Source organism: Dendrobates tinctorius, unplaced genomic scaffold (genome assembly GCF_039654945.1).
Source record: "Dendrobates tinctorius isolate UK_male_01 unplaced genomic scaffold, ASM3965494v1 ptg000070l, whole genome shotgun sequence".
Classification (NCBI taxonomy): Eukaryota; Metazoa; Chordata; class Amphibia; order Anura; family Dendrobatidae; genus Dendrobates; species Dendrobates tinctorius.
In genome coordinates, this window is record NW_027361738.1 from 85,263,537 (window position 1) to 85,335,625 (window position 72,089).

The 72,089-nt window shown below is 45.9% G+C and overlaps 1 protein-coding gene across 1 annotated transcript; it reads right to left on the reverse strand.

Moving 5' to 3' along the window:
* Positions 1-14,868: 14,868 nt before the first annotated feature.
* LOC141095966 (protachykinin-1-like) lies at positions 14,869-47,385 on the reverse strand. Its single transcript, XM_073582303.1, has 6 exons — positions 47,278-47,385; positions 45,863-46,017; positions 34,627-34,726; positions 34,118-34,141; positions 31,510-31,563; positions 14,869-15,018 (listed from the first exon to the last, which is right to left on the reverse strand). The coding sequence occupies exons 2-6, from the start codon at positions 45,971-45,973 to the stop codon at positions 14,969-14,971; spliced, it is 339 nt and encodes a 112-aa protein (XP_073438404.1). The 5' UTR covers positions 45,974-46,017; positions 47,278-47,385; the 3' UTR covers positions 14,869-14,968.
* Between the last annotated feature and the right edge of the window lie 24,704 nt (positions 47,386-72,089).

The following is a 72,089-nucleotide window of genomic DNA, read 5'->3' on the forward strand; positions in this document are numbered from 1 at the left end:
AGGGAGAGGTTGCTGCTGATTCTGTAGGGAGAGCGTTAGGCAGGGAAGAAGACAAAAAAACTGCTTCTGCTGCTAGCGATTTGGCCTGCACAACACACCAGTCACTGTGTGTGCAGTGCAAGGGGAGGCTATATAGTGGTGTATCAGTGGTGTTGGTTGTTGGGCTGCCTTCTAAGGCTTCCTGACATTCCTGCATTGCTGTTTACCCACTGCTCCGCAAACTGCTTTTTTAAAAGCAATCCCAATTTTTTTTTTTTGTCCTGCTGAGAAGAAAAAAAAACTGCTTCTACTGCTAGCAATTTGGCCTGCACAACACACCAGTCACTGTGTGTGCAGTGCAAGGGGAGGCTATATTGTGGTGTATCAGTGGTGTTGGTTGTTGGGCTGCCTTTTAAGGCTTCCTGACAGGCTGGCAATGCTGTTTACCCACTGCTCCGCAAACTGCTTTTTTAAAAGCAATCCAATCTCCCTTATCCTCTAGTCACTTTTGTCACAGCTGTGCCATCGAGCCTGTCACATAGCGCTCAGATATTCATTGGGCCTCACACAATCCAAAAGTGTCCAGTGTCCAAAAGTGTGTGCAGAGATTCAAAATCTCCCTTATCCTCTAGTCACTTTGGTCACAGCTGTGCCATCGAGCCTGTCACATAGCGCTCAGATATTCATTGGGCCTCACACAATCCAAAAGTGTCCAGTGTCCAAAAGTGTGTGCAGAGATTCAAAATCTCCCTTATCCTCTAGTCACTTTGGTCACAGCTGTGCCATCGAGCCTGTCACATAGCGCTCAGATATCAGTGGGCCTCACACAATCCAAAAGTGTTCAGTGGCCAAAAGTGTGTGCAGAGATTCAAAATCTCCCTTATCCTCTAGTCACTTTGGTCACAGCTGTGCCATCGAGCCTGTCACGTAGCGCTCAGATATTCATTGGGCCTCACACAATCCAAAAGTGTCCAGTGTCCAAAAGTGTGTGCAGAGATTCAAAATCTCCCTTATCCTCTAGTCACTTTGATCACAGCTGTGCCATCGAGCCTGTCACATAGCGCTCAGATATCAGTGGGCCTCACACAATCCAAAAGTGTCCAGTGTCCAAAAGTGTGTGCAGAGATTCAAAATCTCCCTTATCCTCTAGTCACTTTGGTCACAGCTGTGCCATCGAGCCTGTCACATAGCGCTCAGATATTCATTGGGCCTCACACAATCCAAAAGTGTCCAGTGTCCAAAAGTGTGTGCAGAGATTCAAAATCTCCCTTATCCTCTAGTCACTTTGGTCACAGCTGTGCCATCGAGCCTGTCACATAGCGCTCAGATATTCATTGGGCCTCACACAATCCAAAAGTGTCCAGTGTCTAAAAGTGTGTGCAGAGATTCAAAATCTCCCTTATCCTCTAGTCACTTTGGTCACAGCTGTGCCATCTAGCCTGTGACATAGCGCTCAGATATCAGTGGGCCTCACACAATCCAAAAGTGTCCAGTGTCCAAAAGTGTGTGCAGAGATTCAAAATCTCCCTTATCCTCTAGTCACTTTGGTCACAGCTGTGCCATCGAGCCTGTCACATAGCGCTCAGATATCAGTGGGCCTCACACAATCCAAAAGTGTCCAGTGTCCAAAAGTGTGTGCAGAGATTCAAAATCTCCCTTATCCTCTAGTCACTTTGGTCACAGCTGTGCCATCGAGCCTGTCACATAGCGCTCAGATATTCATTGGGCCACACACAATCCAAAAGTGTCCAGTGTCCAAAAGTGTGTGCAGAGATTCAAAATCTCCCTTATCCTCTAGTCACTTTGGTCACAGCTGTGCCATCGAGCCTGTCACATAGCGCTCAGATATTCATTGGGCCTCACACAATCCAAAAGTGTCCAGTGTCCAAAAGTGTGTGCAGAGATTCAAAATCTCCCTTATCCTCTAGTCACTTTGGTCACAGCTGTGCCATCGAGCCTGTCACATAGCGCTCAGATATTCATTGGGCCTCACACAATCCAAAAGTGTCCAGTGTCCAAAAGTGTGTGCAGAGATTCAAAATCTCCCTTATCCTCTAGTCACTTTGGTCACAGCTGTGCCATCGAGCCTGTGACATAGCGCTCAGAAAGCAGTGGGCCTCACACAATCCAAAAGTGTCCAGTGTCCAAAAGTGTGTGCAGAGATTCAAAATCTCCCTTATCCTCTAGTCACTTTGGTCACAGCAGCTGTGCCATCGAGCCTGTCACATAGCGCTCAGATATTCATTGGGCCTCACACAATCCAAAAGTGTCCAGTGTCCAAAAGTGTGTGCAGAGATTCAAAATCTCCCTTATCCTCTAGTCACTTTGGTCACAGCTGTGTCATCGAGCCTGTCACATAGCGCTCAGATATCAGTGAGCCTCACACAATCCAAAAGTGTCCAGTGTCCACAAGTGTCTGCAGAAATTCAAAATCTCCCCTGTCCTATAGACACCTTGTACCTTGTTTTACATTACTATATAGTTTGTTGGATTTTGTCTACATTTCTACCAAAAATGAGGAAGGCTGGTGGAAGAGGCCGTGGAATTGGGCGGGGGTTGGCAGCTGGTAATGATGGTGTTGATGGTGGATCTGATGGTAGTGGCAAGAGCAAAATAGGACCAAATGCAGGAGGTGTTGAGCCTGCGTCATCGTCTGGCTACATAAGGCCTCGAACGCTTAGTTTTCTAGGAGTTGGCAAACCGCTTTTAAAGCCAGAGCATCAGGAAAAAGTTTTGTCTTACATTGCTGACTCAGCCTCCAGCTCTATCGCCTCCTCTTCTTCAGTTGTAAAAAGTAAAAGCACTGAGTCGTCATTGGAGGCTCATGTTCATGAACCACACCTTTCCTTGTGTCCTTCACCCCAACCAAGATTGAAGGATGACGCAGGCCATACTACTGATTACTCCATGGAGCTGTTTTCACATACCATGCCTGGATTATCAAGTCAAATGGTGAATTACCCAGGCCAAGATGAATCTGACATGGAGTGCACTGATGCACAGCCGCTGATGGATGATTCTGCTGGTACATTCACTCAGAGCACTACATTGTCCTCGCAGTGTACAGAGCCAGATTCTGACCCTGATGAGACTCAGGTGCCCCTTCCCGCACACTATACCACCATACACGGAACACATAGGAAGGTGCACATGACATAGAAGAGGAGGTGATGGATGACCCAGTTGTTGACCCAGATTGGCATCCATTGGGGGAAGAGGGTGCTGCTTCCAATAGCTCAGATGAGGAGCATCCACAGCAGACATCAACATCGCAACAGCTGTTATCTGGCAGGCCCGGAGCACTCCAAAGACAGGTTCCAAACATCAAAAGAGTTGCTGGACAGCTTGTCCAGAGGGTCAAAAGATCACAGCGTGCTAGGCAGCAAAATGTCTGCCAAAGTAGGAAGAGTGCAGTGTGGCACTTTTTTGAACAAAATCCTCATGATCAGGCCAAGGTTATCTGTAAGAAGTGCGCAAAGACCTTTAGCCGAGGGAAAAATCTGAAAAATTTGAATACCAGTTGCATGCTTAGACATTTAACCAGCATGCACTTGCAAGCTTGGACACAACACCAAACCTCAAGTGCCACATGTGCAACTGATCACAACGAAGGTAGTCAGCAACGCTACATTGTTTCCCCCACTGTAAGCCCACCGGTTAGCACAGCAGCAAATGTTGAGGTGTCGTTGCAAGGCCACAGCAGTCAGGGAATCCCACTGTTATATCAACGAAAGACTGATTCTAGGCCATCAGAAAGAACACCAACTCCATCACCATCATCAACCCTCTCTCAGTCCGCCCTGTCCACCGCTACTTCCACCATATGCAGCTCTCAAGTCCAGCTCACCCTCCCAGACACTATGAGTAGGTCAAGAAAGTACTCAGTCTCTCATCCGCGTACACTGGGTTTGAACGCCCACATTGCCAAACTAATCTCGTTTGAGATGATGCCCTTTCGGTTGGTGGAAAGCACAGCTTTCCGCGAACTCATGGCCTATGCAGTACCACGCTATGACCTACCCAGTCGCCACTTCTTCTCTCGCATAGCCATCCCAGCCCTCCACCATCATGTGAAAGACCGCATTGTCCATGCACTCAAGCAGTCAGTGAGCGGAAAGGTGCACCTCACAACTGATGCATGGTCCAGTCGGCATGGCCAGGGCCGTTACGTGTCCATCACTGCGCACTGGGTTAATGTGGTGCATGCAGGGTCCACAGGGGACAGCGGTGGTGGGACAGTGCTGCCTAGCCCACGGTATAGGAAACAGTTGGCTGTAGGCGTTCGACCCTCCTCCTCCTCCTCCTCCAGAAGCGAAAGCTCGTCCACAAAGCGCAGTCGTACGAGCACTCCATCTGCAGCTGCCACTGTTGCACACGATGTGTCCCCCTATCGAGCAGCTAGTGGAAAGCGTCAGCAGGCTGTGTTGCAGATGATGTGTTTGGGCAACAGACACACCGCCGAGGTGCTGGCCGAGTACTTGAAGCGACAAACTGAGTCATGGCTGGGCAGTGTACATCTTGAGGCAGGCAAGGTAGTTAGTGATAACGGCCGTAATTTTGTGGCAGCCATAGCCCTTTCAAAACTCAGCCACATACCTTGCTTGGCTCATACCTTGAACCTGGTGGTGCAGTGCTTCCTCAAAAATTATCCGGAGTTAACAGCCCTGCTCCAGAAGGTGCAAAGACTGTGCGCGCACATCCGCCGGTCGCCTGTACACTCCGTTCGTATGCAGAAGCTGCAGCGATTGCTCCACCTTCCCAACCACCGCCTCATTATCGACATTGCAACAAGGTGGAACTCCACCCTGCACATGGTGGAGCGGCTGTGCGAGCAGAGGCAGGCCATAATGCATTTGTGGGAGGATACACGGCCAGGCACTTTGAGAGCAGACATGGAGTTGACAGGTGTGCAGTGGTCGAAGCTTAAAGACCTCTGTAAAGTCCTTCAGTGTTTTGAGGAATGCACACGGCTGGTAAGCGCAGACGACGCCATCCTAAGCATGAGCATCCCACTTATGCGTCTGCTCATGCAAACTTTGACGCACCTTAAGGAGCAGGCGTCTGCAGCCAATGTTGATGAGGAGGAAGAGGAGGAGGGAATCCTTGATGACATTCAGCCATTGTCTGCTCAGGGACCTCTCCTGGACGAGGTGGAGGAAGAAGAGGAGGAGGAGGATGATGATGGGGATGATTACTTAGGGGAGGAGGATGCATCTCGTGGGGCAAGTGAAAATGTTGGCGTGGCAAGGTCTGGTACAGGGTTTGTGCGTGACTGGAGGGATGTGGATTTGCCAGAAAGTGCTCCTCCACCCAGCACTCGCAGTGCATCATTGACACCGGGAACATTGGCCCACATGTCAGATTATGCCTTGCAGATCCTAAAAAGGGACCCCCGCATTGCCAAAATGATGAACGATGACGACTACTGGTTGGCCAGCATCCTGGATCCACGCTATAAAGGCAAATTACAAAACATCATGCCACAGGAGAACCTTGACCTAATATTGGCTAATAAACAAGCAACTCTGGTAAATCGGTTGCTTGAGGCATTCCCAGCACACAGCAGCGGTGATGGTTCTCACACGAGCCGTACGGGGCGGGGGCAGCTTGGCAGAGGTGTTCGTGGTGCACACAGCAGAAGTGGCGTTGGAGACAGGGGTTTCATGACAATGTTGTGGACTGATTTTTCAAATACCGCTCACACAACTGGTAATACTGCATCGATGGAAAGTGACTGGAGACAGCAGTTGTCAACTATGGTTGCAAACTACTTTTCCTCCCATATCGATGTTCTTCCACACAGGTCATTCCCCTTTGACTATTGGGCCGCTAAACTGGACACCTGGCCTGAATTGGCCCAATATGCCTTACAGGAGCTCGCTTGCCCAGCTGCAAGTGTGCTATCGGAAAGAGTCTTCAGTGCAGCTGGATCAATCCTGACAGAAAAAAGGACCCGTCTGTCAACCCAAAATGTGGATGATCTAACCTTCATTAAAATGAACCACGCATGGGTTTCCAAGGATTTTGTCCCACCTTCCCCTGATGACACATAAGGTGACAGAAAAATGGCTTGCTTTGGTCCACCTCTTCCTGGGACTTCACCTATTTTGCCTTTTGCATCAGCTGAATGTCCAACATCAACATATGCCACTTTCTAAAACTCCCTAACTGTGCTGCCTCCCCCCCCATTGCCGGGGTCACCACCTAGCGCACGACACCGTGCGAGTGCCGTTGCCCTGGACAGGTGGGTAGGCCGACTCTTGGGCGCGGGCACTGGCACAGGGTCCCTCATAGTGCAATCAAGTGTCTCTGACAGTGGTGGTGCACACTCGCCGTCAGACACACCGCTGTACTATGAGGGGCCCAGTGCCAGTACCGACGCCCACGAGTGGGCCCCCCTTGCTTGGGCAGGGCCCCAGCATTTGCAATCTTTACCTCTCCCTGCTCCTCCGCTGTGTAATCTGGGCCGTCAAATCCATACTGTGCCTGACACCGTCTGACCCTGCCTCCTGATGTATAGACATATATTTTGAATGTGTACGCTATCCATACATGTTATCCGGGGAAACGGTACCCTTTCTAACCTTTGTGCAATCACGTGCAATCCATACTGGGCCTAACACCGTCTGAGCCTGCCTCCTGATGTATAGACATATATTTTGAATGCGTACGCTATCCATACATGTTATCTGGGGATACGGTACCCTTTCTAACCTTTGTGCAATCACGTGCAATCCATACTGGGCCTAACACCGTCTGAGCCTGCCTCCTGAGACATATATTTTGAATGTGTACGCTATCCATACATGTTATCCGGGGAAACGGTACCCTTTCTAACCTTTGTGCAATCACGTGCAATCCATACTGGGCCTAACACCGTCTGAGCCTGCCTCCTGATGTATAGACATATATTTTGAATGTGTACGCTATCCATACATGTTATCCGGGGAAACGGTACCCTTTCTAACCTTTGTGCAATCACGTGCAATCCATACTGGGCCTAACACCGTCTGAGCCTGCCTCCTGAGACATATATTTTGAATGTGTACGCTATCCATACATGTTATCCGGGGAAACGGTACCCTTTCTAACCTTTGTGCAATCACGTGCAATCCATACTGGGCCTAACACCGTCTGAGCCTGCCTCCTGAGACATATATTTTGAATGTGTACGCTATCCATACATGTTATCCGGGGAAACGGTACCCTTTCTAACCTTTGTGCAATCACGTGCAATCCATACTGGGCCTAACACCGTCTGAGCCTGCCTCCTGAGACATATATTTTGAATGTGTACGCTATCCATACATGTTATCCGGGGAAACGGTACCCTTTCTAACCTTTGTGCAATCACGTGCAATCCATACTGGGCCTAACACCGTCTGAGCCTGCCTCCTGAGACATATATTTTGAATGTGTACGCTATCCATACATGTTATCCGGGGAAACGGTACCCTTTCTAACCTTTGTGCAATCACGTGCAATCCATACTGGGCCTAACACCGTCTGAGCCTGCCTCCTGAGACATATATTTTGAATGTGTACGCTATCCATACATGTTATCCGGGGATACGGTACCCTTTCTAACCTTTGTGCAATCACGTGCAATCCATACTGGGCCTAACACCGTCTGAGCCTGCCTCCTGAGACATATATTTTGAATGTGTACGCTATCCATACATGTTATCTGGGGATACGGTACCCTTTCTAACCTTTGTGCAATCACGTGCAATCCATACTGGGCCTAACACCGTCTGAGCCTGCCTCCTGATGTATAGACATATATTTTGAATGTGTACGCTATCCATACATGTTATCCGGGGAAAGGGTACCCTTTCTAACCTTTGTGCAATCACGTGCAATCCATACTGGGCCTAACACCGTCTGAGCCTGCCTCCTGATGTATAGACATATATTTTGAATGTGTACGCTATCCATACATGTTATCCGGGGAAACGGTATCCTTTCTAACCTTTGTGCAATCACGTGCAATCCTTACTGGGCCTAACACCGTCTGAGCCTGCCTCCTGATGTATAGACATATATTTTGAATGTGTACGCTATTCATACATGTTATCCGGGGAAACGGTACCCTTTCTAACCTTTGTGCAATCACGTGCAATCCATACTGGGCCTAACACCGTCTGAGCCTGCCTCCTGATGTATAGACATATATTTTGAATGTGTACGCTATCCATACATGTTATTTGGGGAAACGGTACCCTTTCTAACCTTTGTGCAATCACGTGCAATCCATACTGGGCCTAACACCATCTGAGCCTGCCTCCTGATGTATAGACATATATTTTGAATGTGTACGCTATCCATACATGTTATCCGGGGAAACGGTACCCTTTCTAACCTTTGTGCAATCACGTGCAATCCATACTGGGCCTAACACCGTCTGAGCCTGCCTCCTGATGTATAGACATATATTTTGAATGTGTACGCTATCCATACATGTTATCCGGGGATACGGTACCCTTTCTAACCTTTGTGCAATCACGTGCAATCCATACTGGGCCTAACACCGTCTGAGCCTGCCTCCTGAGACATATATTTTGAATGTGTACGCTATCCATACATGTTATCTGGGGAAACGGTACCCTTTCTAACCTTTGTGCAATCACGTGCAATCCATACTGGGCCTTACACCGTCTGAGCCTGCCTCCTGAGACATATATTTTGAATGTGTACGCTATCCATACATGTTATCCGGGGAAACGGTACCCTTTCTAACCTTTGTGCAATCACGTGCAATCCATACTGGGCCTAACACCGTCTGAGCCTGCCTCCTGATGTATAGACATATATTTTGAATGTGTACGCTATCCATACATGTTATCTGGGGATACGGTACCCTTTCTCACCTTTGTGCAATCACGTGTAATCCATACTGGGCGTGAGAACGGCTGGCGAGCTGTTAAGCAAGCTACAGCACCTGTGGTTTGCACACGTAAGTTTTTCATTTTTTCAGGAATGACGGTTAGGCCTAATTCCGGAACTGCGGTTGACCTGCACTTACTGGGAAATCATTGTTCGCGGGTAATAATTGTAATCAGTGATCCCCATCACTAACGTTGTTCAGCGGGTTATCTGCACCTGTAAGCAACAAACGCTGGCCTTTTCAGTGTAGCGCACATGCAGCCACGGACATGTAAGGGCATGACACACCAGTTATTGGCCAATCTCATGTGCCAGAGCCTCACGTGTCCCTCTAGTAAGCCGGACTCGGACCGCGGGGCATGACGGAGTCTCATTCGTTAACGGAATTAAGCTTGCAATGTGTGCATCTGTTCTGTAGCTGGCATGGTTGAGGTTTCCCAGGTGGAGTCGAATTTAACCGTAGGCTCCACTCCTGGTGGTGCCCTTCTGGACATTCCTTTAAGGTTCAGCTTTGCAACCATACTGCCCACGTAAAACAAACACTTTGCCTTCATGAATGCTGTTTGGAGGGTCATGACTCGTGGGAATAACGCCGCCCAATCAGTTAACCTGCTAGAGAGATCCTTCGTTGCTCCCAAGCATGACATCACACTCCCTAGGAAGAAGGTAATGCCACTGTGGCGACCGTACTCCTGGGGGCGACACAAGTGCACTGATGCCCAGCCACTGCTCGATGAATCTGCTGGTACATTGACCCAGACCACTACATTCCCCTCGCACGCTACACGGCCTGAATCTGACCCTGATGAAACTCAGGTTACCCTTCCCATATACAGTTCCATCTTACACGGTGACAAAGAGGAAGCTGCAGATGAAAGTGCAGGTTCGGCCCACCTGCCATCAGACACACCACCGTACTATCAGGGGCCCTGTGCCAGTGCCGTCGCCAACAAGTGGGCCCCCCCTGCTTGCTCAGGATCACAGCACTTGCAAGGTTGAAATACTGTGCAGTGAGATGGAAGATGGGGACGATGAGGAGTCCAGACAAGTACAGGGATTCCCTAGCGAGGAGACTTATTTGATTGTTTTCAATGTTGGGACAGCAATTTTTGGGGAGCACTATACTCTGGAAAATGATAGATGGGGCCCACCATACACTGGAACATTCCAAAGGTGGACATCAGACACTGGAGCAGCATTTACAGGGCCCATTATACACTAGAGCATTAGAAATGGGGCCCATTATGTTTGGAGCATTATTTGGGCCCATAAGACAGTGGAGCTTCATCCAAGGGGACCAACATATGCTGTAGCATTATGTGGAGCTCATCATATACTGTTTCAAACATTATATGGGACCAATGATTCTGTATGGAGAAATAGATGGGCCTCGTCATGAGATGTAAAAAGTGAGGTATTTTTCATTGTACTATACCGCTATTTCTCTGCCGTATCGGAGCATGATGAGTTGTGGTATGTGTTAAAGGGGCGCTCTTTCGCCCAGGGCACATGAAAACCTGCAGCCAGCCCTCCCCCCCACAACTTTAGCCAAATAACCCCCATTTTTCAGTGCGTAACTTGTATTATGAATTTAATTAAGGTTGACAAGCTTAAGTAAGAAGAATTGATGCTTTTGGCATTCAAATGGGCACTGTAGGTGTGTTTCCTGTCCTCCTCTCACTGCCGACTTTTATTCCCCATTGACTTACATTGGGTTTCGTGTTTCGGGACGACCCCGACTTTTCCCTATAATCGGACGATCTTGCTCGACCCGACTTTTGGAAAAGTCGGGTTTCACGAAACGAAACGCGACCCTAAAAAACCAAAAGTCGCTCAACTCTACCAAAGACCACATATGATCATAGCCACAACAGATGTTTATAAAAATGGAGCAAAACTAATAGCCTCATTTAGACCATTCGGATGAACCGTATCTAATAGCCAGATCCAACGTGTTTCACGTTGTAGAAGTTTCTGGGTTAAATTGCCACCACGAACACCCGGATCTATCATATCAATGCCACGAACACAAAGCAGAGATCCATCACAACCATGTTTAAGTTTGAAATGTCGGGGTAACGTCCTAAGCGTAGCTGGGTCATCAATGTCGGCGGCCGCCTGTATGCCCAGCACGTGCTCACGAACACGTATCTTCAATGGCTGTGTGGTCATGCCAATATAGATCAAGTTACATGGGCAAAGTGCAAAATAAACCACATAGTGTGTTGTACACGAAATACCAAACCGATTATTACATGTCCTGGTTCCTGATGAATTGAAGAACGTGCTCGTTCGCTCAATGCTGGGACAGGCGACCGCAAGGAGCACAGCCACACCTAGGACGACCCACATTCAGAAAATTATGCTTTGGTTCCGGCTGGTAGTGGCTATGTACCAGATAGTCTTTAAGATTCCTAGACCGTCTAATGGAAACACTTGGTTTAGGTGAAATTAGTTGTTTGAGAATAGGGTCAGTTTGCAGTATGGGCCACGCTCTTTGAAGACAGCTTTTCATTCCTGCGAATTGAGCATGGTAATTAGTAGTAAATCTAATCTTATTATTAGACTTAGCCTCCCTCTTCTTATAAAGTAGGGACTGACGCGTAGACCATCTTGCGCGATTGAATGCTCTCTTAATAGATCGCCTGCTATACCCTCTCTCCAAAAACCTATTCGAAAGATCTTGAGCTTGTAAGACAAAATTCACATTACATATCATTGTGATACAACTAAAGTAAGCTTCCTGGATGTCAATGTGTGGAGAGACGTTGATAATGTACTCCAGACTGGCATCTTCAGGAAAAAAACATCTACTAACATATTGCTACATGCCGCTTCTGACCATCCCAAACCACTGATCAATTCAATTCCCATAGGACAGTTTCTGCGTCTACGCACAATATGTTCTAGTGATCAGGATTTGTGGGTTGTCCTAGGTGTGGCTGTGCTCCTTGCGGTCGGTGTGTCGCCTGTCCCAGCATTGAGCGAACGAGCACGTTCTTCAATTCATCAGGAACAAGGACATGTAATAATCGGTTTGGTATTTCGTGTACAACACGCTATGTGGTTTATTTTGCACTTTGCCCATGTAACTTGATCTATATTGGCATGACCACACGGCCATTGAAGATACGTGTTCGTGAGCACGTGCTGGGCATACGGGCGGCCGCCGACGTTGATGACCCAGCTACACTTAGGACGTTACCCCGACATTTCAATCTTAAACATGGTTGTGATGGATCTCTGCTTTGTGCTCGTGGCATTGATATGATAGATCCGGGTGTTCGTGGTGGCAATTTAACCCAGAAACTTCTACAACGTGAAACACGTTGGATCTGGCTAGTAGATACGGTTCATCTGAATGGTCTAAACGAGGCTATTAGTTTTGCTCCATTTTTATAAACATCTGTTGTGGCTATGATCATATGTGGTCTTTGGCTTTTGTTTTTAGTTCTTGGGTTTTAATGTTGTTTTTAATTTTTAGAGTCGTCCCTTGATTTCTACTCTTATTTTTGTGCACCAATGGTTACATCTTCTGGATATTTTTGGCTACACTCCCTCCGTGTGGACCCGTCACCGTCTGGCATTCCGACAAACATATGAAGATGAGGACCTCCATCTTTTGTGAAGAAAGATACATAATGCATCATGTCATGTAACCTGATGTTATAGTGCTTATCATGATTAATTCTGCACGTTATGCATTTTGTTGATTTTATTGTTCTTTATTTTGATATTCATTTGTACTGTTGCATCCTATCACTAGTATGTCATTGAGATTCTGGCCCTATTTGGGTTTCTCTGCTAATTATTTAGCCATTATTTAATGTTGGCATATTAACACTGTCTATTTTATATGTATTTGCCTCTATATATACAGTATATATACATGCTGCATTGTTAAGGCCCATATTTAAATGGTCTATTTTACATATTGTGCTCGTTGTTTGTATGCTATATTGGCATTATCAATCTATTTATGTGTTAAATTGTATTTTGCTTAGGCATTCTATGACCATTGTTCCCCTATGTGGCCACCATCTTAATTACATCTTCCAGTGTTAGTGTCGGCGCGCTCTCTGCACGCGCGTGCACCGCTGGCTTCCTCACGCCGGGCGGCTCTCGGCATCTTGGTGTCACGTGATCAGTCACTTTTTAGTGACGTCACGGGTGTGTGATGCCGACGCCGTTTGTTGTGTCCTGGTTGCCGGGACGACGCGCGCGGCATCATGAGTAGACGCGCCGTCACTACATCTAGATAGGGGAGGAGCTCTGTGACGTGGAGCTGGTCATGTGACCGCAGTAATGTCAGCATCATTGTAAGGGGACGGGGCGCAGGCCACGATCAGATACTGCTGCATGGGCAATGTAGCGTTCCCTTATACAATTATGGTGCGGCCTATTCTATTAAAATCAGGGCGGTTTCACTCATCTGTTTACTTGGAATGTCTTGGGATGGATGGAGGTCACATATTGAGCTGCTTGTTGTGTATGTTTGATGTCACCATGGTGATGGGAGCCATTTTTGGGAGGTACTTGTGCCATATATACATCATTGGTCTATTTGATCACATGAATGTGATCCACAATGTGATTGGTCGACTCTATCATAAATATCCCTCACTTCCCCTATCCCATCACCCCTTGAGAAAGGCCATTTGCTGAAACGTGCGTTGGGGGGGGGGTACATACGTGGGTGGACCTCTACTTGCTGTCCTAACAGGTAAAGTTTTTCTATTGTCTAATTGTATACAATGATAATGTCTACACCTATGTAACCTGTTTGGTCGTTCTTCACAATTTGGAACTGGCGCAATGCATCATCAAATACTATATTGCAACAATGCTTTAGTTATGCCTTATCCCTTTTTAGTCCTTTCATCCCATGTATGCCCCAGGTGTTCGCCTTTGTGCTGCTATGGTCATTTCTGACTCAATTTCCCCCTTTTTCCTTGTTCCTGTTCACATTACAATAAAGATTTAATCTTATTTTTTGTAATACTGAGTCTTTTGGACTTATTTTGATCGCTCTATTTGTTCTTGTGGGTATTTACATGTCATATGCGATTGTCCTTATTGATCCTATTAAGTTAAACTCATTATACATGGCTACATATGTATGTATTCTATGGAATCAATTTTCATTCCAATGGGTTCTTTATCCTTAATATGGTATCGGATAAATGACTTGCCAACTCTCCTTTACGTCTGAGTGGCTCCCGAATAAGTGGAGACCTCCCAGACTCCCTGAATATCCTTGGCCACTCCAAACTGCCTGCAACTCATAAGAAGCACTGGAGATGTTGGTAGGAAGGAGCAGGTTTCAGGTCTCTGGTCCAACTGCCGTGAACAACTAGAATGGCCCTTGGACCTACGTCCTGCAAATTACTTTGCTCAACTCTTAGAGAAAAGTCAGACGGCAGTATAACTCGGACGGGGATCGCAACGCAATGCTCGGACTGGCCGACAGCTCTCCCCACCCGAACGTGGCAACATGTATTTTTATGCAGCTGTCACATTCAGGGTGGGGGGTGAACCGACGGTCAGTCCGAGATATACGTCCATCTGAGTCTTCCTTAATAGTGATCATCACTTTGCAGCTCAGCGACTTCAGTGCCACCCTGATCACATGTGGCTGAGCTATGTTTGCCATTCAGACCATCTTACTATAATATCACGATACATTGTTTTTCCATAAGACAGCAGATGAACCTACAAAGTTATCCCGGTTTAGTCACTCACATAGTAAATGGCCAATAAAGCTCGGCTCCATGACATATATAATCTCAGAACTCAGTAAAAAAGTAATTTTAATTCCCAACGGTCCCGACTTCCCGAGGTTGCCCATCAATCTCGCTGACACCTGATAATCCCGTTGCTATTACTAAGACTCATACATTAAATACCTCCGGCGCTCCTGTAACCTCCTTGGTGGGTCCAGTCCGGTATAACAAACCCTTATAATATATCGATTTCGATGTAAGAACGACTCAGTGCCGGGTGTAGAGAATAAATACTTTATTGGACTCGGGTTCTGCTAATATCCCGATCTGGACACCACTGTCCATTGTACACGTCTATCGCACACCATGGCAGGCGCTGATTATTTACGTCTTCTGACGGACTCGTACTCAGTATTTCTGTCTTCTGATTCTGAAAAACAATGTAATGATGAAGATTAAAGGCAATGTTTAACCTTTTTAAGGGGCTGCTCTAATTTCATGCCATTTTGGGGATTATACAAATGCAATATAATAACCACGAGTTACACGAAACCGACATGCAGCAACCCTGGCCGTGTATGGCTGCCATAGTAGCAAAAGAGTGGCCCCGGCCGTGACGAAACTTGTCATGTTTCCACATGATGAATATATGATCACTGGGGTTCAAGTGCTGCTATGATCCTCATCGATCCCAAGAATGAGAGTCCACAGTCCCCTGGATGAATGAAGAGATATTGAGCGTGTGAGACCATCACTAGTAAAGATACTGAATGGGGCCGGGGTCACACATGCTCACTACCGGACCATTCACGCCGATGACTTTGGGACCCCCATTCTTGGGATCGGTGGACGTCACAATGCATTATCATACAGATATCATTCATCCTGTGGATAAGTGATATATCTGGTTTATGAGACAAGACTATTAAAAATTGCAATTCTACCATAGATGAATATCTCTAGAATGTAGTGCCATATACCCTATGTACCTCTATAATCCCTGTGGCCTCCATACTGCCTTCATGCCCCCATACACCATATAACCTCCTTATCCCCTATGTACCTCTATACTCCCCATGTGCCTCCATACCCCTATGTACCTCTATACCCCCTATGTACTTCTAGATTCCCTGCGACCTCCATACCGCTTTCATACCCCCATACACCATATAGCCTCCATATACCCTATGTGCCTCCATACACCCTAGGTACCTCTATAATCGCTGTGGCCTCCATACAGCCTTCATGCCCCCACACACCATATAACCTCTATACCCCCTACATACCGCATTACTCTCTATGGCCCATATACCTCCTGTGTGCCTTTATACGGCTTCCACATCCCCTATGTGCCTCCATACACCATAAAGCCTCCATACGGCATTTGTGCCTCCATACCTGTTTGTACCTCTATACTCTCTGTGGCCTCCATACTATGTGTCTCCATACTGCATTTGTGCCATGAAACACCTTATAGATGCACATATACGGTATCTGCTATTTCTGGATTCTAAACCTTGTAGACCCTTTACACTTTTCAGAATCCCACAAAATGCTGCGGTATAGACAGAGGCGGACCTGACGTAGAAAGGGGAAAACATTTTTAGAATAGAAAAAACTGAGCAGGCGGTTTACACTGATGGTAAAGTTAAATGTCCCCAAGAACTACAGATTATCCTAACATAATCCTTGACCATTTTAAAGATTTCTTCTTGCTGTCAGTGAATGTCAAATGCTGAAAATCCAAACAAACCTATTACACTCAGCTGAGGGTTTGCTACATTTGCTGGTAGTCCAGAGGAGAAACAACACTCTATATGCTAAAAAGATCAACAGCATAAGTTTAAAAAAGGGAACACTAGATAGATAGATAAATAAATAGGTAGATAGATAATAAATAATAGATAATAGACAGATAATAGATAGATAATAAATATTAGATAGATGATACAGTTGTGGCCAAAAGTATTGACACCCCTGCAATTCTGTCAGATAATACTCAGTTTCTTCCTGAAAATGATTGCAAACACAAATTCTTTGGTATTATTATCTTCATTTAATTTGTCTTAAATGAAAAAACACATAAAGAATTGTCCTAAAGCCAAATTGGATATAATTCCACACCAAACATCAAAAAGAGGGTGGACAAAAGTATTGGCACTGTTCGAAAAATCATGTGATGCTTCTCTAATTTGTGTAATTAACAGCACCTGTAACTTACCTGTGGCACCTAACAGGTGTTGGCAATAACTAAATCACACTTGCAGCCAGTTGACATGGATTAAAGTTGACTCAACCTCTGTCCTGTGTCCTTGTGTGTACCACATTGAGCATGGAGAAAAGAAAGAAGACCAAAGAACTGTCTGAGGACTTGAGAAACCAAATTGTGAGGAAGCATGAGCAATCTCAAGGCTACAAGTCCATCTCCAAAGACCTGATTGTTCCTGTGTCTACCGTGCACAGTGTCATCAAGAAGTTTAAAGCCCATGGCACTGTGGCTAACCTCCCTAGATGTGGACGGAAAAGAAAAATTGACAAGAGATTTCAACGCAAGATTGTGCGGATGTTGGATAAAGAACCTCGACTAACATCCAAACAAGTTCAAGCTGCCCTGCAGTCCGAGGGTACAACAGTGTCAACCCGTACTATCCGTCGGCATCTGAATGAAAAGGGACTGTATGGTAGGAGACCCAGGAAGACCCCACTTCTTACCCCGAGACATAAAAAAGCCAGGCTGGAGTTTGCCAAAACTTACCTGAAAAAGCCTAAAACATTTTGGAAGAATGTTCTATGGTCAGATGAGACAAAAGTAGAGCTTTTTGGGCAAAGGCATCAACATAGAGTTTACAGGGAAAAAAAGAGGCATTCAAAGAAAAGAACACGGTCCCTACAGTCAAACATGGCAGAGGTTCCCTGATGTTTTGGGGTTGCTTTGCTGCCTCTGGCACTGGACTGCTTGACCGTGTGCATGGCATTATGAAGTCAGAAGACTACCAACAAATTTTGCAGCATAATGTAGGGCCCAGTGTGAGAAAGCTGGGTCTCCCTCAGAGGTCATGGGTCTTCCAGGAGGACAATGACCCAAAACACACTTCAAAAAGCACTAGAAAATGTTTTGAGAGAAAGCACTGGAGACTTCTAAGGTGGCCAGCAATGAGTCCAGACCTGAATCCCATAGAACACCTGTGGAGAGATCTAAAAAGAGAAGGCGCCCTTCAAATATCAGGGACCTGGAGCAGTTTGCCAAAGAACAATGGTCTAAAATTCCAGCAGAGCATTGTAAGAAACTCATTGATGGTTACCGGAAGCGGTTAGTTGCAGTTATTTTGGCTAAAGGTTGTGCAACCAAGTATTAGGCTGAGGGTGCCAATACTTTTGTCTGGCCCATTTTTGAAGTTTTGTGTGAAATGATCAGTGTTTTGCTTTTTGCTTCATTCTCTTTTGTGTTTTTTCATTTAAGACAAATTAAATGAGGATAATACCAAAGAATTTGTGTTTGCAATCATTTTCAGGAAGAAACTGAGTATTATCTGACAGAATTGCAGGGGTGTCAATACGCTTGGCCACAACTGTAGATAATGATTAAACCATCACTGATTGTGGAAACTTCACACTAGACCTTGGAAATCGCGGTCCCAGGGTCTGGAGGAAGAGTGGAGAGGCCACAATCCAAGCTGCTGGAGGTCTGGTGTGAAGTCTTCACAATCAGTGATGGTTTGGGGAGCCATGTCATCTGCTGGTGTAGGTCCACTGTGTTTTATCAAGACCAAAGTCAGTGCAGCCGTCTACCAGAACATTTTACAGCACTTCATGCTTCCCTCTGCAGACAAGCTTTTTGGAGATGGAAATGTCATTCTCCAGCAGGACTTGGCCCCTGTCCACACTGCCAAAAGTACCAATACCTGGTGTACACACAACAGTATCACTGTGCTTGATTGGCAGCAAACTCGCCTGACCTTAAACCCATAGAGAATCTATGGAGTATTGTCAAGAGGAAGATGAGAGACACCAGACCCAACAATGCAGACGAGCTGAAGGCTGCTATCAAAGCAACCTGGGCTTCCATAACCCCTCAGCAGTGCCACAGGCTGATCGCCTCCATGCCACGCCGCATTGATGCAGTAATTGATACCAAAGGAGCCCGACTGAGTGCATTTACTGAACATACATTTCACTAGGCCAACATTTCAAATTACAAAATCATTTTTTCAAGCCGGTGTTATAAATTATTCTAATTTACTGAGATAATGACTTTTGGGTTTTCATTGGCTGTAAGCCATAATCATCAACATTAACAGAAATAAACACGTGAAATAGATCACTCTGTGTGTAATGACTCTATAGAATATAGGAGATTCACTTTTTGCATTGAAGAACTGAAATAAATTAACCTTTTAATGATATTCTAATTTTGTGAGATGCACCTGTATATCTATGCTCTCTGCACTTTTTTGATGTTTGCTACCAATATATTTACTTGTGGCTGTACCGCAATACACTGATTTACTTACTTACTGTATAACTATACACTTTGTATTTTATTGGCATCACTTTGTCCCTGTTTTGTATGGTGTCCAGTAGTTTTTTGATTTTAATATATTTTAGCCATTTACTTAATAGAGATTACATTGTGAAGGATTACACTTTCCAGTGGTGGTCCGTTCACTTCCATCTCTCAGTGTTTTTGTGTATTTTTGAGTTTTCTGTCCTTTATTCGTGAATTGGGACTTTTTGTGTTTAAGATGCAGTAAATAGTTAGATATTCATAAGACAGATAGATACGAAGCCGGGCATATAGATATTAGATAGATATGAAATACTTTGTTACAATGTATGAGTGCAGGTGAAATGTGTCGGCCTCAGATTTTTTTTTAGCCTGGATACAATTGTATTGAATCCTTGATTGCAAATAAAATAAAAAAATAAAATAAAAAAATAAAAACAGATTCCGGTTGGTCCATTCATGTTTCCAGTCTCTGACGAACTACAAACAAGTAGAGTTGAGCAACTTTAGTCGCTCAACTCTACAAACAAGTTCTTTTTCACCGATTGCAGCAGAAATCTTGAAACTTGTTAATGATTGAATAAAGTTTGATAAAAAGTTACAAAACTTTTCATTACAGGATGATGAAGCTTTGCTTCCATATCCGCGAGATTTCGTTGTGTTTTGCATTTGCAGGATTCATTACGGTAATAGGATCCATTACGTCTGAGTCACATTCCCTTCGGGTTTTTCGTACTCTTTGAATGGTTCCACAATGCACCTGTTACTGTATGACGGGGGAGGGCTGATCTAGAATTTTATATGACTTTGTTTTTAGTGTTGTTTTGGAAAATTACCTTTTTCTGTGTCTGGGAGTAAGAACAGGTGCGGACTCCGCCATGGGGCCATTTAATTATTTCTCTGCCTGGTGAAGCCTGTTGACATGAGCTCTACAGAGGGCGACATAGGCAATGACACCCAGATGGCACGGGCAATGACACCCAGATGGCACGGGCAATGACACCCAGATGGCACGGGCAATGACACCCAGATGGCACAGGCAATGACACCCAGATGGCACAGGCAACGCCAAGAATATTCAGCTTCATAAGTGTGCGGGTACATTATGGGAAGATGATTACATTACAAGGTGTCGGTCTTTGGTCCGGATCCTCCGGTGCTGACGAGGATCATCGCAGATTTGCCTTAATTGACTGTTGTGGGGTGATGCACATCATTGGCGTGACCATGGGGGGGGGCCTCAGGATCCAGACCAAAAACCAATCTGAAGCGAGTGGAGCTGCAGCACCTACAGCAGGTGGGTACAATATAATATTTCATTATTTTTTAACCCCTTCCCGATTCTCCATTTATCATGCTTTGGGGTCCGGACATAATAATTGTTTCATTCGATTCAGATCCAATTTAATTCCTACTAAATCGATTCCGTCAGAAATGGATTTTGGGAGACTCGCTCATCTCTAGTAACGATCAATTTCAAATACAAGTCAAAAGTTTTGATCAGTGAGGTCCGGATGCTGAGACCCCACCAATCGCTGAAAAGAAGGGGCAGGGGCAGTCAGCTACGAAGCCGAGCAGATCAGAAATTAAGGGACGCAGTGTCCAGCTCAGCAACTCTACCCATTCATATAGCAATCAGCTGGGGTCATAGCGCCCAGACCCCCACTGACAACTTTTAGGTATAGGCATCCATCCACCATAGAGAAGCATTGCAAAAAAAAGCGCAGTTTTTTCACTTGGAGGATTCTCTCTCACCTCTTTCTGGCAGATCAAAACTGCAATAAGTTAGGTGCTGGCGGTAAATATTGTTCGGTGCATTGTTTCCCTGCTGTCATTAAATAATCATTACTGTCAATCACTGATTCATTGTGCAGAAAGAAAATATACTGACTGTAAAAATAGGAGGAAATGTAATTATCCTGAGCGCAGAGGTTATGTACCTGCTCTGAGACCCGGCATAAGGCCCAGCGCTAAGTAATGATCCCCCGGAGGGAATGTTATTGTAGGGGTTAAGGCCGGATGACCTGCGAGCCACGTCTATCTGCAGCACATCCACAACTGGGAATCACAGACCATCCCGGCATAATCAGCCACGAGGAGGGTGACGGATCCGAAATATCTTATCTGGCCATTATTTAGGACGGGGAGAAGGAAATATTGATTGCTGAGAATTATACTGGAGAGGAGCTGATTGTATGCAGATGGGAATAGCAGGTGAAAAGCCTGAGAGAACATTTGTAAGGGCTAATAATGGAGGCAGAGACAAGCATGGGGGAAGAAAGCAGGCACCCCGAGGGGCAAGGTGCAGAACGGAAAGGAGTGTCTGCAAACTGCAGGTGCAGCGTACAGGGCGAGTAGCTGGGGGAGAGGGCAACAGGAGGCATGTGCCACGTCCTGAGGGATAACAGGAGGCATGTGCCACGTTCTGAGAGATAACAGGATGCATGTGCCACGTTCTGAGAGATAACAGGAGGCATGTGCCACGTTCTGAGTAATAACAGGAGGCATGTGCCACGTCCTGAGTGATAACAGGAGGTATGTGCCACGTTCTGAGAGATAACAGGAGGCATGTGCCACGTTCTGAGAGATAACAGGAGGCATGTGCCACGTTCTGAGAGATAACAGGAGGCATGTGCCACGTTCTGAGTAATAACAGGAGGCATGTGCCACGTCCTGAGTAATAACAGGAGGCATGTGCCACGTTCTGAGAGATAACAGGAGGCATGTGCCACGTTCTGAGAGATAACAGGAGGCATGTGCCACGTTCTGAGAGATAACAGGAGGCATGTGCCACGTTCTGAGTGATAACAGGAGGCATGTGCCACGTCCTGAGTGATAACAGGAGGCATGTGCCACGTTCTGAGAGATAACAGGAGGTATGTGCCACGTTCTGAGAGATAACAGGAGGCATGTGCCACGTCCTGAGTGATAACAGGAGGCATGTGCCACGTCCTGAGGGATAACAGGAGGCATGTGCCACGTCCTGAGTGATAACAGGAGGCATGTGCCACGTCCTGAGTGATAACAGGAGGCATGTGCCACGTTCTGAGTGATAACAGAAGGCATGTGCCACGTCCTGAGTGATAACAGGAGGCATGTGCCACGTTCTGAGAGATAACAGGAGGCATGTGCCACGTCCTGAGTGATAACAGGAGGCATGTGCCACGTTCTGAGTGATAACAGAAGGCATGTGCCACGTCCTGAGTGATAACAGGAGGCATGTGCCACGTCCTGAGTGATAACAGGAGGTATGTGCCACGTCCTGAGTGATAACAGGAGGCATGTGCCACGTCCTGAGTGATAACAGGAGGCATGTGCCACGTCCTGAGTGATAACAGGAGGCATGTGCCACGTCCTGAGTGATAACAGGAGGCATGTGCCAAGTCCTGAGTGATAACAGGAGGCATGTGCCACGTCCTGAGTGATAACAGGAGGCATGTGCCACGTCCTGAGTGATAACAGGAGGCATGTGCCAAGTCCTGAGTGATAACAGGAGGCATGTGCCAAGTCCTGAGTGATAACAGGAGGCATGTGCCACGTCCTGAGGGATAACAGGAGGCATGTGCCACGTCCTGAGTGATAACAGGAGGCATGTGCCACGTCCTGAGTGATAACAGGAGGCATGTGCCACGTCCTGAGTGATAACAGGAGGCATGTGCCACGTCCTGAGTGATAACAGGAGGCATGTGCCACGTCCTGAGTGATAACAGGAGGCATGTGCCACGTCCTGAGGGATAACAGGAGGCATGTGCCACGTCCTGAGTGATAACAGGAGGCATGTGCCACGTCCTGAGTGATAACAGGAGGCATGTGCCACGTCCTGAGTGATAACAGGAGGCATGTGCCACGTCCTGAGTGATAACAGGAGGCATGTGCCACGTCCTGAGTGATAACAGGAGGCATGTGCCACGTCCTGAGTGATAACAGGAGGCATGTGCCACGTCCTGAGTGATAACAGGAGGCATGTGCCACGTCCTGAGTGATAACAGGAGGCATGTGCCACGTCCTGAGTGATAACAGGAGGCATGTGCCAAGTCCTGAGTGATAACAGGAGGCACGTGCCACGTCCTGAGTGATAACAGGAGGCACGTGCCACGTCCTGAGTGAAAACAGGAGGCATGTGCCACGTCCTGAGTGATAACAGGAGGCACGTGCCACGTCCTGAGTGATAACAGGAGGCATGTGCCATGTTCTGAGGGATAACAGGAGGCATGTGCCACGTCCTGAGTGATAACAGGAGGCGTGTGCCAAGTCCTGAGTGATAACAGGTGGCGTGTGCCACGTCTTGAGTGATAACAAGAGGCATGTGCCACATCCTGAGTGATAACAGGAGGCATGTGTCACGTTCTGAGTGATAACAAGAGGCATGTGCCACGTTCTGAGTGATAACAGGAGGCATGTGCCACGTCCTGAGTGATAACAGGAGGCATGTGCCATGTTCTGAGTGATAACAGGAGGCATGTGCCACGTCCTGAGTGATAACAGGAGGCATGTACCACGTCCTGAGTGATAACAAAAGGCATGTGCCACGTCTTGAGTGATAACAGGAGGCGTGTGCCACGTTCTGAGTGATAACAGGAGGCGTGTGCCACGTTCTGAGTGATAACAGGAGGCATGTGCCACGTCCTGAGTGATAACAGGAGGTATGTGCCACGTCCTGAGTGATAACAGGAGGCATGTGCCACGTCCTGAGTGATAACAGGAGGCATGTGCCACGTCCTGAGTGATAACAGGAGGTATGTGCCACGTCCTGAGTGATAACAGGAGGCATGTGCCACGTCCTGAGTGATAACAGGAGGCATGTGCCACGTCCTGAGTGATAACAGGAGGCATGTGCCAAGTCCTGAGTGATAACAGGAGGCATGTGCCACGTCCTGAGTGATAACAGGAGGCATGTGCCACGTCCTGAGTGATAACAGGAGGCATGTGCCACGTCCTGAGTGATAACAGGAGGCACGTGCCACGTCCTGAGTGATAACAGGAGGCATGTGCCAAGTCCTGAGTGATAACAGGAGGCACGTGCCACGTCCTGAGTGATAACAGGAGGCATGTGCCATGTTCTGAGGGATAACAGGAGGCATGTGCCACATCCTGAGTGATAACATGAGGCGTGTGCCAAGTCCTGAGTGATAACAGGTGGCGTGTGCCACGTCTTGAGTGATAACAAGAGGCATGTGCCACATCCTGAGTGATAACAGGAGGCATGTGTCACGTTCTGAGTGATAACAAGAGGCATGTGCCACGTTCTGAGTGATAACAGGAGGCATGTGCCACGTCCTGAGTGATAACAGGAGGCATGTGCCACGTTCTGAGTGATAACAGGAGGCATGTGCCACGTCCTGAGTGATAACAGGAGGCATGTACCACGTCCTGAGTGATAACAAAAGGCATGTGCCACGTCTTGAGTGATAACAGGAGGCGTGTGCCACGTCCTGAGTGATAACAGGAGGCATGTGCCAAGTCCTGAGTGATAACAAGAGGCGTGTGCCACGTTCTGAGTGATAACAGGAGGCATGTGCCACGTTCTGAGTGATAACAGGAGGCATGTGCCATGTCCTGAGTGATAACAGGAGGTATGTGCCAAGTCCTGAGTGATAACAGGAAGCATGTGCCACGTCCTGAGTGATAACAGGAGGCATGTGCCACGTCCTGAGTGATAACAAGAGGCATGTGCCACGTCCTGAGTGATAACAAGAGGCATGTGCCACGTCCTGAGTGATAACAGGAGGCATGTGCCACGTCCTGAGTGATAACAGGAGGCATGTGCCACGTCCTGAGTGATAACAAGAGGCATATGCCACGTCCTGAGTGATAACAGGAGGCATGTGCCACGTCCTGAGTGATAACAAGAGGCATGTGCCACGTCCTGAGTGATAACAGGAAGCATGTGCCACGTCCTGAGTGATAACAGGAGGCATGTGCCAAGTCCTGAGTGATAACAGGAGGCATGTGCCACGTCCTGAGTGATAACAAGAGGCATATGCCACGTCCTGAGTGATAACAGGAGGCATGTGCCACGTCCTGAGTGATAACAAGAGGCATGTGCCACGTCCTGAGTGATAACAAGAGGCATGTGCCACATCCTGAGTGATAACAGGAGGCATGTGCCACGTCCTGAGTGATAACAAGAGGCATGTGCCAAGTCCTGAGTGATAACAGGAGGCATGTGCCACGTCCAGAGTGATAAAAGGAGGCATGTGCCACGTCCTGAGTGATAACAAGAGGCATGTGCCAAGTCCTGAGTGATAACAGGAGGCATGTGCCACGTTCTGCCAAGGGGGCAAGAACAAATCACTTTGCTTTATCCAGGATAATAAGATACAACATGAAGGCAGAAAAAATGATCCCTTGCCCCCGATGAAGGCAAGGCTTGGCTATGGGTCAGAATGACCTGGTGATGCAATAAAACAAATAAAGATGTGTTCTTCCTTATCACTTCTTTTGGCTCAACATATCCTGAGATGAGCGGAGCAGCTTTAAAAAAAAAAATATAATTTTGTGATACTCTGCTGGGAGATATTTACACACAATGTCCCTATTTGTGGCCACTCAGTGGTCGCGATGGGCATTGCAGTCTGTTGAGAGTTTTACCAGCATGTCCTGATAATGTAAAAATGAGAAAACAGAGTCCTTTAAAGCAAAGGTAAGTGTGCAGACATGATATGGAGGAAAATGGTTCCTCCTCTCCCCATTCTCTGCCAATCCTTAGACAAAAGGAAATAGCTACTTAGAGCAAAATTTGAGAGTGTTTTTTACTTAGAGGTTACTGGTGAAGTTGGTGATCTGCTTCGGACCAGGACTGGCTTATTTCAGGATCATTTATGGTCTCAGCAGCTCCAGCCAATCATGAATATAATAGTCCCAAATAGGAGTTGGTGTAAAAGAAATGGGGCAGGATGCAGAATGTGATTGGATAATGAGTAGAGATAAAATATATATATAAGAAACTAATACGGCACTCAACAAAACAAACAGTACTGAGAACCATTATACTGAAGGGTATAAAAACCGCTGAGCATGAAGTCCACTCTGCAGCCACCATGCTTCAGGGTATATAGATGAGCAGAAAAATATATCACATTGTGGATACATATTTATTAGAACTACTAATGTAATAAACTCATTCTGGGCTTAGGAGTCCAGTGGGCAGACCTATTCACTCGCAATCTCTCTGGAAAAACTCTCAATCACTAAGCAGGACCGCCTACTGGACTCCAAAACCCCGATAAGCAAAGATTAAAATGTTATACAGTAGAAAAAGTTATGCAAACTATTCCGTCACAACTATACATCATTCAGCTGAGCTCAGATCAGACGGCATTATCAACATGACAGGTTCTCTTTAATCCCTTCCCTTCTCAGCCAATTTTCATTTTAGCAATTTTGTTTTTCCCTCCCCTTCTTCACAGCATATATATATACACTGCTCAAAAAAAATAAAGGGAACACTAAAATACCACATCCTAGAAATCTCTGAATGAAATATTCCAGTTGCAAAGTTTTATTGATTGCATAGTAGAATGTGTTCAGAATAATAAAACATAACAATTATCAATGTAAATCAAAATGAATATCCCATGGAGGTCTGTATTTGGAAGGATACTCAAAATCAAAGTAGAAAATCAAAATACAGGCTGATCCAACTTCAGTGGAAATGCCTCAAGACAAGGAAATGATGCTCAGTATTGTGTGTGGCCTCCATGCAGGGGCGTATCTAGGGGGGGGCAGCCGGGGCAGTTGCCCCGGGCGCAGCCAGCAGGGGGGCGCAGTCGGGCCGCCTAATGCAGCGGTCCGCAGTGTCCTCCTTGGCGGCTGCGTTCTGCCGCCCCCCCGGCCTGAGAGTCGGCGGTTCTCTGTGTCAGCTGTCAAGCTGACAGCCGGCGCAGAGAAGGTGCGCGTGCCTGCTCCCAGGGAACAATTGTACTGGCGTCTATACAGACGCCAGTACAATTGAAGCTCTGACCGCCGGGCCAGAGCGACGTCAGCAGCGTGATCAGGTCATGTGATCACGCTGCTGACGTCACTCCCGGCGCCCAGAGCGAACGCTGGTGGTAAGTGTGCTCCTCTGTGGAGCTGAAGAACCACCGAAGATGGGAGATGAGGGGGAGTTAATGAGTGGAGATGGCGGGGATTTGTAGAGGGGATGGCGGTTAATGTGTGGGGGTATTTAGAGTGGGGATGGGGGTTAATGAGTGGGGATGGGGTTAATGAGTGGGGATGCCATGGGGTTAATGTGTGGGGGGATTTGGAGTGGAGATGGGGGTTATTTAATGTGATGGGGGTTAATGAGTGGGGATTGGGTTAATGTGTGCGGGGGTTAATGAATGGGGATGGGGTTAATGTGTGTGGGGGTTAATGAATGGGGATGGGGGTTAATGTGTGTGGGGGTTAATGAATGGGGATGGGGGTTAATGTGTGGGGGGGTATTTGGAGTGGAGATGGTTATTTAATGTGTGGGGGGATTTGGAGTGGTGATGGGGTTAATGGGTGGGGATTGGGTTAATGTGTGCGGGGGTTAATGAATGGGGATGGGGGTTAATGTATGGGGGCGTTAATGAGTGGGGATTGGGTTAATGTGTGGGGGGATTTGGAGTGGGGATGGGGGGTTATTTAATGTGTGTGGGGGATTTGGAATGGGGATGGGGGGTACTTAATGTGTGTGGGGGATTGGGGATGGGGGATTTAATGTGTGGGGAGATTTGAGGACACAAAATAAAGAGTATGTATGAGGAAACAGTATGGGGGATTGGTGCAGACAGTATGGGGAGCGAATGGGTTAATGTAAGTGGACACAGTATGGGGAGTCAGGGGTATGTGTGAGCAGACAGTATAGAGAGTGAGGGGGTAAATATATGAGGAGACAGTATAGTGAACAGGTGGGATGCTAGAGGGGAATAGTGTGAGGCGACAGTATATTGCAGATATTTTTATTTAGGAGCAATATAATGACACTTCTATCTTTAAGGGGGTCGTGTGGAGATTTGCTGCAGAAGACCGGAGAAGATGGAAGTCTACAGAGACGAGATGTGGATGAGAAAACTCATCATGGGGTCTAGAAGAAAAGGTGACTGACTGCAGAGACGACGTCATCTATAAGGTACTTGGATGTAAATGTTATTTGTGATACTGACTAATTCTCATGTTTTTATTTGTTAGGAACATTACAGGGGTTGTCCAGGTTTGTGCTGAGTCTGCAGACATTCTATGTGACTGCAGACTTCTGAATTCTCACAGTGCTCACTGAACGCTGTCAGGATTCTCTCATGCCGGTAATTTACATACATGCGGTCACATGCTGACTAGACATGTGTGGCCTCACTCAATGAAAATGAACAGAGCGAGGCCGGGCACGTCTAGTCGGAATGTGGCCAGAAGTAAATAAATCACATACTTGTGCTGACATGACTGTACATCGGCAAGGGAGAATCCTAAAAGTGTGCAGTGCATTCGTTGTGAGAATTCAGAAGCTGCAATGTCAGGATTCAGCTCTGCAGGTTGCCGTAGTCATCACATGGACACTTCACTCATGTGCGATTTTCATAGGTATGGTCCTGTGACAACGAGCTTCTCTTCCTGCTTCTCTCAGTTTTTTACTGAACATTGAGAGCATTAGAAGGAGCAGCTCGTGGTTACATGGCTAAGTGTTCAAGTCGCATATGTACTTGGGGGGGGGGCGCCGAACCGAATTCTTGCCCCGGGTGCCAGAAAGCCTAGATACGCCTCTGCCTCCATGTGCCTGTATGATCTCCCTACAATGCTCGGACATGCTCCGGATGAGGCGGCGAATGGTCTCCTGAGGGATCTCCTCCCAGACCTGGACTAAAACATCCGCCAACTCCTGGACAGTCTGTGCTGCAACGTGGCTTTGGTGGATGAAGCAAAACATGATGTCCCAGATGTGCTCAATCGGATTCAGGTCTGGGGAACGGGCGGGCCAGTCCATGGCTTCAATGCCTTCATTTTGCAGAAGCTGGTGACACCCTCCAGTCACATGAGGTCTGGCATTGTCCTGCATTAGGAGGAACTGAGGGACAACTGCACCAGCATATGGTCTCACGAGGGGTCTGAGGATCTCATCTCGATACCTAATTGCAGTTAGGCTACCTCTGGTGAGCACATGGAGGGTTTTGCGGCCCTCTAAAGAAATGCCACCCCACACCATTACTGACCCACTGCCAAGCCGGTCATGCAGAAGGATGTTTCAGGCAGCAGATCACTCTCCACAGTGTCTCCAGACTCTGTCACGTCTGTCACATGTGCTCAGTGTGAACCTGCTTTCAACTGTGAAGAGCACAGGGTGCCAGCAGCAAATTTGCCAATCCTGGTGCTCTGTGGCAAATGCCAAGCATCCTGCACGGTGTTGGGTTGTGAGTACAACCCCCATCTGTAGACGTCGGGCACTCAAACCATCCTCATGGAGTCGGTTTCTAACCGAATGTGCAGACACATGCACATTTGTGGCCTGCTGGAGGTCGTTTTGCAGGGCTCTGGCAGTGCTCCTCCTGTTCCTCCTTGCACAAAGGCTGAGGTAGCAGTCCTGCTGCTGGGTTGTTGCCCTCCTACGGCCCCCTCCATGTCTCCTGGTGTACTGGACTGTCTCCTGGTAGTGCCTCCAACTTCTGGACACTACGCTGACAGACACAGCAAACCTTCTTGCCACAGCTCGCATTGATGTGCCATCCTGGATGAGCTGCATTACCTGAGCCACTTGTGTGGGTTTCACGAGTGTGAAAGCACAACCAACATTCAAAAGTGACCAAAACATCAGATAGAAAGCATTGGTACTGAGATGTGATCTGTGGTCCCCACCTGCAGAACCACTCCTTTATTGAGGGTGTCTTGATAATTGCCAATAATTTCCTTCTGTTGTCTCTTCCATTTGCACAACAGCATGTGAAGTTGATTGTCAATCCGTGTTGCTTCCTAAGTGGACCGTTTGATTGACAGAAGTTTGATTTACTTGGAGTTATATTCTGTTGTTTAAGTGTTCCCTTTATTTTTTTGAGCAGTGTATATTTTCTTTCGTCCATATTGTCAGAGGAGAGCTTGATTTTTTTACGGACAATTTGAAATTTTGATTGACATAATTTATTTTTACCAAATAATGTCATGATAAATGGGAGAAAATAACATCCAAGTGAGATGAAATGGTGAAAAAAAGGCAAATGTTTCATTAGGTTTCATCTTTACGACATTCATTGCATCGTAAATATGATTCTCCAGGTCCGTGCGCTTACGGCGATAGCAGAGAAGTTTTTTTGCATGTGCTGAAAAAATGTTTATATTTTTGTATTCTTTTAGATTTTCAAGAGCTTTACTTTATATTTTGCATCATTTTTTAGTCCCCTCAGATGATTTAAACCTGTGATCATTTGATTGTTAGTTCTATACATTACAATACCGTAGTATTGCAGGTTATAGGAATAATCATGGTTGCCCATGGAGCTTCACAGGAGGACCAAGATGGCAGTGACAGGAACCTTCAGATGGCACCTCTTGCAATGGAAACCTATTGGTGCCCTTTAATCATGTCACAGAGGTGACTGGCAGTGGCAACTAAATGGTTAACAGCAGCAATCCAAACTCAGCCCTGGCCGCTGCTGTCAGAGATCGTTGCCAGCTGTGTAATGCAGCCAGCATTTACTGCATGTGGGGAGAGCTCAGCTACTGAGCCCCCTCCCTCCATGCTTGAGAACCCCAGTGTGAATGGACAGTTAAAGTAATTTGTGCCAAGGTGTTAAACAACAGAAGTACTTATCACAGAAGAATAGATAATTATATATAGCATGTTAAGGAAAACTTTTGTTATTATACTTCATGCACTTGATTTTTGTAATAGGAAGAATAATGAAATGAAATGAACTCTCAGATAACAAACTTCACTGTGTAGTCAATTCCCCCACTACCTAGATCTAATGGTCTGATCCTGCCTTACTGCATCATTGTGGAACAAACCACTGGGACCAGTTAATGGGGAATCTGACTACACTAAGAAACAGAGTTATCAGTCAACTATGTGCTCTAGATTGCAAAGGAACAACACTAAATATATAAAGCAAATTGCAAAATGTTATCTAGCTCTGTACTTTCTCATACAAAAGATGAAACTAAACGTCAGTCCTACAACAGAAAAGTCCAAAGATTGACTTCTTGGAATTACTCATTTGCTTACTTTTTTTCCAGCATGACCAGCTAAAAATTGAGAAAGTTCAATTTAATGTAGGTCTATACATCTGCAGATCACTAGTTTCCATTAACAGAGCGGAGTTTGTCATCAGGTCCAGTAAGTTATTCGTTTTCTATAGGACAATAGGTAATAATCATAGAGTGATCACAGTCCACGAAAAACTGTGAAACGCCAAGTTCGGCTCTGCTACATCTATGTGTATATTTGTGTATATTCAGCTCCACACTTACCAGAACTTAATGATCTCTTGCCCATCAGCCCGAAAAAGGAATCTGTTTTCTGTACTGAGGCACAAAACATCGGTGGATTATTATGCGGCAAGCGAGAAAATATCTTTACAAGGCAGAGTATTTATAGAAGTCACCGAGGACAATATTTTCTTAGTTTCGATTTTCCTGACCTGAATTTTAAAGTGCAGAAACATACAAGGATATCTACAGAGAGGACGATAACATGGATCAATTATCTAATGTAGCAGCTTATTTGTGAATCAATGGAAACCAATCAATAATCACATTCATCACGAAAATGCTACTTTTACTTAAGCTCTAAAATCAGAATGGTCTTATATTATGTCTTGAGTAGCAGAAATTAACAGTGGAAGAAACAAAAACAATTACATTACTGATCCTGAGTTACATCCTGTATTATACTCCAGAGCTGCAATCACTATTCTGCTGGTGCGGTCACTATGTACATACATTACATTACTGATCCTGAGTTACATCCTGTATTATACTCCAGAGCTGCACTCACTATTCTGCTGGTGCAGTCACTGTGTACATACATTACATTACTGATCCTGAGTTACAGTACATCCTGTATTATACTCCAGAGCTGCACTCACTATTCTGCTGGTGCAGTCACTGTGTACATACATTACATTACTGATCCTGAGTTACATCCTGTATTATACTCCAGAGCTGCACTCATTATTCTGCTGGTGCAGTCACTGTGTACATACATTACATTACTGATCCTGAGTTACATCCTGTATTATACTCCAGAACTGCACTCACTATTCTGCTGGTGCAATCACTGTGTACATACATTACATTACTGATCCTGAGTTACATCCTGTATTATACTCCAGAGCTGCACTCACTATTCTGCTGGTGCAGTCACTGTGTACATACATTACATTACTGATCCTGAGTTACATCCTGTATTATACCCCAGAGCTGCACTCACTATTCTGCTGGTGCAATCACTGTGTACATACATTACATTACTGATCCTGAGTTACATCCTGTATTATACCCCAGAGCTGCACTCACTATTCTGCTAGTGCAGTCACTGTGTACATACATTACATTACTGATCCTGTACTGACCCTGAGTTACATCCGGTATTATCGACCAGAGCTGCACTCACTATTCTGCTGGTGCAGTCACTGTGTACATTACATTACTGATCCTGAGTTACATCCTGTATTACACCCCAGAGCTGCACTCACTATTCTGCTGGTGCACTCACTGTGTACATACATTACATTACTGATGCAGAGTTACATCCTGTATTATACTCCAGAGCTGCACTCCCTGTAGTATAGTACAGGATGTAGTTTAGGACTGGTACAAGTTACATAATGTCTATTTTAGGCTGAGTGCAGACGGAGTTTTTTGCCCTGCGGATTTTTCCTCGCAGAATGGAAGAAATCCGCAGGTCAAATGACCTGCATTTTTCCTGCGGATTTCTTCCATTTTTCCTGCGGTTTTTGTGCGGTTTTCCACTGCGGATTTGGAGACAGGGGAGATGGAAAACCGCACATTGATTTTAAGGCTACTGTACATCACAATGCAGATACGCAATGTTTCTGGGTGGTAAAATCCGCTGCGGATCCGCTGCAAATCTGCATCGTGTGCACACAGCCTTACTCTTTCCTAAGTATATTGCCATTGCTGTGATGTGCGGTGTCCTCGCCCTGCTGCTTGATGTGACCGGTCCAGCTGGTGCGGTGCCAGGCTGCCATTTCCTGCCTGATATCTCTGCGGCGCTGTGAACAGCTGTCCGGTCTCTCGCACTTCTCCACCTCGCTAAACATTTGCTGAACATAATCTCCGTTTTCAGTTTAAACTTCCTTGTCCCAAATCTATAATTAATGCTGCAGTGAAATTATTCTAATCAGATTTGTTCTCCTCGGTCCCTATTCACCTCTGTTGTGTTAGGGTTCTTTTTTGCACTTGCCGTGGTTTTGCGGCCTGTTTTTGCAGAATACCGTGAAAATTAAGGTAATACGGCCCACAAAAACCACCGCGAGTGTTAAAGATGCCTTAGGGGGAAGAAACCTGATTCATGAGACCCCCGGAGACAAATCCTTCCCATGATTCCCAGTCCATCAGTGCATCTCTCGCTCTCTCTCTTTCTCGCTCTCTCCCGCTCTCACTCTCTTTATCTCTCTCTCTTTCTCACTCTCTCTCGCTTTCTCTTGCTCTCTCTCTTTCTCGTTCTCTCTCACTCTCTTTCTCGCTCTCTCACTCTCTTACTCTCTCTCTCTCTTGCTCTTTCTCACTCTCTCTCGCTTTCTCTTGCTCTCTCGCTTTCTTGCTCGCTCTCACTCTTTCTCGCTCTCTCACTCTCGCTTTCTCACTCTCTCACTCTCTTGCTCTTTCTCACTCTCTCTCGCCTTCTCTTGCTCTCTCGCTTTCTCGCTTTCTCGCTCTCTCTCACTCTTTTTCTCGCTCTCTCACTCTCTCTTTCTCACTCTCTTGCTCTTTCTCACTCTCTCTTGCTTTCTCTTGCTCTCTCGCTTTCTCATCTTTCCTCACAGAATCATATTTCACCCATATTTCACAGCCAGTTTTCCTACAGACATGAAATCACGTTGCCATTACTTACATTTGGGTGATGGCCTTTTAGACTCTACAATAAACAAACATATATTTATTACTTAGGTACATTCTATACCAGGATCTATATAGTTTCATTTGCTGCTTAATCTCATGATATATCTGTGCTGGGTAACTTTGATGTGTTTGACTTGATAAATTATATGATTCTGCTTACCAACGGCCACCACTAGGGGGAGCTCATGGCATAGGAATTTTTACAGCTGGTAAGGATCTCAATGGGAAGTGTCTGTATACAGGAGCTCCCTCTGGTGGTGGCTGTGGGTAGCTTCAAACATAGCATAATACAGGGGACCTTCTCAAATGAGTGAAAAGCAGTCACATGTTCTGCCAGTACAGAAGGTTCAACACTAGGAATTAGTTTATTTGTGGCAAATGAAAGAATCCAGTAAAGGAAACTGGTGCATATATGTAGTTTGCGATACTGGATTATTTATAATACATGAATAGCACCACGGTATATTCTACTTCTGCTATAATATAGTTTATTGCACTCACCACTATGTCTTTTTCCCATTATTCCGTAAAATTGATCTGGTCGGAGTTTTCTTGCAATCCTCATAGGATATCTGTCATATGCAGGTTCCTCCAGATCTGCCTACAGGATACAGATTATTTACATCACGTATGTATCATTAGTAGTGTTTATCCAGGGTGTCAGCCATGAGATCTAACAATAAATTTACTTTGAAAACTTTTATTTAATATAGAAACTTTCCCATCATCTGGTAATCCAGAATATCTGGTAGTCCAGCACCTATTAGGTCCTACATGCGCCAATTCAGCAACTATTTAATCTGCGTTGTGTTTCAATTTGCCGCCATTTTCAAGATCTCCGGTGACTCTCAGTGATTGGGAATACCGCTGCAGACAATCGTCTGTGCGTCACAAATCTCTCTGTTGTTTTTTTATACTTTGATACAATGTGTTGTCTTAGCTCTAAATATTTAAGTTTCAGTTTTAATTTCCACCCTGCCCCATAGCTTCCCCAAATTGACAGAAGGGTGTAGTGTTTTGTACATCGATGTAAACTTCTCTTCTTTATAGTTTAGATTCATAGACAGGAGACTGAAAAGTGGACTTTGAGAGATATATAGTATTACTAGCTTGGCCTGTGCAAAATTTTCGCACATTGGTCGTCGGGGGCGCAGGCAATTTCAGAAAAAGCAAGCTGGTCAAATGTAAATGTATTTCATGAGCACAGGCAGGTATTTCTATATGTAGATTGCTAATACAATAAATAGGTTTGATAAGTAGAGGCCAAAAAATGTCTTCCGGTTGAGGTGCCACCTGCAGGTCATTGTGACTCTCTGCAAGTTTATGAAAATGAATGTTTATAATGTATTTAGCTATAAAATCATGAATGCGTGGTTTGTTTGGCTGTTTTCTTGCTGAAGGGGGCAAGTTTACCTTTCAAATGGTGTATCATGTGTGTGTGTGGGGTGAAGTAATCAGCGAAAATTCAGTGCATGTTTACAAATGTGTTGGTAGTATGCTTTGGTGCCACCTGCAGGTCATTTTTACTTACTGCAAGTTTATGAAAATTAATGTTTAAACTGAATATTGTGGTCAAGTCATGGATGTGTGGTTTGTTTGGCTATTTTCTTGCTGAAGGGAGCAAGTTTACCTTTCAATTGGTGTATCATGTGTGTGTGTGTGTGGGGCGAAGTAATGAGTGAAAAAGCAGTGCATGTATACAAATGTGTTGGTATTGTGCTTTGGGGTACTGTGGTGCCACCTACAGGTCATTTTCCTTATTTCAAGTTTATGAAAATTAATGTTTTAAACTGTATTTTGTGATCAAATCGTGGATGTGTGATTTGTTTGGCTGTTTTCTTGCTGAAGGGGGCAAGTTTACCTTTCAAATGGTGTATCGTGTGTGTGTGTGGGGCGATGCAATGAGTGAAAAGGCAGTGCATGTATACAAATATGTTGGTAGTGTGCTTTGGGGTACTGTGGTGCCACCTGCAGGTCATTTTGTGTTATTGCAAGTTTATGAAAATTAATGTTTAAACTGAATTTTGTGATCAAGTCGTGGATGTGTGGTTTGTTTGGCTATTTTCTTGCTCAAGGGGGCAAGTTTACCTTTCAAATGGTGTATCATGTGTTGTGTGTGGGTGCAGTATGAACGGGGATACAAAGGAATCACCGAAAAACAGTGTTTAGAAATAATAGAATAGATAGGTAGATTGTATCAACTTAAGAAGCTGCGATCAGGAATGTTTCCCTTCACTGAAAGCAAGCAGAGATCTTGAAAAAAAAAAGTGATAAATAGTTAAAATTGTTCCAGAGTGGATACATTAATGTAAAGAAAGTGCAATGTATCAAAATAACAGAGAATGGAGACAATCTATCTCATCCTCTGAGCTGCAGTAAAACAAAAGGCTTTACCCATTGTACAGAGAACGTTCAGCTCTTCTGATGCTCAGTGACAAGAATCAGTCGCTGTGATATCTCATTCTACTCCTGTCACCGCAGCGCTGCTCATTTATCACCACCATTGTGAATCTGACTGACTTTTCTATCCTTTTACCGTGTCAGATGCATTTAGGCTCCATAATGCAAATCCCACGACTGGCATAAAAAGAGAAAAAAAGGAAATACAAATCTGGATTGTACTTTATACAGAAGTTACAGGAAACTTCAAAAATCTATGCTAGATTAGAAAAAAAAAAAGTTTTATTTTTTTTCCTCAAACAGCGCCGCTCTTGTCCATAGGCTGTGTCTAGAATTGCAGCTTAGCCCCCTCATTTACTTGAGTATTGCATTCCTAATTTTTTTTATGTGCCCATACTTCAAATCAATAATTCATCACTTTCAGCATCCCTTATGCTAGTCACCACTGAGAAATGCCTATCTCTTTCTCTGGATACTTATACTCACTGAGCCATCAGGTATTTGATGGTCATTGTCACACAGGAATCTGGGTGCCAAATCATCATTGGCTCACTCTTCTGCAGTGCGGATGTACAGACCGGCAATACCAAAGGTCCCTGCTGGAAATCATTCTTACTGTCTCAAAGTCATGACAGTCACTGAACAATCATCACCACATTAATGGTGCCCATAATCACTAAGCCATCACTCTCAGTTTCCCTGTTGCTTTTAATCTATTCCTTATTCTAATTAGTTTCCCTGTTGCTCATAATTAATGAACATTTATCTAAGTTTCCTGACATGCATAATTACTCACTTTTCATGGTGCTCTTATTCACTGAGCATTCACCCTGTTCTCACTGGTGCTTATAATCATTTTTTTATTACTCTAACTGCCCTTGATGGTTAAAGTCACTGATCTAATTACTGGACATCATCTCTTGCCTTTTTCTGGTGCTTATAATTAGTGATGAGTGAGTATACCCGTTCCTCAGGTTTTCTCGAGCATGCTCGGGTGTCCTCCGAGTATTTTGGCGTGCTCGGAGATTTCGTTTTCGTTGTCTCAGCTGCATGATTTGCGGCTGCTGGTCAGCCTGAATACATGTGTGGAATGTCTGTTTGTTAGGGAATTCTCACATGTATTCAGCCTGTCTACAAGTCGCAAATCATGCAGCTGAGGAGACGAAAACTAAATCTCCGAGCACGCCAAAATACTTGGAGGACACCCGAGCATGCTCAGAAAAACGCGAGCAACGAGTATACTCACTCATCACTACTTATAATCACTAGGCCGCCACAAGGTCGGTCCTGGAGATCACACTTACGAGATCACACTCGTACTTTCTCTAGTGCTTATAATTAATGAATGAGCAATTGCACATACACTGACTGGTGTCCATAATCACAGGCTGTGGGGTCCGGCGGCGTGCGGCGAAAAGCCGGGCCGCCGGATCCGGCCTGCAGCCGTGACACCGGATGTGTGTGCGGCGTCTGATACGGCTCGGACGTGATTTAAAGGAGCCACAGGAGGAGGTGGACAGAGACAGCCGCTGAGAGAGACAGCTGCTGAAAGGGAGGTGAGGGGAGGGTAAGAGAGGGGAGGGGAGAGGGGAGGGGAGAGGAGAGGGGGTTGGAGAGAGAGACATGTGGGGTTAACACTCAGTGTCCGGGCGAGAGAATCTCTCTCTCTTGCCGGGCACTTGTGGGGTTAACCCCACAGAGAGATCTCTCTCTCTCACTCAGACACTGTGAGTGTTAACCCCACAAGTGCCCGGTGAGAGAGATCTCTCACATGTGTCTGGGTGACAGAGAGAGATCTCTCTCTCACCGGGCACTTGTGGGGTTAACATTCACAGAGTCCGGGCATGCGCTGTGGAAAAAGCCGGTCCGGCGCTGAGAAAAAACGTTGCGTTTTTCCAGACGCCGGACCGGCTGGTTTTGCCGGATCTGGCAAAAACCGGATACGCCGCATAGGCATCAGGCGCGATGCGGCGATAATGAAACTCTATGGGGAAAAAACCGGATCCGGTGGCAACAGGCGCCGGATCCGGTTTTTACACTTTTCGCCGCATCGCGCCTGATGCACAAAAACTGATGTGTGAAAGTAGCCTAAGCCTTCACCCTTAGTAACTCCGATGTTCATACTTACCGAGCATTCATGTTAGTGTCCAACTTCTAATATCAACAAAGAGATCACATTCACTTTCCATTACGCTCATTATTTTGGAGTCAACACATCCACTTTGCCTGGTGCTCATAATCACTGAACAGTAACACTCTTCTTGCAGCTCAAAATCACAGACATTCCCCCTTTTTTTTCTGGTGCTCATAATCACTGAGCAATTATCAGCAATCTCCTTGGCACTCAGAAGTACTAAGTGATCACCTGCACTTTCCCTGGTGCTCATGATCGCTGAGTGATTGTTTCCACTTTCTCTGGTGCTCATGATCGCTGAGTGATTGTTTCCACTTTCTCTGGTGCTCATGATCACTGAGTGATTGTTTCCACTTTCCCTGGTGCTCATGATCACTGAGTGATTGTTTCCACTTTCTCTGGTGCTCATGATCACTGAGTGATTGTCTCCACTTTCTCTGGTGCTCATGATCACTGAGTGATTGTTTCCACTTTCCCTGGTGCTCATGATCACTGAGTGATTGTTTCCACTTTCTCTGGTGCTCATGATCACTGAGTGATTGTTTCCACTTTCCCTGGTGCTCATGATCACTGAGTGATTGTTTCCACTTTCTCTGGTGCTCATGATCACTGAGTGATTGTTTCCACTTTCCCTGGTGCTCATGATCACTGAGTGATTGTTTCCACTTTCTCTGGTGCTCATATCACTGAGTGATTGTTTCCACTTTCCCTGGTGCTCATGATCACTGAGTGATTGTTTCCACTTTCTCTGGTGCTCATGATCACTGAGTGATTGTTTCCACTTTCTCTGGTGCTCATGATCACTGAGTGATTGTTTCCACTTTCCCTGGTGCTCATGATCACTGAGTGATTGTTTCCACTTTCCCAGGTGCTCATGATCACTGAGTGATTGTTTCCACTTTCTCTGGTGCTCATGATCACTGAGTGATTGTTTCCACTTTCCCTGGTGCTCATGATCACTGAGTGATTGTTTCCACTTTCTCTGGTGCTCATGATCACTGAGTGATTGTTTCCACTTTCCCTGGTGCTCATGATCACTGAGTGATTGTTTCCACTTTCTCTGGTGCTCATGATCACTGAGTGATTGTTTCCACTTTCTCTGGTGCTCATGATCACTGAGTGATTGTTTCCACTTTCTCTGGTGCTCATGATCACTGAGTGATTGTTTCCACTTTCCCTGGTGCTCATGATCACTGAGTGATTGTTTCCACTTTCCCAGGTGCTCATGATCACTGAGTGATTGTTTCCACTTTCTCTGGTGCTCATGATCACTGAGTGATTGTTTCCACTTTCCCTGGTGCTCATGATCACTGAGTGATTGTTTCCACTTTCTCTGGTGCTCATGATCACTGAGTGATTGTTTCCACTTTCCCTGGTGCTCATGATCACTGAGTGATTGTTTCCACTTTCTCTGGTGCTCATGATCACTGAGTGATTGTTTCCACTTTCCCTGGTGCTCATGATCACTGAGTGATTGTTTCCACTTTCCCAGGTGCTCATGATCACTGAGTGATTGTTTCCACTTTCTCTGGTGCTCATGATCACTGAGTGATTGTTTCCACTTTCCCAGGTGCTCATGATCACTGAGTGATTGTTTCCACTTTCCCAGGTGCTCATGATCACTGAGTGATTGTTTCCACTTTCCCAGGTGCTCATGATCACTGAGTGATTGTTTCCACTTTCCCAGGTGCTCATGATCACTGAGTGATTGTTTCCACTTTCCCTGGTGCTCATGATCACTGAGCCCATTACAACCCATTTGGACACACTCTCTATATTTCCCCATCTACATTCCCCTTCATGAATTTTTGCTGTGCAGATAATTTTCCATATTTAGTAGATTTTGAGCTGTATCAACAGATTATCAGCGACACTTATTCATTGCACCTTCCCGTCTCATCCATCAGGAAGCCTTCACTTACACTTTACAGCCACTTCGGAGAATATCTCGACCTCAGATGCCTCCATGACATTGAACATTTCGCTCCATTTCTTTGACTATTGTAATATTTTCCCATGTATAACAGAATGAGCACAGATTCATCGTCACTAAAGAGGACGGTAACATGAAGGAGACATTAGTGTAATTTTAGCCTAATGGATTTATCATCCAGTTTCTCCTGCACCATCCTGATCCCGTGATAATTTCTGTCAATTGCATATTCTCGAAAAACCAATTCTTCATGGTAATAAAAACCTCATTATGTCTATCGTCTGAAAAAGACTTGAAATGGTTAAAGTGAAGCACAGGAAGATGCCTTTAATTAAGTATCTTTAAATGGATCATTCTACAGATTCTGGGTTTTTACAATTCGGGATCAGCCTCCAGTTTCCAAAGTAGCCTTTAAGTTCTGGATCTGGGCTACGTCCACACGGTCAGTAACCGGCAGCGCTTTGTATGCAGCACATTTCCTCTGCGTCCAAAGCGCTGCCGGCTTTTAAACGCAGGTAATTCTGCATGTGTTCATTGAACCAGGTGGAATCACTGCGTCCTATACACTGCAATGGTGATATTTATCTTGCGGAGACTCGAGTCTCTGCAAGATAAATAGACATGCTGCGAAAGATGCATCTAGAAAGATGCGCCGCATGTCCATCTCAGCATGCAAGCCGGAGGCGTCCGTGCAAACACGGTGGGCATGGGATTTCTTGAAATCCCGTCCACTATGCTGTAACATCTGGCCGCTGTGGGTTGAACACTGTGTATGTGCGCAGCGTCCAACCCGCAGCATTTACTGACCGTGGGAACATACCATAGAACGCAGTGAATTTTAATACTGCTGTGTCTTGCAGGGCTTGGCTTCCCCAACCAAACCAACTAGCAGGTGCTATATCAAGCAACGCCACCCTCCACACCTTGCCTGACCTTAGGTTCCAGTTTGCTGTTAGCTTCTAGTTCCCAGTCAAGGTGTTTTGTTATTTATCCCTCCTGTTTCTGACCTGACTTGTCTTCTATTCCAGTCTGATCTCGCCACTCCTGACTTTGGCTATGTATCCTGAACCTATGCTGCCTGCCTCAATCCCGGGCCATCTGACTATGCTTGTGTCTTGCCCTCCTGTGCCTTGCATACCTGCTCTGACCCGTCGGCCAGCTGCTGCAGGTATGGACACTGCTCTGCAGTGGCACCTGTTGGCTATCCTGCGGCCCAACCCTATCGGCACCATCAGAGGCACTAGTGAAGATAATGTAGCTACTTAGTCACGCTCCTCCAGGGTAAGCCCAACCAGTGACACATTGGGTTCACACCCACCTGCGTTACAGTTAGCTCAGGTCATGGACCACACATGACCACACAGGATCTAGAGACTCCAAGTCTCTTGTGCAAGTCTTGATCGAGGAAGTCCGTCAGCAAGATTTGTCCTCCTCTGTTTCCACAGTGTCCCACACCTCAACCACGACAGACCCTCCTTCCTCTGTGTTGTAATATAAGACTTATTCGGAGGAGGAACTACAACACGTCCCTTTCCCGTCTAAGGTTTGGTAAGCAGCTCCTATCCTTCAAAGGGACATTCCTCTTGGTAAAACCTTTGTTCCTTGGGCTAGGAGGAGAAGTCTATCTGGCGGACACAAATCCAAGCTGATCAGCCATGTGGGCATATGAAAGTTCTCCAGAAACCAATCTGCTGGGTCCCTTCTGCATCTATTGGTTCCTCCTGTCCCCGTGGTTCCCTTGGATGTGTTTGGAGTGAAAGACTTTGGTTCTGAAGAGAATTTTGGGGAGTCTGCTGAAAATATTTGCACTTCTGCCATTCCTGAGAAAAGTCTTGGTCAGTCGGATTGAAAAAGGGAGGTGTAGGAGTAACAAGGGTGTCAGGACCTACTGGAAAAACTGGAGTTAGATGGTCACTTCGGGTAATGAACCACAGGTCTTTTTTTACAGACACTGAGGAAGTGTTATCGAAACGCGCGTCAGGGCCCAGGGAACACCTGACAAAATGATTGGCTTATGCCTAGATCCCACTAAGGAGGTAATGTAATTCATTTATACTGGCTATTTATTTGCTATAACTCTCCTACATGCACTGTCACTTTATTTTTTGAGCTTTATGTCGGCTACCTTCATGCATTTTGCTACTTTTTGCTATTGCCTGTATGCTGTGCAGGGACACATGCTTCTAACAGTAACACATACCTTGTTTACATGTTCTATCCCTTTTACTGGTATTTGTATTTAACTATTATTGTTATGCTGTGAGTTTGGACCAGGCCCAATTTTGGTAATAATTGATACTTGTACCTTTATACATTCACAGGCTTTATTATCTTGTTACCCTCCATGGGTATTTTTTGTCAGGTGTTCCCCTACATTGTGAGGCACCATTGCTATTGTTTTTAAACAATCTTTTTGTTATCATTTTTATTCCCGTAATAAAATTTATTTTTTTATACTTTAAGTGTTTATCTTTCTTGCCTTCCTTCACAAGTGTGAATAGGTAGGGTTGGCTATTTTTGATTTGCTTCTTTACAGATAATTTGTGTCCCATATTAAATGGCTTTAGATTCTTCTGGTGCTAAAGAGGTTAATGACCCTTTCTATGCTGGTCAGAAACATGTAGCTCCACTTCAGCTGCTTCTGATCTTGTCATTACCTCTTCCTATAAAAACTGGTCGTGCCTTCTTGACCCTGGCGGTGAAAGATTTGTCTTCTTGTGCTCTGTGCTAAAGCTAAGTGGCTGGATTAGAGTTGTAGTTGTAGTGATCTGTGGTTTGCTGTAGTATGTGTGTGTTTTGCTTGTGGTCCCTGTTACCATTTAGTTTATTCCGCCCTGTTCCTATCTCCCTCTATTGTTAGTGCTTTTGTATGCTAGAGGTTTTCTGTTATTGCTGTTTTGTCTTTGTGTCTTGTTTATCTTACATTTCTGGCCCATGCCTCATGGGGTGGGGGAGGAGACAGGTCAGCGTTTAACAGGAGTATAGTAAGGGGGGAGACTCAGGCCTCGCTACCTTCAAGAGTACCTCCGGGACAGTGATAGTTAGGGTCTCAGTTCCAGGGACAGTTTTAGGCCCCCCTTCCTTGCTGAAGACTGTCACAGTGTAACAGTAAGGTGGGGAAGTACTGTCACGGCGGTAACTCCAACGTGTTCTGGCGCCGTGCTACTCACTACCTTCACCGCTCTGCTTATCCTCATGTCAGGCCGCCGTGCTGACTCATCATGCAGCACTTCCAAGTCTGCTGCATATCCCTGATGTCTCCTCATGGCTATTGGGGAGCGCGGACAGATCCTGCAGGAATTTAACTCTGCTGTGTCCAGCAGGGTTTGGCTTCCCCAGTCCATGATTAACCACCAGGTGCTATATCAGACATTGTCGCCCTCCACACCTTTTCCTGAGCTTAGGTTCCAGTTTGTTGTTAGCATCTTGCTCCCAGTCAAGATGTTTTGCTGTTTATCCCTCCTGTTTCTGACTTGACTTGTCTTTTCATCCTGTCTGATTTCTCCACTCCTGACCTCGGCTATGTATCCTGAACCTATGCTGCCTTCCCCGACTCCGGACTGTCTGACTATGCAACTGTCTCGCCTCTCCTGTACATTGTATACTTGCTCTGACCTGTGGGTTAGCTGCTGAAGGTCTGGACACTGCTCTAGAGTAGCACCTGGTGGCTATCCTGCAGGCCAAGCCTACCATCAGAGGTGCTAGTAAAGACCAGTTAGCCACTTAGTCAGGCCCTTCCAGAAAAGCCTGGCTAGTGGCGGCGTTACACTGGGTCACTCTTTGTGTTCTAGATTCAACTTTGTTTTACAGAATAGTCTTCAAGTTCTGAATTGGTATGCAGGTTCTGGTTCAGTTTACAAGTTCTGGATTAGTATTTGGGTTCTAGATCCATGTGTAGATTCTCCACAGAATTACATATTAAAAGATAATAATGGTTGAGTTAAAAAAAAATAAAGTGAAGGTGGAGTTTTGAGATTTTGTAGGAAAGAGCTTCTCAACATTGAGACAAGTAACCTCTACTCAAATGAATCAAATCAAAGTGCCCCAAAGTATATGATCTTACAAAGTGATGATTGCTAAATATACACAACTAGCTGAAGAGCCCGGCGTTGCCCGGACATAGTAACTAACTATGGTTAATTATAACAAATGATAATGATTATCCTCCATCCCATAGTCCCGTGCCCATATACCCATCATACATATCCTCCATCCCATAGTCCAGTGTCCATATACCCAACATACATATCCTCCATCCCATAGTCCTGTGCCCATATACCCATCATACATATCCTCCATCCCATAGTCCTGTGCCCATATACCCATCATACATCCTCCATCCCATAGTCCGGTGTCCATATACCCATCATACATAGCCTCCATCCCATAGTCCTTTGCCATAGTGACGATGATGTCATAATAGGTTGTAACCATTCTGACATCATCATTGCCATGGCAACCTATCATGACATCATCATCGCCATTATGATATCATTGTCGCCATGGCAACTATTATGACATCATTGTCGATACATACATACACACACACATACACTCAGCTTTATATATATATAGATAGATGAACTTAGCATTGATTACCCCATGGGGGCATCATATGTACTCTTTGGGGAACACACACCACAGGATTAGAAGCAAGGGCAAAGTAGATCATAAATTTTCTTGACTGAAATCTCTTAAAACCTTCAAGCTTGGTTTTTGTTGTAGTTAACCATCTATATATATTCATGGTACAGATAATCACAAAAACAAGCTGAGCAATGACTAAGAGGAGTCATAATAGCGCATCATTTAGAGAGCAATGGGCCATGAGGCGACATTGGTGGCTGCCCGGGGTCGTAGGGTGACATAGACAATCTTGGGGTACACAATTGTGGTCGGTTGAATAAATCCAATTAAATTTTTTTAAAAATTGTCCCCATCGTCTGCGGATGTCTGAGACATAATAGTATGGACGAGACAATTATCTATCATCTACGGGATCAAGAATGACAATAGGTCTTATGAATGCCTTATCAACCTTCCCGTCCCAGATAAGATCCAATATAGAGTTTATGTTATAGGATTCTCACTTGTCCATCATAGATTTTATTTACAAAAATATTATCAATATTTCCCAAGTGTCAGGAATTCAGGATATAATTTATATGCATTTTATACATGTTTTGTAGCTATTACTCCAATACACAATACACTATTCGGTAGCTAGTCTATAGGTACTATGATTCTTCCATATGGAATGAGAGTCATACCTGGTTTAGATCTCGGGAGGGCCAGTAATTCCCTTCTGTCCAGTCCCTTTCTTCAGGCCATGCTTGTGTGGCAGCCAAGAAGAACACCATACACGCTACAACGATGTTCATTTTTAACAATCCGGATCTTCTCCGTCCTTCGGGTGGGAAAATCTCTTTGAAGATACATTTGAAACATTTTTTAATTTAAAAAAAAATAAAAAATTTGAACAATTGTTTGGAACTTTAAGGCTAAGTTCACACTTTGTCTAAAATCTCTGCTGTGGATTTGGCCACAAATCCGCGTAGAAATCCACAAAATAACAAACGCGGATATGGCTGCGGATTTCACCCCATGCCATTTATTAAGAATCGAATACGGTGAAAACCCGCAATGAAAATCCACATAATATTGAGATTTGAAATCTGCACCATGTTTACACTTTCGTGCAGGTTTTTATCTTATTTTTTTTTTTTGCATAGTCTAACTGGGATTTAAAAAAACACAATAACATTTACTCGTATTCTGCTGTAAATTGCTGCAGATTTTCAGTGCAGAATCAGCACCGTGGGAACTTAGCCTGGATTCTGCAAGCAGACGCCCATCTCTGCTTCAATTCAGAGCAATGTTATATATTTCACCTTCTCTTTTGAGTTAAAGTATGAAGGAGGTGCAAATATTTTTGCTTAATATTTTTCCAAAAATATTGTCTATAATTAGAAAAATACTTAGGAAAGTTTTACAAATCCTCCTAATGTTCCACTAACCCATCTTTGAAAGTGCAGTTCAAAAAAATATATATTTTTTTTATGTTAGTTTTTGCCCGCTTGAGTCAAAAATTCTGAAAAATTGTTATTCCCAAAATTTGAAATCAAATTACAGTAAATAATAAAGTTTAGTAAAACAAATTTAAAAAAAAAAAGTTGCCAAACAATGCAATTCTTTATTTATTTTTGTGTTCCTAAGAATAAAAAAAAATTGAACAGTAAGTCACCAAGACCCCGATGTGGTTTTAGTGCCAAGATCAGACCCTGTCCTGTAAAATCAGGATAACCTTTCATCATAGAAACAGAATAGAAAAATGCTTCCAAAAAAAATAGTAAAACTGTAGAAAAACTCAACTGTAAAATTTTGGACCAAACTTGCATGTAGTTGTTGTAAAGAACATAAATCTTTCTTTAGTTGATTAATTCTAACCTAAAAAATCCGAAATGGATGAAATATATATAAAAAAAATAATTTTTCAAAAATGTAAAAAAAAAAATAACTGCATTGAATTAAAAAAAAACAAAACAAGCATAAACATAGCAAATACTAATAAATAAAAAACAAAGGTCATACGTGTCCTTTCTATGTGGGGTAATCAAAGTTTAGCTCTTGTGTGTTCCTCTGTAATCCCACTGTAATGACAGCAGTCTGGATCGTCTGTACTCACCGTGGAAGGCTGCGTTCCAGAGCGGGAAATGCAGGCGAATGACTCCAGTTGGGACTTTCTCACTTTTTATATGACCAGAGTTGTAAATGAGGCTGATTTGCGTGAAGCTAATAAACCCAAGAAGGTTTAATCAGAAACACGGAACAATAGAAGCTTCCGTGTACTCCCTTCATTCAATATTTGACCAGCTCTTCTCTGTCGCCATCCTTGTCCTTTTTGGGATTTTTTTGAATTTCCCCCATGTGTATATGTTTCCAAAGTGGACAACTCAACTAAAAAATCCAATTAAAGAAGGGATTGACGGAATGACTTGTTTGTAAAAATGATCAATGAAGTATCCCCCTTTTCTCTTGGTCTTATTGACTTATTAAAGTTCATCATGGAGGTCATGGATCAAAGCTCCGAATGTCAACGCTGCCCCAGTGGTTCACTTCTACAATGAATACATTGGGATGTGGAAGTTTACATGGAAAAATCTACCAGAGGGGTGGAAAGGGTTTTGTGTTTCTGAATTTCAATTTTTACAGGTATAATAGTGCCCCACTAAAAAAAAAGACTGTGGCTATAAGGGAGGAGGATGTGATGTGTTTACCTTTGGAACAATGACAGATGAAAAGGAAATTGGCCGCGCTCCGTGCAGGCACCACCGACCACATCAAGGAAGTCTGATAGGCGACTATGCATATTTAATCTGTGACTGCGCAGCCAGGAATAATATTAATGCTGCAACAATAAACACTCGAAATAATGTTCCCGAGGCCACAAAAGGATAATTCATATAGAGTCTGCTGAAGAGGCTCCGTGTGTGTCTCAGATACTACTCTTATATAAAATGGAAAGGAAAGTTTCTACAATGGTTGTTGCTTTTATGCCGTAGAACTGGTTAATGTCTAAATGCAGTCTATTATCTATCTATCTATCTATTATCTATCTATCTAATAACAATATTTATTTCTATATAGCGCTAACATATTCCACAGCGCTTTACAGTTTGCACACATTATCATCACTGTCCCCGAGGGGGCTCACAATCTAGATTCCCTATCAGTATGTCTTTGTAATGTGGCAGGAAACCGGAGAACCCGGAGGAAACCAACACAAACACGGGGAGAACATACAAACTCCTTGCAGATGTTGTCTTTGGTGGGATTCAAACCCAGGACTCTAGCGCTGCAAGGCTGCAGTGCTAACCACCGAGCCACCATACAGTGCTAACCACCGAGCCACCATGCTGCCCATCTATTATCTATCTACCTATTTATCTATTTATCTATCTATCTATTTATCTATTATCTGTCTATCATCTATCTATTATCCATCTATTATCTATCTATCATCTATCTAACTATCTACCTATCTATCTATCTATCTATCTATCTATCTATCTATCTATCTATCTATCATCTATCTAACTATCTACCTATTATCTATCTAAGTATTATCAATCTATCTACCTATCTATCACCTATCTATCTATCTATTATCTATCATCTATCTATCTATTGTCTATCTATTAACTATCTATCTAAAATAATTAAAGAAAATTTGTCAGCACTACGAAAAGAAACCACATGCAAGAAAACCTGCTAAGGTGATGTCCAAACCCCCAAAATAGAAAATCAGAAAAAAAATAGGCAGCACTCCAAAAATTAAAGTGAAAAACCGTGGCTTTACTGATCCATTAGCAGCAACGTTTCGGCAGATTTCTCTATCAGCTATCTATTACCGCATCCGTATCTATTATCTATCTATCTATCTATCTATCTATCTATCTATTCCATGATATGCAGCATAGAAAGAAGGCAGCACTCCAATTCAAAATGCAAAATTGAAATATGTGGACTTTATTAATATTAAGCCCTAATGACAATGTTTCAGTTCACAGAAGCTTTCACAAGCAGGTAAAAGTGCAAATAGTGATGTATATATAATTACAGACATTAATTGCGCATTTACATCTCTTTAAACTCATTTGTATTTCCATAAATTTCCCATAAATGAAGTATCAATATACAGATCATTACATAGTGAGAATACAATATAAGCATACGTATTAAAAAAAATATCAACTACAACAATATGTGCAAAATTCATATAAAGTGCTTTACGCCTTAAGTGTTCATGACCGGTCTCAGATGTACATTTTGATTGGAGACGCGACTCACCCACACACACTCACAGAATTCAGAGGATTGTTATGGCGCCGTCCCCGGGGTCCCATATTCTCATGACCACTATGGTAAGCATGTATTTCGATAGACTGACCTATGGGAGAGCCTGCTTACATCACATTGCAATCGCACATGCTCGCTATGTTCATCCACATCACAGCTTCTGAGGCCACCGGCGCCACATTGCAAATGGGATAATGTACTTGTATCTCTTTTCTTATGTCTCTTTATTCCGCACATCTGAAAAATGGGGAATCGTGCTCCCTTCACATTTCTTTTAATCAAAATGCACACTACTAGCCCTTGGATTTTCCCATTTCTAGGTACATCCATGGATTTAGGGTTTCGGGCCAGAGTCAGGTTCCTCTCAGATCCCATCCGCCTTTTGGGTTAAGAGAGACCTACCACTAGAGTTGAGCGAAACAGGTCGGTCAATTTCACAAGTCGGCGACTTTCGCTGGTCGGGTTTCATGAAACGAAACCCGACCATAGTGTGAGGTCGGCCACGAGGTCGGCGACCAGAGCGCCAAAGTCGCGTTTCAAATGATGCTTCCAGCGCCCTTTTTCAGCCAATGATGGAGGACGCACACTGTGGGCAACGCGATGACATAGGCAGCGGTCACCACTATCTTTCAGAAGGGCATGCAAGTGATTGGCTGGCTTTGTGTGGCATCACAGGGGCTATAAAAGGGCGTGCACACCGACCGCCATCTTACTTCTGCCGATCTTAGCATTAGGGAGAGGTTGCTGCTGCTGATTCTGTAGGGAGAGCGTTAGGCAGGGAAGAAGAACCAAAAAACTGCTTCTGCTGGTAGCGATTTCCACTGTACAACACAACACTTTGTGTGCAGTGACAGGGGAGGATATATTTTTGTGCATCAGCTCTGTTGGGTATTAGGCTGCCTTATAAGGCTCCCTGATAGCTGCATTGCTGATTGCACACTGCTGTGCAAACTGCTTTTTTAAAAGCAAAAATACTTTTCTTCCTCTTTTCTGCACAGTTACCAAGCGTTCGTTTTTCCACACTTTTGTGTGCAGCAGTCCGGTTTATTAGGCTGCTGCCATACTTGGACTGAGAGCATCATTGTCAGCCTCCTAAAATCTCTAGGGAGATGCCAATTCTCCCCAATACTATATATGGGTCGCCCTCCCAGGGCCGTGGGGTACTTGGTACCGGGCCCAATAAGCTTCAATGGGAGTTGTCACGCAGCTGGGACCCGGCCCGTGGCCCTGGGCGCCCATTGTAATAGAATGGGAAATGTTCAGTGTGCTTATGATGATTAGAGTTTATGAATGAATGAGTCGTGATGCCACCTGTGGTGTTTGGCAATGAAGGTGTTGAGCCGACGCTGCAGACAGATCCTCTGGGACAGATGGTGTGGTGCAGCAATGATGTTATAGCCCTCCACAGGCAGGGCTGTAGTTCCAGGGCAGAGTAGGTGAAGTGACAGATGATGTAGTGTCGGGCGCCGGGGATGTAGCAGTGCTGAGCAGGTTGACGCAGGAATAAGTGGAGGACACCGGGGCATGTAGTTCCAAAGCTTTGCTCACAGTCTGTTGTGGCACCAGAGCCTGCATCCGTGCCGTGTCCTCTGGGTCAGGAGCTCAGCCAACTTCCAGGCAAGATGAAGTACTCCTTTCCAACACTCCGCCAACATATGTGCCTTTTCTGAACGTCTCCCTCTTAGCGCCTTTAGTGAAGTACTCACAGTACTGAGTTACACTGGAGTTCCTCCTGTCTGATGTTCCTATGAACTCTACTTGTACAGCAGACAGCTGTAGCCTGCTTCAGGGACTCCTTACTACCTAGTCCCGGCTCACTATTGATGCTGTTGTGCCCCAAGTCTTGTGTGGGAATAAAGCGGTGACAACTTCTATTCCTCCGGTGTCTGCTGCAGGACCATTAGTATCCATACAACCTCGGGGACCGGACCCCGGCCTTGCGCTTAGAACTTGGGAAGGGTTCTCCTCTAACCCTGATCCTTGGTTCTCTTCTTCTCCTCACGTTCCGTACTAATCATTTGCTTCTTATGGAGAGTCAGGCTTTCTATTAATGTTCCTTTCCTGTGCCAGCGGACCCAGATCACTGCGGTCGGCTGCAGCAATTCCTTCATCCATCCCACTCAGGGGATCTCCTTTCACAGACTGACCTCATCAGACTCCTGTTACTAACTGCCTAATTCCTATCATCTTCCCTCCTCCCAGCACGCTTCATGTTCCAAGCAGGGAGCCACCAAGGGTGCTTTGCTACACTACTATGTTGTGTGGGATGCAGGTGTTGGAGTGTGGTCAGGTGTCTCCACCTTATCTGAATAGTGGGGCACCACACCTCAGGAGGAGGTGCAGTACCTCTGTGGCGACTGAACCCTCAGGGGTGCCACATATACACACCTTGTGCCTGGTCATACACCTGCCTATTTCAGCTTGTTCAATTGAGGTGTAATCTATAGTGGGCCTGAGATAATAGTTCAGCCTCTTAAAATCTCTAGGGAGATTCAAATTCTCCACAATACTATATACACCTTGTACTTTGTTTTACAGTACCATATAGCTGGTGGTATTTTGGGTACATTTTTCCAAAAATGAGGAAGTATGGTGGAAGAGGCCATGGAAGTGGGTGGGGGTTGCTAGCTGGTACTGATGGTGGTGGTGCATCTGCTGGTAGTGGCAAAAGCACAATAGCACCTAAGGCTGGAGGTGTTGAGCCTGCGTCATCGTCTGCTTCCACAAGGCCTCGAAGGCTCCCTTTTCTGGGAGTAGGTAAACCGGTTTTAAAGCCGGAGCTTCAGGAACAATTTTTAGCTTACATTGCTGACACAGCCTCCAGCTCTATCGCCTGCTCTTCTGAAGTTTCAAAAAATAAAAGCACTGAGTCGTCAGTGGAGGCTCCTGGTCAGGAACAACTCCTTTCCTTGTGTCCTTCACCCCTACCAAAAGTGAAGGATGCGGCAGGCCACACTACAGATTACTCCGTGGAGCTCTTTTCACATACCATGCCTGGGTTATCAAGTGAAATGGTGAATTACCCAGGCCAAGATGAATCTGACATGGAGTGCACTGATGCACAGCCACTGATAGATGATTCTGCTGGTACATTCAGTCAGAGCACTACATTGTCCTCGCAGTGTACTGAGCCAGAATCTGACCCTGATGAAACTTAGGTGCCCCTTCCCGCATACTATACCACCTTACACGGTGACAAAGAGCAAGGTGCACATGAAATTGAAGAGGAGGTGATGGATGACCCAGTTGTTGACCCAGATTGGCATCCATTGGGGGAAGAGGGTGCCGCTGCCAATAGCTCAGAAGAGGAGGAGGAGGATCCGCAGCAGGCATCGACATCGCAACAGCTGTTATCTGGCAGGCCCGTAGCAGTCCAAAAACGGTTTACAAAAACCAAAAGAGTTGCAGGACAGCTTGGCCAGACGGTCAAATTAGCACAGCGTGCAAGGCCTCAAAATGTCTTCCATAGTAGGAAGAGTGCAGTGTGGCACTTTTTTGAACAAAATTCTAATGATCAGGCAAAGGTTATCTGTAAGAAGTGCGCAAAGACCTTTAGCCGAGGGAAAAATCTGAGAAATTTGAATACCAGTTGCATGCTTAGACATTTAACCACCGTGCACTTACAAGCGTGGACAGACTACCAAACCTCACGTACCACATGTGCACCTGCTCCGAATGAAGGTAGTCAGCAACGATACATCCCTTCCCCCACTGTAAGCCCACCGGTTAGCACACCACCAGCAGCAAATGTTGAGGTGTCGTCGCAAGACCAAAGCAGTCAGGGAATCACAATGTAATTGCTACGAAAGACTGAATCTAGGCCATCAGCAAGACCACCAACACCATCGCCATCACCAACCCTCTCTCAGTCTGCCATGTCCACCGCTAGTTCCACCATATGCAGCTCTCAAGTCCAGCTCACCCTACCAGAGACTCTCAGTAGGACAAGAAAGTACTCATCCTCTCATCCGCATAAACAGTGTTTGAACGCCCACATTGCCAAACTAATCTCGTTAGAGATGATGCCTTACTGGTTGGTTGAAAGCGAAGCTTTCCGCGAGCTCATGGCCTATGCAGTACCACGCTATGACCTACCCAGTCGGCACTTCTTTTCTCGAAAAGCCATCCCAGCCCTCCATCTGCATGTGAAAGACCGCATTGTCCATGCACTCAAGCAATCAGTGAATGGAAAGGTGCACCTCACAACAGATGCATGGTCCAGTAGGCATGGCGGTTACGTGTCCATCACTGCGCACTGGGTTAATGTGGTGGATGCAGGGTCCACAGGGGACAGCGGCGGTGGGACAGTGCTGCCTAGCCCACGGTATAGGAAACAGTTGGCTGTAGGCGCTCGACCCTGCTCCTACAGAAGCGAAATCTCGTCCACAGAGCGCAGTCGCACGAGCACTCCATCCGCAACTGCCAGTGTGGCACACGAGGTGTTCCACTATCGAACAGCTAGTGGCAAGCGTCAGCAGGCTGTTTTGAAGATGATGTGTTTGGGCGACAACAGACACACCGCAGAGGTACTGGCCAACTACTTGCAGCGACAAACTGAGTCAAGGCTGGGCAGTCTACATCTTGAGGCAGGCAAGGTAGTTAATGATAACGGCCGGAATATTGTGGCAGCCATAGCCCTTTCAAAACTCAGACACATACATTGCCTGGCTCACACCATGAACCTGGTGGTTCAGTGCTTCCTCAATAATTATCCGGAGTTAACAGCCCTGCTCCATGAGGTGCGAAGACTGTGCTCGCACATCCGCTGGTCGCTCGTACACGCCAGTCGTATGCAGAAGCTGCAGCGATTGCTCCACCTTCCCAAGCACCGCCTAATTATCGACGTTGCAACAAGGTGGAACTCCACCCTGCACATGGTTCAGAGGCTGTGCGAACAGAGGCAGGCTGTAATGCATTTGTGGGAAGATACACGGGCAGGCAGTTTGAGGGCAGACATGGAGTTGTCTGGTGTGCAGTGGTCAAAGCAGAAAGACCTCTGTAAAGTCCTTCAGTGTTTTGAGGAATGCACAAGGCTGGTAAGCGCAGACGACACCATCATAAGCATGAGCATCCCACTTATGTGTCTGCTCATGAAAACTTTGACGCACATTAAGGAGCAGGCGTCTAAAGCCAAGGAGGAAGAGGAGGAGGGAAGCCTTGATGACAGTCAGCCATTGTCTGCTCAGGGAACTCTCCTGGATGAGGTGGAGGAAGAAGAGGAAGAGGAGGATGATGGGGATGATAATTTAGGGGAGGAGGATGCTTCTCAGGGGGCAAGAGAAAATGTTGGTGTGGCGAAGTCAGGTACAGGGTTTGTGTGTGACTGGAGGGATGTGGATTTGCCAGAAAGTGCTCCTCCACCCAGCACTCGCAGTGCATCATTGACACCTGGATCATTGGCCCATATGTGTGATTATGCCTTGCAGATCGTAAAAAGGGACCCCCGCATTGCCAAAATGATGAACGATGACGACTACTGGTTGGCCAGCATCCTGGATCCACGCTATAAAGGCAAATTCCAAAACATCATGCCACAGGAGAACCTAGAGCTAATATTGGCTAACAAACAAGCAACTCTGGTAAACCATTTGTTTGAGGCATTCCCAGCACACAGCGGCGGTGATGGTTCCCCCACGAGCCGTAGGGGGCAATATGGAAGAGGTGTTCGTGGTGCACACAGCCGAAGTGGCGTTGGACACAGGGGTTTCATGACCATGTTGTGGACTGATTTTTCAAGTACCGCTCACACAACTGGTAATACTGCATCGATGGAAAGTGACAGGAGACAGCAGTTGTCAACTATGGTTACAAACTACTTCTCCTCCCATATCGATGTTCTCCCTCACAGGTCATTCCCCTTTGACTATTGGAGCTGTAAACTGGACACCTGGCCTGAATTGGCACAATATGTCTTACAGGAGCTCGCTTGCCCTGCTGCTAGTGTGCTATCCGAAAGAGTCTTCAGTGCTGCTGGATAAATCCTGACAGAAAAAGGACCTGTCTGTCGACCCAAAATGTTGATGATCTAATCTTCATTAACATGAACCATGCATGGGTTTCAAAGGATTTTGTCCCACCTTCCCCTGCTGTCACGTAGGAAGCCAGAAAAATGGCTCGCTTTTGTCCTCCTCTTCCTCTGACTTCTCCAATTCCTCCATTTGCGGCTGCTGAATGTCCAGCATCAACATATGCCATTTTTTCAACCTCACTAACTGGGCTGCCTCCCCCCCATGGCCGGGGTCACCACCTGGCGCACGCACCCGTGCAAGTGTCATTGCCCTGGACAGGTGGGTGGGCACTGGCACAGGGCCCCTCATAGTACACAAAAGTGTCTCTGCCGGTGGGAGGGCCCACTCGCCATCAGACACACCGCCGTACTGTGAGGGGCCCTGTGCCAGTGCCGTCGCCAACGAGTGGGCCCCCTGTTTGCTCAGGATCACAGCACTTGCAAAGTTGAAATACTTACCTCTCCCTGCTCCACCGCAGTGACGTCTTCCGCATTTCCTGACAGTGACATTCTGGTCAGAGAGCGCGATGACATCACGTCTGTACGCCCTCTGCCTAAACAGTCTAAGTGCAGAGAGATGGAAGATGGGGACGACGAGGAGTCCAGACTAGTACAGGGATTCCCTAGCGAGGAGACTTATTTAATTGTTTAAAGGTTGGGAGCAATTTTTGGGGAGCACTATACTCTGGAGAATGATATCTGGGGCCCACCATACACTGGAGCATTCCAAAGGTGGACATCAGACACTGGAGCAGCATGTACAGGGCCCATTATACACTGGAGCATTAGAAATGGGGCCCATTATATATGGAGCATTATTTGGGCTCATAAGACAGTGGAGCTTCATCCATGGGGACCAACATATACTGTAGCATTATGTGGAGCTCATCATATACTGTATGGATCATTATATGGGACCAATGATTCTGTATGGAGAAATATATGAGCCTCATTGCTCTGTATAGCGCATTATGCGGTGGCCATAATACTGTATGGAGTAATATGCTGTCCGTTTTTGGAGTTATTGGAGAATTTAAAATGGATATCAGTCATGAGATGTAAGAAGTGAAGTATTTTTCATTGTACTATACCGCTATTTCTCTGCCGTATCAGAGGATCATGAATTGTGGTATGTGTTAAAGGAACCCATTGACAATCTTTGGCTCTGGGCCCACGAAAATCTGGAGCCAGCCCAACCCCCCCCCACAACTTTAGCCAAATATCCCCCAGTTTTCAATGCCTAACTATTATTATAAAGTAAATTAAGGTTGACAAGCTTAAGTAATAAGAATTGATGTTTTTGGCATTAAAATGGGCACTGTAGGTGTGTTTCCTGTCCTCCACTCACTGCCGACTTTTCGTGTTTCCGTCGGCCTTCGACTTTTCACGATAATCGGCCGATTTCATTCGACCCGACTTTTGCGAAAGTCGGGTTTCATGAAACCCGACTCGACCCGAAAGAAGGCAAAGTCGCTCATCTCTACCTACCACTTCTCACAAACAAGGACATATATGATCAAGATATTTTTGTATGATTTTGATGGATATTGCTTGTGGGTGCAGGTTACCCCTATAAAGGCCAGTAAACAATTCATAATGCAAAAAGAAATTCAAAAAAATCCTTTCTATACAGAAAAATAGTTTTCATGCATCTTATTAGATGAGTCATCCTCCCCAAAACGGATTGTGGAAATAGTGATTTGCAAGTAAAGAAAAAATAAAGAAAATGTTGCTCCAAAACATTTATATACTATAAAAAAAAACTTTAACCCTTTCACCCAGAAGCCTGTTTCCACCTTACTGACCAGGCCAATTTTTCCAGTTCTGACTACTGTCACTTTATGAGGTCATAACTCTGGAACGCTTCGACAGATCCCGCTGATTCTGAGAGTGTTTTTGCATGACATATTGTGCTTCATGATAATGGTAAAATTTGTTCCATACCAAAATTTGTCCCAAAATTTCTGCTAAATATAGAACTACCCCATGCTGTATGTGGCTGTAGAGTGTTCCTTAGCTATACGGTGAGACTCAGAAGGAAAGGAGGGCTATTTTCCTCCTGGAGCGCAGATTTTGTTAATATAGTTTGCGGACTCCATATACAGAACTTCTAAGTGCTAGAAGAGCAGAATCCCCCATTAAGTGACCACATTTTAGAAATATATCTACAGGTATAGTGATGATTTTGACTCCATGCGTGTTTTCCAGAAACAGGCAGCAGTGGATGTTACTGAGCGACAATTGCAAACTGCCATTGTGGTGCCCGTACGTTATAGTCCCCAGTACATAGTAGTCACTAGTACATTGTAGTCACCAGTACGTAGTAGTACTTCCAAATTATTTTGTAATTTATTTTCATCACTTTCAATTCTTTTAATCCTTAAGTATTGACTATGTGGCGATGACTATCATTCATTTTGGATTATATCTATTATTGATTAAAAAAAAGTGTTACAGTCCGTAGGGTTAAAGTACAGGGAAGTTGTTCATTTTTTATTTTCCTGCACGACAAGGACATCCATAAATTGTATATTAAGGTTAGAGATAACTAGTGTAAATTTAATAGTAGCATCAATCTGTTTGAAATATATATGAAAATTATTTAACCTTGCCAGTGTTCCTGTGTAAAGGAGGAAGATGGTTTCTATGTACCACCATCAAGTCATCACATGTTTGAAGTAACGTGGTGGGATACATAGACTAGGTCCTCCTCCATTGTTGCCATGACAAAGTTTGTATATGTGGGCCCCATGTTGACCCCCATCGTGGTTCCACATTGTTGTATTTAAAAATCATCAACAAACAAAACTAGTTATGATGGAAAACAAAATCTAAAAGCTTAATAACAAACTGTTGATTAATATCCGTGAATTCGGTGGATAACTATCTCCGTCTTATCACTTCAATTCCTTTTCCGTTATCTATAGAAGTGTAAAAGGAACCTACATTAAATGAAGCTAAAATGCCTTCCTTTTCCAATTTTCTATTCTGAAGTGTAAATACAAAATCTGAAGTATCACATATATAAGACAACGAGTGTGATTATTATTGGGTCAGTCGTGTCTCCAATCAAGATGTACACCTGAGACTGGTTATGAATAGTGTTGAGCATTCTGATACCGCAAGTATCGGGTATCGGCCGATATTAGCTGTATCGGAATTCCGATACTTAGTTCCGATACTTTTTTCATATCGAATACCGGAATCGGAAGTTCCCATAATGCTAGGAGCCCGCTCGATTTGATTCAGCCAATGGGGATCCTCAGAAGTGTGGGCACATCCTGTTAGGCATGTAGGCATGTTAACTACTGGCATGGCTGTGATTGGCTGCTGAAATGATGTCATGATGCACTATAAAAACCGCTGCAGCCGCCATTTCTGGTCACTCTGCTGTGAATTCAGTTAGGGACAGGCTGCTGTTGAAGACTGTGAGGGACAGTTAGAAATAGCGATCATCCAAAATATCTATTGCTCTACCCAGGCTACAAAGTCCACCACTGTAGCCCAGCAGCGCTGTTTTAATAGCTCTCTGCAAGGGCTGTGTGAGTGCAGACCCACGCTGTGTAGTGTGTCCTGCAGGCACGTCTGCTTGTAGGCCGCCCAGCGTGTGTCTCTGCCTCATACACATTTTTCTTTTTTTGCTGCTTTTTTTTTCTCCTGTATAGTGTGCCTCCATACGTATAAATATACGTTGGTTGCGAACACCAAAGGAGAGGACAGCGGAGCCTTTCAGCAGCCTTTCAGTGCTATAGCACATTTCTCTACACTGTTTTTGGCTGTCTGATAGGTCTCTCTGTGTATGAGTGCACCTCACGTTGCAGTGTGTTCTACAGCCACCGCTAGCTGTAGTCCGCTCAGCGTGCGTCACTGCCTCATACATAGTCCTTTTTTTGCAGCTAACTTAGCCAGATTTTTGCTCCTATATTAGTGTGCTTCCAACCGCATCCATTGTCATTGGTTGGTTGCAAACACTATATAGGATTAGATAGAGGAGCCTTTTTGCTGGCTTGTGCCCTTCAGGGCCAGCCAGACTAGTATCACCCTATTTTTTGGAGCCTCATCAATTGCATTGTAGGTTAGCTTCCTGCATTGTAATCGCTCCAAAAAGTTTGTGATACTATAGCTTTCAAACTTTGGTCACATCCTTTTCTTTCCCCCCCCCCAAAAAAAAGGAAATAAAGTTCGCCAAACACTCCACTTTACAGTTGTCTAGGCCACATTAGATCATATTAAAGTGTAGTACACACACTCTTAGCCAAATTAGTGTTTCTTATACTGGTTAGCAGGTGTTCAGGAATAAGAACACTAAGCCACCCCTTTTTTACTTTTCTGCCTATCTATCAGTCTACCAAGATGAAGAAGGCAGGGAGTAAGGCACGTGGTCGTGGCCGTGGAGTTTCAGCAGGGAGAGGACGGGGGGATTCAGCAGGGAGAGGACGTGGGGATTCGGTGTCTGCTGCGGCCACCAGTGACCCGGCATCCCCCACTTTTACCAGGCAACAGTCCTTCATGCGCAGCTTTGTAGGACCTCGCCGTACCCCACTGCTGCGTGACGAACAAATTGAAGCCGTTGTCGGATGGATGGCAGCTAACGCATCCACTTCAATGACTTCCGCATCCTCCCAAGGCCAGAGCACTGAAGAGCAACCATCTGTCTCTTCACCACCTGCCAAATTGCCCAGGCAGTCTGAGAGCCCTGGACAGGAGCCATCTCAATCTTTACTTCTGTTCTCAGAATCTGTTGGCTTGGAAAGAGGTGGCCAGCCAAGCAGCATTCTAGAGCGTGAAGAAGAGGGAGTATGCAGTGATGCGCAACTGCTTTGTCCCTCTGAATCTGAAGAGGCGGGTGGGCCAGTGCCTATTGTCAGCACACCTCAGTACTCATCTGATGATGATGAGACTCAGTTGCCAATTTCTGGTGCGTACGGTGCTGGCGAGACAACCCAGGACCAGCCGGTGCTTGAAGAGGGGAGTGGAGATGATGAGGTCCTTGACCCATCATGGCGTCAGCCACAGGAAGGTGGTGGGAGCAGCTCTGAGGAAGAGATTCCCCGAACGGCCAAAAGAGGAGGGAGAGGGCGGGGGCAGACTTGGTTGCCTGTAGCCTCCACTTTAGCACCCGTGAGGAGCAATCCTCTTCCAAAACACAAAACGGGCGCTCACAGGACTTGCAGTGCGTGGTCTTTTTTTAACACAGTTGCAGATGACATTTGCTTTGTCAAATGCAAGCTGTGTCATCAGAAAGTGAAACAAGGGAAAAATGTGAGCAACCTCAATACCACAAATATGTGGAAACATGTGCGTACCAAGCACGAGGTGGAGTTACACAGACACACTGAAGATGTAGGCCAACCTTCAGCAGCACCTACCACCTCTTCAGCTCGTGTTGGGGCCTCTTCCTCCAGCTCACACACAGCTGGTTCGGCTTCCTCACTGGAACGCCATGGAAGAACCACTGCCACTGTTGTCCAGAGACCCAGTGAAATTCCTCCCACTGAACCGGCCGTCCTTAAATTAATTTCTTTGGGGAATCGGAGCCACACAGCACAGGAGCTCTGGAATGCCATCAAGCAGGAGAGCGATGTGTGGTTTGTGCCAGCGAATCTCCAGCCAGGTTTGGTAGTGAGTGACAATGGCCGAAATCTAGTGGCAGCTCTGGGCCTAGGCAACCTCACTCACATACCATGTCTGGCACACGTGCTCAATTTGGTCGTGCAGAGCTTTCTGAGGGACTATCCGGATCTTGATGCACTGCTGCACAAGGTTCGCCTAGAGTGTGCTCACTTGCGGCGTTCCAGCATGGCAAGATTGCGCATTGCATCTCTGCAACGCCGATTCCGCCTGCCAGAACATCGCATCATATGTGACCTCCCCACCAGGTGGAATTCAACGTTACATATGTTGGAGCGGTTGTGTGAGCAGCAGGCAGCAGTAATGGAGTACCAGCTGCATCAGGCGCAAACAAGTCGCACTGTGCGCCGGACACACTTCACCACCACTGAGTGGGCCACTATGAGGGACATCTGCCAAGTTTTGCGTGCCTTCGATGACTCCACGCGGATGGCCAGTGCAGATGATGCACTAATCAGCATGACTGTCCCCCTCATCTGTCTGCTTCAAAAAACCTTACAAGCACTAAGTGAGGAGGTTTTTGAAGAGGTCGAGGATGGGCAGTCAGAAATGCCATCTGCTTCTGGCAAGTCTGCGCAACGTGCTTCCACACAAAGGCCCAGGCAGGGGACACTTAGTGAGGAGGATGACGAGGAGTCAATGGAGGAGGAGGAACACATCTCTCCAGAGGAGGGAGGTACACAAGGCTCTAGTAGTCAGTGTGTACAGCGAGGGTGGGGTGATGCTGAGCAGGCAGAGATGCTGCCTCAAGCTGGGGACAGCGTTTCCGGTCCAGTTTGCAGTCTGCAGCACATGGTTGATTTCATGCTGCAGTGCTTGTTAAATGACCGCCGCATCGCCAACATTCTCCACACGGCTGATTATTGGGTGTACACCCTCCTAGATCCTCGCTACCGGGACAACTTACAAAGCCTCATACCACAGTTGAACCGGGAGCGAAAAATGCGGGAGTACCAAGAAACACTTGTGCAGGCCATCATCCCCCCCGCAAGTGGTGCTGGTAGTGCTTTTCAAAGCAGCCATGTGGGTAGAGGCAGTGGAGGAAACTCTGCACAAAGAGGTAGCAGAGGCAGTGCCGCAGGACAAGGCAAGGCCAGTATGGCCCAAATGTGGAAAAGTTTTGTGGGACCGCCACAAACGGCTACACCATCACAGACCGCTCCAGTCAGCAGGAGGCAACGTTTCCGTCAGATGGTGGCAGACTACTTGTCTTGCCCTGTTAGTGTTCTCCCAGACGGCTCTTCCCCGTTCAAGTATTGGGTCTCTAAGCTGGATACATGGTCAGAGCTTAGCCAGTATGCATTGGAGGTGCTGGCTTGCCCTGCTGCCAGTGTATTATCGGAACGTGTCTTTAGTGCTGCAGGTGGTGTGGTAACAGACCGTCGCACGCGACTATCCACCGATAATGTTGACCGGCTTACTTTTCTGAAAATGAACAAGGCCTGGATCTCACCTGAATTTGCCAGTCCTCTTCCAGAATAAATAATTGGCTGGCAATAGGATCCAGGTCTCCTGTTGTGTTCATGTTTCTATGACCTGAACTTTATTTCCTGGGCTACAGCAACGCCCGTTGTTGCTCAGAAGTGCTGTCCACACAGTCAAAACACTCGCTCATGTGTAAGTGGGGTTCGGTAACGTCAGCTGATCCCCTGCTGTGTGTACGGCAAACTCTCCTGCTGCCTACAACTTCTGACTACCTCTGATTTAATATGTTCTCTGATTTGCCCTCTGTCTCCACTCTGTTTTGAGTATTTCCTCCGGCCTACAACACCGCCTGTTTCTGCTCTCAAGTGCCGTCTGCACAATCCACACTTGTTCCTGTGTTACCTGGGTCCTGTAACATCTGCTCATCTCCAGAGGTGAGCACGGCAATGTCTCCTGCTTTGTCTACATTCCCACTACTTGTAGTGGAAATGTGGACAGAGCAGGAGACATTGCCTGACTCACCTCTAGGGAGAAGCTGCTGTTACAGAACCCCAGTAACACAGGAACAAGTGTGGGTTGTGCAGACGGCATTTCAGAGCAGCAACTGGCGTGGTTGGAAGCCAGAGGAAATACTCGAAACAGAGTGAAGACAGAGGCCTAATTGGAGTACGTTGACAGTTAGTAGTAGTCTAGAAACAATCACAAACTGCCACCAAGTAGGCCTCGGCCTACTACCTGATTTTCCCTGGGCTCCGACACCGCCAGTTGGTGCTCAGAAGTGCTGTCTGCACAGACAAAACACTCGCTCATGTGTAAGTGGGGTTCGGTAACGTCAGCTGATCCCCTGCTGTGTGTATGGCAAAGTGTCCTGCTCCCTCCACAGTCAAACAACCTCAGATTTACACCTGGCTCCTAGTAGGCCTCGGCCTGCACCCTGATTGTCCCTCGGCTCCAACAACGCTAGTTGGTGCTCGGAAGTGCTGTCCACACAGAAAAACACACTCGTTCATGTGAAAGTGGGGGTCAGTAACGTCAGCTGATCCTCTGCTGTGTGTATGGCAAAGTGTCCTGCTCCCTCCAAAGTCAAAATACCTCAGCTTTACACCTGGCTCCTAGTAGGCCTCGGCCTGCACCCTGATTGTCCCTGGGCTCCAACAATGCTAGTTGGTGGTCGGAAGTGCTGTCCACACAGAAAAACACTCTTGTTCATGTGAAAGTGGGGTTCGGTAACGTCAGCTGATCCCCTGCTGTGTGGAGGGCAAAGTGCTGCTTCCTCCAAATTCAAACAACGTCTTATCTTAAACTGCCTCCAAGTAGGCCTCAGCCTACAAAATGACTATCCCTGGGCTCCAACATCGTCAGTTGTTGCTCAGAAGTGCTGTCCACACAGAAATAAACACTCGTTCATGTGAAAGTGGGGGTCAGTAACGTCAGCTGATCCCCTGCTGTGTGGAGGGCAAACTGCTGCTGCCTCCAAATTGTAACTATTTCAGATTTAAACATTCTCTGATTTGGCCTCTGTCTCCACTCTGTCTCTAGTATTTCCCCTGACCTCCAACACCGCCAGTTCCTGCTCACAGTTGCCGTCCACGCATTCCACACGTGTTCCTGTGTTACTGGGGTTCTGTAACGTCAGCAGATCCCCCAATGTGTGTTCGCCACTGTCTCCTGCGCTGTCCACCTTCCCACTGCAAGCTGTGGAAATGTGGACAGAGCAGGAGACAGTGGCAGACACACATCAGGGGCTCTGCCGACATTACAGAACCCCAGTAACCCAGGAACACGTGCGGATTGGGTAGACGGCTGCTGTACGCATAAACTGGCGGTGTTGGTGGTCACGTGAAATCCTGGAAACAGAGTGGCGACAGATGCCTAATTGGAGCACGTTGACAGTCTGTTGTAGCCTACAAACAATCAAAAACTGCCACCAAGTAGGCCTCGGCCTGCACCATGATTGTCCCTGGGCTCCAACAACGCCAGTTGGTGCTCGGCAGTGTCTTTGGCACGGGTACTCCCTGTTGCCCAGCCTGGTTCCAGCACGCCAGCTGTTTCCAGGTAGTGTCAAGGTCACTATGCCACCAATCCTTTGTCCTGTCGTCTTGCGGCCGGGTTAGCCGACTCTACGGTGCCTGCAGTTTAGGTGACTCCTATGTGGGCTGCGGGAACTGGCACTGAAGGCTGGATCCGTAGTGCCAATGGGACATGGACCCCCTGTAGGACTGTGGGTTTTGGTAACTTCCGCCGGCTTGCAGCCTGGCTACTTTGCGTTGAATGGGTACCTTCTGCTACCCACCCGGGTTCCAGCACTGTCTGCTGGTTCTCGCCAGAGCCTTTGGCCTAGGTGCCTCCATCTCGGTATCCGAAGTCCAGCACCGTCAGCTGGTCCTTGGTAGTGCTTTCTAGCACAGGTACCTCCTGCCTAGTAACCGTGGTCCAGCACCGTCAGCTGTTTCTCGGTAGTGCCATTGGCTCTTGTAGCTTTTGCTACCCATCTGGGTTCCAGCACCGTCAGCTGGTTCTCGGCAGTGTCTTTTGCACAGGTACTCCCTGTTGCCCAGACTGTTTTCAGCACGCCTGCTGTTTCCGGGTAATGTCAAGGTCACTATGCCACCAATCCGTAGTCCTGTCGTCTTGCGGCCGGGTTAGCCGACTCTACGGTGCCTGCAGTTTAGGTGACTCCTATGTGGGCTGCGGGAACTGGCACTGAAGGCTGGATCCGTAGTGCCAATGGGACATGGACCCCCTGTAGGACTGTGGGTTTCGGTAACTGCGGCCGGCTTGTGGCCTGGCTACTTTGCTTTGAATGGGTACCTTCTGCTACCCACCCGGGTTCCAGCACTGTCTGCTGGTTCTCGCCAGAGCCTTTGGCCTAGGTGCCTCCATCTCGGTATCCGAAGTCCAGCACTGTCAGCTGGTCCTTGGTAGTGCTTTCTAGCACAGGTACCTCCTGCCTAGTAACCGTGGTCCAGCACCGTCAGTTGGTCCTCGGTAGTGCCATTGGCTCTTGTTCCTTCTGCTACCCATCCGGGTGCCAGCACTGTCTGCTGGTTCTCACCACAGCCTTTGGCCTAGGTGCCTCCATCTCGGTATCCAAGGTCCAGCACCGTCAGCTGGTCCTTGGTAGTGCTTTTTAGCACAGGTACCTTCTGCCTAGTAACCGTGGTCCAGCACCGTCAGTTGGTCCTCGGTAGTGCCATTGGCTCTTGTTCCTTCTGCTACCCATCCGGGTGCCAGCACTGTCTGCTGGTTCTCGCCACAGCCTTTGGCCTAGGTGCCTCCATCTCGGTATCCGAGGTCCAGCACCGTCAGCTGGTCCTTGGTAGTGCTTTTTAGCACAGGTACCTTCTGCTTAGTAACCGTGGTCCAGCACCGTCAGTTGGTCCTCGGTAGTGCCATTGGCTCTTGTTCCTTCTGCTACCCATCCAGGTGCCAGCACTGTCTGCTGGTTCTCGCCAGAGCCTTTGGCCTAGGTGCCTCCATCTCGGTATCCGAAGTCCAGCACTGTCAGCTGGTCCTTGGTAGTGCTTTCTAGCACAGGTACCTCCTGCCTAGTAACCGTGGTCCAGCACCGTCAGTTGGTCCTCGGTAGTGCCATTGGCTCTTGTTCCTTCTGCTACCCATCCGGGTGCCAGTACTGTCTGCTGGTTCTCGCCACAGCCTTTGGCCTAGGTGCCTCCATCTCGGTATCCGAGGTCCAGCACCGTCAGCTGGTCCTTGGTAGTGCTTTTTAGCACAGGTACCTTCTGCCTAGTAACCGTGGTCCAGCACCGTCAGTTGGTCCTCGGTAGTGCCATTGGCTCTTGTTCCTTCTGCTACCCATCCAGGTGCCAGCACTGTCTGCTGGTTCTCGCCACAGCCTTTGGCCTAGGTGCCTCCATCTCGGTATCCGAGGTCCAGCACCGTCAGCTGGTCCTTGGTAGTGCTTTGTAGCACAGGTACCTTCTGCTTAGTAACCGTGGTCCAGCACCATCAGTTGGTCCTCGGTAGTGCCATTGGCTCTTGTTCCTTCTGCTACCCATCCAGGTGCCAGCACTGTCTGCTGGTTCCCGCCACAGCCTTTGGCCTAGGTGCCTCCATCTCGGTATCCGAGGTCCAGCACCGTCAGCTGGTCCTTGGTAGTGCTTTTTAGCACAGGTACCTTCTGCTTAGTAACCGTGGTCCAGCACCGTCAGTTGGTCCTCGGTAGTGCCATTGGCTCTTGTTCCTTCTGCTACCCATCCGGGTGCCAGCACTGTCTGCTGGTTCTCGCCACAGCCTTTGGCCTAGGTGCCTCCATCTCGGTATCTGAGGTCCAGCACCGTCAGCTGGTCCTTGGTAGTGCTTTTTAGCACAGGTACCTTCTGCTTAGTAACCGGGGTCCAGCACCGTCAGTTGGTCCTCGGTAGTGCCATTGGCTCTTGTTCCTTCTGCTACCCATCCGGGTGCCAGCACTGTCTGCTGGTTCTCGCCAGTTTCACAGCCTTCTTGTACCTTCTGCTACATTTCCAAGATCAAGCTTTTTGAAATTGTCTTTGGTAATCCTTATTGATCTCCATGACGACGACCCTGATGATGACGACCCTGAAGACCACACCAAAGAAGACCAGAAATATGACCCTAAATAATAAGACCAAGAGGACAAAGAACATGAAGACAACCACCAAGATACAGAACAAAAGACAGAAGAACAAGAAGCAGAAGAAGCAAAAGCAGAAGAACAGAAAGCAGAAGAACATTAAGCATAAGACTAAAAATCAGCATAGAAGAAATCAAAATTATAAGCAGAAGAAGACTAAGCAGTAAATGGGGGTGAGTCCGTTCCTCCTCGTGGTGCCCCTGGAAAATGCCTGCTGCTGCAGGCCAAACTGAACGCGGACAAATCCTGTTGTAAATGTTTAGTGACAGGCAGAACGTAAGGTGTAATCTTATAACTTTTATAGATAAGTACTACAGGAATGCCTGTCACCATAAGAAAATGAAGACAAAGAAGAATAGGAAGAAGATGAAGAAATAGCATATTAAAATTAATAATAGCTGAATAAGAAGAATATGAAGAATGGAAAAAAAAAATTAATGGGAAGAAGATGAAGAAGAAGAAGATGAATAAGGTGAAGAAAAAGTTGATGAAAAAAATGCTACTGCTGCGGATCATGAAGGAGAAAGTGTGGGAGAAGTACAAAAGAAGGTGAAGAGCATGGAAGTTGTGAAACATACATATCTGACAAAATATAAAAAAGGTTAACATAGTCAATATCTTTTTAACTCCGAACGTCTTGAAAAAAAAAATTGGAATTAATGCTATGCCATGTGATTTGAATAAACCACTATGCCTTTAATGTCTCCTCCACCTCCCACAATACATTCTACATGATTCTTATTTGTTTTCAATTATGTAGAATTAGCCAACAAGGAACTAAAGGGCTTTTTTTAATTCCGATACCGGAAGTCCCATTGACTTGAATGGGACTTCCGGTATCGGAATCGGTGATACCCGATATTTTTTTCGTACCATCCGATACGTTATTTTTGGGTATCGAACGGTATCGCTCAACACTAGTTATGAACAATTAAGGCATAACACACTTTATATGAATTTACCTATCTATCTATCTATCTACAGTATCTATCTATCTATCTATCTATCTATCTATCTATCTATCTATCTATCTATCTATCTATCCTATACAATCAAGTCATAGTACAAGAGTAATAAACACAGTCATGTAACAGTACAGGATAATACAGTTATAGCACAGTACAGGAATAATGGGGGTGTGTGCACACGCTGCGGATTCTGCTGCGGTTCCGCAGCGGATTTGGCCGCTGCAGATCCGCAGCAGTTTTTGCTGCGGTGTACAGTACCATTATTCCCTATGGGAATACAAAACCGCAGTGCAGACGGTGCAGATTTTTCCGCGCGGATCCGCATGTCAATTCTTTCTGCGGATTCCGCTGCGGTTTGCCATCTCCTCCACTGAGGAGATGAAAAACTGCAGGGCAAATCCGCACAGCAATCCACAGGTAAAACCGCAGGTCTTTTGACCTGCAGATTTACCTGCGGATTTTACAAAATCCGCGCAGCCAAATCCGCATCCCAGTCCGCAGCGTGTGCACATACCCTAAAACTGTGATCTTATAGCAAGGTGATAATAAACACAGTGATGTCATAGCACAAGCATAATAAACACTATGATGTCACAGTATAGGGATAATACACACAGTGATGTCACAGTACAAAGAATACACAAATGATGTATATAACGGACTGGGTGATGGAGCCACTGCGCCATGATCTGAGGAGAGCCTGGAGGAGCGTGACTAGGTGGCTAACCAAGACCGACTTCAGATGTACGGTGGCTGACGATACCGCAATCCAGGGAGTGACGAGGAAGGCGGAACGAGGTGGTACTCCAGGATTGACTCCTAGGGGAAAGAAGGCAGAGACTGCCTGGAATGGAATTGTAGACTTGGCAAGTTCACACAGTGATGTCACAGTACAGGGATAATAGACACAGTGATGTCACAGTACATATAAGCACAGTGATGTCACAGTACAGGGAAAACACAGATTTCACTTTTGTTCATTCACTTAGCATTTTGCTTATTGATAAAAATATGCTGGGTTCTTGCAGATGTTTGGGAATTGAGAAGACTGCTTAATATAACATGCAGCTTCAGGAGAAAAATAAGCAAGTCAAGGGGTAATAAATGTGCAAATGGGTCCTGGAAAAAAGAGAGGCTTCCTGGACTATCGCAAGAGTTGACAAATCTCCTGGGTCTGGAAAATTGTCTCCTGGAACTTTAAAGTCACTTCCCTAAAGCCTTTTGTGACAGTGGGAAACAGGAGTGTCAGGACTCAAACCCAGCAGCGCTTCCTTCTGAGTTATGCAGCTTGCTGAACAGTTCCTTGCTAACCCAGATACTAGTACCTGTGTTGTTCCTGATTGTCTCCACCCTAAGTTCCTGATTGGCTCAACCCTGTGATCTCCCTGTGATCTCCTGATTGAACACCTTACTGAAACCTGGCATTGCACTTCGTACGTTGCATACTTATTGAACTGCTAGCCTTTAGTCAAGCTTCTTTCCGCCTGCTGCTTAACCTCAAGATTATACTGATGCTACCATGTGCCGACCTCTGGCTTTTTCCAGACTACGCAACCTGCTGATCCTTTAACTACACTGCTACTCCTGTCTGCCGACCCCTGGCTATTCCTGACTACGCTGTCTACCGGTGCTGCCCTTAGTGGTTGCAATACCACTACTCCAACTCAGGTCTGTTATGAATAGGTCACCAAGGAGGATGGCAGGAATAGGCTAGGCCACCAGGAAACCATAAAGGTTGGTAACTTAGCGGATTGCAGACCCCTGATCCTATCAACTCAACTAGAAGTAGCCGTGGAGCGTACCTACGATGCCCTAGACGCCTCGGCACAGCCAGAAAGCTAACTAAGCCTAAAGCAAGGAAGGTGAAATCTAAACTGTCCGGGAGTAGACCCTAAAGAAATAGATAGCCCCCAAACATATATTGTTGGTGAGAAAAGATGAAACACAAACGCAGACAGAAAATAGACTGAGAAAATGATGGGGCCCAAACTGACTAGATAGGATAGGAAAGAAAAGACACTGTCTGCAATCACGCAAAAACCCTAAAAAATCCAACACGTCTGATGTACAAAAAAATACTGAGGTCTCACCACCTCGCCCCCACTATATCAGCATTCTGGTATGAACTGGCAGCAAAGCAAAAGAGACTAATATAACAGGAGACTGAACAAACTGACACAAGCTATAAAATATGGAGCGGGGTCCAGTACGGCCCCCAGCAGGGAGCTCGCTGAACCTTCACAACAAGCAGAAAGGGACAAAACCAGAACAGATGCAAAGGATTAGCAAATGAACAACTTAACTGAACAAATTCAGGATCAGGGCAGGAGACATCAGACCTCAGAATGCACAGGAAAGCAATCACCAGCAGGGATTGAAGGAAGCCTGCTGACTTAAATACTCCAATCAGTGACCCCAGATCTCCAATCATCATCATCATCATCATCAGGTGGCAGACCTCTGTCAATCCGGCCAGCTCTACTACCCCCAGTAACCACCAGAGGGAGCCCTGACCCAGAAGTAAGAGAATTCACAACATAGGTCAGTCCATCACAAGGGGTCTAAAGGGCATGACCTCTTAGAGGGGGTGTCGTTACACAAAAAACTCAACTAGGACGGTTTAAAAAAGTTGTTTATTATGAATAAATATACAGAGGACTGTGTTATCTGTATGTTGTGTCACATTTTTGAGATATTTCATACATAAAGATGAAGTGAATTTATGATTGTGTATTGATTGCAGAAAAGATGAGCTAAAGTTAATTAATGAAAGTTGTGGTGTGAGATTAGAAAACAGGATCTGCTTTCAAGAACAGTGCCACTCTTGTCCATGGGCTGTGCCTGATATTGCAGAAATTCCACTTAAAGGGAATCTGTCACCTCAATTTGGCGCGGTATATTAATGAGTTGTGTCCGGTCTGATGGGCGGTGTTGTGGCTCCTTCCCTCCACCACTCCTTGGCCGCTGTACGCAATCTTTCTTGGAATTTCCATAGTTGGCGTCCAGATTATGCGCGTGCGCATTGCAATATCCTATCGCGCATGCGCAGTATGCTTTGCCCAACTGCGGGCAAAACCGAAAAGCATTAGTGCGCATGCGCCAGTGAACTATGTCCCAGAACACAGAAATGGCAGCAAAATACTTCCGGTTCCGGGACATAGTTCACCGGCGCATGCGCACTAATGCTTTTCGGCTTTGCCCGCAGTTGGGCAAAGCATACTGCGCACGCGCGATAGGATATTGCAATGCGCACGCGCGTAATCTGGATGCCAACTACAGAAATATTAAGAACGATTGCGTACAGCGGCCAAGGAGGGGTGGAGGGAAGGTGCCACAACACCGCCCATCGGACCGGACACAACTCATTTACATACCGCGCCAAATTGAGGTGACAGATTCCCTTTAACAGCACTAAGCTGCCCGTGACCATAAGTAGTGATGTTTACAGGGAAAAAAGAAAAAAATAGTCCTTTTTTACTAATCTTATAAAGATCCTCAAACTTTTGGAGGAAGTGGAAAACAAGTTCCTGCATATATCATTGAAAATGAGCCGTCAGCACGAGAACTAACTAATAAAAGCCAAGTAGCAGCGAGGATAGTCCTATTATCACCTCCCCCATCGCCAGGGCCGAGATGTGCAGTTTATATGTCCATTACCTATGTTCGGGAGGGTCACGCAAATTACACTCCTTTGATGTATGTCTATAATATGTACAATTTCATTTACTTTGGCCCAAAATTACAAAAATGACTGGAAAAAAAAAAACCCTAGCAACAACATAAAATTGCTGTAAGGTAGATAAAAACATAATAACTAGGGCAATATTGTATCATTAGGATAATATTATATGTGCAGGTCACCGTCATTATGAGCTTACAGTCTGGAAAGAAAGTCAGATACAGGCAAATTCAACCTCCCATTAACAACTTAAAAGTGTCATATTGCAAAAAACCATGAAAAATTCCCGAAAAACATTTACAGAATGTGTAAA

Coding starts and splice junctions, on each gene's coding strand:
- LOC141095966 (XM_073582303.1), bottom strand. CDS start 45,973: ATGAACATCGTTGTAGCGTGTATGGTGTTCTTCTTGGCTGCCACACAA. Junction 34,727..45,862: donor CCTCCCGAGATCTAAACCAG/GTATGACTCTCA, acceptor TGTATCCTGTAG/GCAGATCTGGAGGAACCTGC. Junction 31,564..34,117: donor TAAAAGGCCATCACCCAAAT/GTAAGTAATGGC, acceptor TTTGTGCCTCAG/TACAGAAAACAGATTCCTTT.